The 72,089-nt window shown below is 41.4% G+C and overlaps 2 long non-coding RNA genes across 3 annotated transcripts; both read left to right on the forward strand.

The window, feature by feature from the left end:
- Positions 1–24,123: 24,123 nt before the first annotated feature.
- LOC123725577 (uncharacterized) lies at positions 24,124–26,798 on the forward strand. 2 transcript variants are annotated; one of them, XR_006758115.1, is made up of 3 exons: positions 24,124–24,372; positions 25,238–25,444; positions 25,981–26,798. It is a non-coding gene; the product is annotated as an uncharacterized lncRNA (long non-coding RNA). The 2 variants fall into 2 exon arrangements; XR_006758116.1 differs by having other exon boundaries at positions 26,038–26,798.
- A 25,777-nt stretch (positions 26,799–52,575) lies between these two features.
- On the forward strand, positions 52,576–53,384 carry LOC106567690 (uncharacterized). Its single transcript, XR_001320129.2, has 3 exons — positions 52,576–52,744; positions 52,868–53,041; positions 53,215–53,384. It is a non-coding gene; the product is annotated as an uncharacterized lncRNA (long non-coding RNA).
- The last annotated feature ends 18,705 nt before the right edge of the window (positions 53,385–72,089 follow it).

Here is a 72,089-nt window from a genome sequence, read left to right on the forward strand (position 1 = left end):
TATGAACTTTAAAATGTATATATATAAACCAATTCGGCACATTTGGGCAGACTTGATACGACATTTTGAATAGAAATGCAATGGTTCATTGGATCACTCTAAAACTTTGCACATACATTGCCAAAATTGAAATTGCTCCTTTCTCTTGCATTTCAAAGATGATGGGAATAATATATTTTACCAGATCTGTGTTATATTCTCCTATATTAATTTCACATTTCCACAAACTTCAAAGTGTTTCCTTTCAAATGGTATCAAGAGTATGCATATCCTAGCTTCAGGTCCTGAGCTACAGGCAGTTAGATTTGGGTATGTCATTTTAGGAGAAAATTGGGAAAAAAAGGGTCTGATCCTTAAGAGTTTTATGTAAATAAGGTATTTCAGTTTATTTTTAATACATATTTTTATTTAATACATTTTGGAATAAAGCTGTAACTTAACAAAATGTGGAAAAAGTCAAGGGGTCTGAATACTTTCCGAAGGCACTGTATGTTGATGTACACCATATTGTTGACCCAGTGTGTCTCAAATGTATTGACAAATTGATCGTTTTAGTGAGATGGTTGTAGGCCCAATGTATACACTGAAATTGGATGTATAGAGGCACAAAAAAAGATTAGTGAGATTATCTGAGGGCCTCATAAAATGAGGGCCTCATAGAACAGCAAAGTCAATAAAAACTGATACAGAGATTATATTGGGAGTTATGAGGTGTTGCAGCAGATTATATTTTCAACACCCAAAATAAATTCCTTTGTGTTCTGATGTGGATAAGAGGGAGCACCCCCCTATTCACATCGACGAGACAGTAGTGGAGAAGGTGGAGAGTTTTAAGTTCCTTGGTGTATACATCACAGACAAACTGAAATGGTCCAACCACACAGACAGTGTGGTGAAGAAGGCGCTACAGCGCCTATTCAACTTCAGGAGGCTGAAGAAATTTGGCTTGTCACCTAAAACACAAACTTTTACAGATGCACAATTGAGAGCATCCTGTCGGGCTGTATCACCGCCTGGTACAGCAACTGCACCGCCTTCAACTGCAATGCTCTCCAGATGGTGGTGTGGTCTGCACAACGCATCACCGGGGGCAAACTGCATGCCCTCCAGGACACCTACAGCACCCGATGTCACAGAAAGGCCAAAAAGATCATCAAGGACAACAACCACCCGAGCCACTGCCTGTTCACCCTGCTTCCACCCAGAAGGCGAGGTCAGTACAGGTGCATCAAAGCTGGGACCGAGAGACTAAAAAACTGCTTCTATCTCAAGGCCATCAGACTGTTAAACAGACATCACTAACACAGATAGGCTGCTGCCTACATACAGACTCAAATCATTGGGCACTTTAATAAATGGATCACTAGTCACTTTAAATAATGCCAATTTAATAATGCTTACATATCTTACATCACTCATCCATATATTTGTATGTACATATTCTTATTCCATCCCTTTAGATGTGTGTGTATTAGGTAGTTGTTGTGGAATTGTTAGATTACTTGTTAGATATTACTGCATTGTCGGAACTAGAAGCACAAGCATTTCGCTACACTCGCGTTAACATCTGCTAACCCTGTGTTTGTGACCAATCAAATTTGATTTGATTTGAGAACCCAATTCCATCCCTGGTCTTTACATCGGCTAGAGGACTTTAAAAGGGAAGTAGGAAAATTCAGAAGAATTCACTCTTTTGGAACAATTCTTATTCTTAGAATTTCCTTATTTCCCTTTTCACAAAATGTGACTTATTTTTATGTTTACAGTGGCCTATCTCCACATCTTCTGAAAATTATTTATGAAACTGGTGAATACAAGTGTAGATAGAGTTTATTAGTCACAAGGACGCAGATGTAATTGCAGGGCACAGTGAAAATATTATGCTCAACAGAGCAAGCCAAATTAAAAAATAAAATACATAAAAAAATATATATATACACATTTGCAACTGCGGGGGCAGGATAGGAGTCTGTTGGGGAATGTCCATAGGGGGAGCAGCAGGGGTGGGAGTGAGAAGTGAATGAAAGTAAAAATTATAATAATACAATGTCACCGGATGTAGTCTCATGACACTGCATAACATTGTAACATAACCAGTGACAACACGGCGTCACTTGAGTGGTCTTGTGCAAAAAGTGCACCAATGGAAAAGGCATGTGGTTAGTGTTGATCTCATGGTTTGGCCAGATCATCAGAGAGTGATTCACTTCGCCTCATTGAGTGTCCATTTTGCACTGTCATCATCATGTCTCACGGAAAGACTTGTAGAGTTCAACCATCACATGAAAATGTGTGCTTCTAGGTAATAAGTGAGTCAATGACCACACGATACTAGACACACAATGACACAATTGTCATTATGATACAGTATAGTTTTTGTTGTTATTGGCTTTGTGATATGGCTTTTTTCCCCCATAGTTGCCTTAAAAGCTTAATGCAGCTGTTTATATCTCAATATCAAACAATTTCTCTGTAATAATTAATTACATCACTGTGATTTGTTTTCAATTAAAAGGGTAAAAAATAAACAAAAATAGCTTCAACCGAGTCAGTTATTATACAGCCAATACTTGAGCTGGAATTCTTCACTCCCCTTTAGGAAGTGTTGTATGGCAAAGTTTAAAAGGGCATGGTGGCTTATAGTGGCACCCAATCAGTACCACCAGGGTTGTATTCATTAAGCACCAAATGGAAGAAAACAGACAAACCGGGAGGGACTAACTAGTGGTGTGTCTATTTCTTAATAGCAGCTGGTGCGCAATGTCTAATATTAAGGAAGTCTCGAGGTATTGCTCGCCTGAGGTACCTCATAATAAGTACCTCATGATAAGCTGTAGACCACACTATCTACCAATAATGTTTTAATCTATTTTTCGTAGCTGTTTGTTTACCACCACAAACCAATGCTGGCACTAAGACCGCACCCAATGAGCTGTATAAGGCCATAAGCAAACTGCACATCCAGAAGTGGCACTCCTACTGGACGGAGAATTTATTGCTGGAAACTTAAATCTGTTTTACCTCTTTTCTATCAGCATGTTACGTGCAACCAGAGGAAAAACAAATGATATCCTCCTGATTCATGCTTACAACTAAAAACGAATGGCATTGAGGAGTATACCACCTCAGTCACCGGCTTCATCAATAAGTGCATCGACGACGTCATCCCCACAGTGACCGGACAACCAGAAGTGACCGTACAACCAGAAGCCATGTATTACAGGCAATATCCGCAACGAGCTAAAGGCTAGAGCTGCCACTTTCAAAGAGCGGGACACTAATCAGAACACTTATAAGACGTCACGCTATGCCCTCAGATGAACCATCAAACAGGCAAAGCTTCAAGACCGAGTCTGTAATACCTACATGTTTCAAGCAGAACACCATAGTCCTTGTGCCCAAGAAAGCGAAGGTAACCTGCCTAAATGACTACCATCCATAGCACTCACGGCGGTAGCCATGAAGTGCTTTGATAGGATGGTCATGGCTCGCATCAACACCATCATCCCGGAAACCCTAGACCCACTCCAATTTGCATACCGCCCCAACAGATCCACAGATGACACAATTTCAATTGCATTCTACACTGCCCTCTCCTACAGTACCTGGAAAAAATAACACTTATGTGAGAATGCTGTTCATTGAGTACAGCTCAGCGTTCAACTCCATAGTGCCCACAAAGCTCACCACTAAGCTAAGGACCCTGGGACTAAACATCTCCCTCTGCAACTGGATCCTGGACTTCCTGACGGGCCGCCCCCAGGTGGTAAGGGTAGGCAACAACACATATGCCACGCTGATCCTCGACATGGTGGCCCTTCGGGTGCGTGCTTAGTCCCTTCCTGTACTCCCTGTTCACCCATGACTGCATGGCCAAGCACGACTCCAACACCATCAGTAAGTTTGCTGACAACACAACCGTGGTAGGCCTGATCACCAACAGCGACGAGACAGCCTATAGGGAGGATGTCAAAGAACTGGCAGTGTGGTGCCAGGACAATAACCTCTCCCTCAACGTGAACAAGTCAAAGGAGCTGATCGTGGACTACAGGAAAAGGAGGGCCGAACACGCACCCATTCACATCGACGGGGCTGTAGTGGAGTGGGTCGAGAGTTTCAAGTTCCTTGGTGTCCGCATCACCAACAAACTATCCACAAACTGGTCCAAACACATCAAGACAGCTGTGAAGAGGCCATAACAACGCCTTTTCCCCCTCAAGAGACTGAAAAGATTTGGCATGCGTCCCCAGATCCTCAAAAAGTTCTACAGCTGCACCATCCTGACCGGTTGTATCACCGCCTGGTATGGCAACTGCTTGGCATCCGACCGTAAGGTGCTACAGAGGGTAGTGCATACGGTCCAGTACATCACTGGGGCCAAGCTTCCTGCTATCCAGGACCTACTACTAGACGGTGTCAGAGGAAGGCCCAAAAAATTGTCAAAGACTCCAGTCACTCAAGCCAAAGACTGTTATCTCTGCTACTGCACGGCAAGCGGTACCGGAGCGCCAAGTCTAGGTCCAAAAGGCTCCTTAACAGCTTCTACCCCCAAGCCATAAGACTGCTGAACAATTAATCAAATGGCCACCCGGACTATTTGCATTGACACCCCTCCCCCTTGTTTGTTTTTACACTGCTGCTGCTCACTGTTTATTATCTATGCGTAGTCACTTTACCCCTACCTACATGTACAAATGACCTCGACGGACCTGTACCCCCGCACATTGACTCGGTACCTGTACTCTACCCTGTATATATCCTCGTTGTTATTTTGTGTTACATTTTTTTGTTTATTTAGTAAATATTTTCTTAACTCCAAATAATTTTTTTGTAAAAAAAACTTTTCCTCTCCCCAATTTGGTGATATCCAATTCCGATCTTGTCTCATCGATGCAACTCCCCAATGTGCTCAGGAGAGGCGAAGGTTGAGTTATACGCCCTCTGAAACCTGACCCGCAAACCGTGCTTCTTAACACCCGCCCGCTTAACCCAGAAGCCAATTGCACCAATGTGTCGGAGGATTCATCGTTCAACTGATGACCGAGGTCAGCCTGGAGGAGCCCGGCCCGCCACAAGGAGTCGCTAGAGCGCAATGAGCTAAGTAAAGCCCCCCCCTCCCCTAACAAGGACGACGCTATGGCGAATTGTGCCGCCGCCCTATCGGACTCCCTGTCACAGCCAGTTGTGACACAGCCTGGGATTGAACCCGGGTCTGTAGTGACTTCTCAAGCACTGCAATGCAGTGCCTTGGACCGCTGCGCCACTAAGGAGGCCCCTTTAATTATATTTTCTTAACTTGATTGTTGTTTAAGGGCTTGTAAGTATGCATTTCACGGTAAGGTCTACACCTGTTGTATTCGGTTCATGTGACAAATAACATTACATTTGATTCATCCCCATGATGTGCATTATTATGAGAACACAGAAAATATAGGACTAATTTAAATAGAAATTACGTTCATGTAACACATATTGCATAAATGTACAAAAGTTCAAATGGCACACAGTGTTGCACATAGGAGCTCAGTCTATCCAAAGCAGTGCAAATCCTCGATGGATGGATAGATGGATTAGTCAACTTGTGAAAGCCTTCCGGAATGTGCTCTACTTCTCTGTGTGAGCTGGTCGGGGTGTTTAGAGGCTCTACTGACTGACGCTGGCTCTCCCACTGAGAGAGACCTTTGTGGCCATTGGAAAGGTAAAACGACTGGCTTTCCTCCCTGTTGCTTTCAACCACCAGCTCCTTTTCCTCCATTTAAGATTGCCAGTTCAGGAAATGAAAGCAAAGGTCAACTTTAGCCCCAAAGCATATTATGCTCTCTTTCTGGTGTAATACCTGATATGCTGCTTTCGTTTTAAATCACCACTGATGACTATGTATGTGTAGGTTTCTTCTCTCTTCCTTTCACCCACTATGTCCTTTCAGATCAGTGTTGCGTTGACTGCAAGCTTGTGGAAGTGAAATGAGAAAGAATCGAGGGAGTGGCAGATAGGAGAATATAAAAGTATTGGGTTTTCTGGAGGACTATGTCTGTGAACTGGTGGGCTTGAGTACGGGGAAACAACTGAGGCCGGAGGAGGGAGAAAATCCCTCTTTCAGACATGGGGCCAAGGCGTGGGCTCAGGAGACTGACACGGCTCTGGTGTGGTCCCACAGAGGCTCGCATTAGCGGTCTGTCAGAAAGGGATTTAAGGCCTGGGGCTAAGCACAGATCAGCCAACCATTCCCTCGCCTCGGGGGCTGCTGGCCTGCCTGCTCAGCCTCCACTGTGGGAGTGTATAGCATTAGGATCAGCTTAAATCAAATCAAAGTTTATTTGTCACGTGCGCCGAATACAATAGTTGAAATGCTTACTTACAAGCTCTAACCAATAGTGAAAAAAAAGGTATTAGGTGAAGAATAGGTAAGTAAAGAAATAAAACAACAGTAAAAAGACAGGCTATATACAGTAGCGAGGCTATAAAAGTAGCGAGGCTACATACAGACACCGGTTAGTCTGGCTGATTGAGGTAGTATGTACATGTAGATATGGTTAAAGTGACTATGCATATATGATAAACAGAGAATAGCAGTAGCGTAAAAGAGGGGTTGGCGGGTGGTGGGTGACGGGACACAATGCAGATAGCCCGGTTAGCCAATGTGCGGAAGCACTGGTTGGTCGGCCCAATTGAGGTAGTATGTACATGAATGTATAGTTCAAGTGACTATGCATATATGATAAACAGAGAGTAGCAGCAGCAGCGTAAAAAGAGGGGCTGGTGGGGGTTGGGGGGGGGGGCACACAATGCAAATAGTCCGTGTAGCCATTTGATTACCTGTTCCAGGAGTCTTATGGCTTGGGGGTAAAAACTGTTGAGAAGCCTTTTTGTCCTAGACTTGGCACTCCGGTACCACTTGCCGTGCGGTAGTAGAGAGAACAGTCTTCGACTGGGGTGGCTGTGGTCTTTGACAAGTTTTAGGGCCTTCCTCTGACACCGCCTGGTGTAGAGGTCCTGGATGGCAGGCAGCTTAGCCCCAGTGATGTACTGGGCTGTACGCACTACCCTCTGTAGTGCCTTGCGGTCAGAGGCCGTGCAATTGCTGTACCAGGCAGTGATGCAACTAGTCAGGATGCTCTCGATGTTGCAGCTGTAGAACCCTTTGAGGATCTCAGGACCCATGCCAAATCTTTTTTGTTTCCTGAGGGGGAATAGGCTTTGTCGTGCCCTCTTCACGACTGTCTTGGTGTGTTTGGACCATTCTAGTTTGTTGTTGATGTGGACACCGAGGAACTTGAAGCTCTCAACCTGCTCCACTACAGCCCCGTCGATGAGAATGGGGGCGTGCTCGGTCCTCCTTTTCCTGTAGTCCACAATCATCTCCTTAGTCTTGGTTACATTGAGGGATAGGCCGTTATTCTGGCACCACACGGCCAGGTCTCTGACCTCCTCCCTATAGGCTGTCTCGTCGTTGTCTGTGATCAGGCCTACCACTGTTGTGTCGTCTGCAAACTTAATGATGGTGTTGGAGTCGTGCCTGGCCATGCAGTTGTGGGTGAACAGGGAGTACAGGAGGGGACTGAGCATGCACCCCTGTGGAGCTTCAGTGTTGAGGATCAGCGTGGCAGATGTGTTGCAATCTACCCTCACCACCTGAGGGCGGCCCGTCAGGAAGTCCAGGATCCAGTTGCAGAGGGAGGTGTTTAGTCCTAGGATCCTCAGCTTAGTGATGAGCTTTGAGGGTACTATGGTGTTGAACGCTGAGCTGTAGTCAATGAATAGCATTCTCACATAAGTGTTCCTTTTGTCCAGGTGGGAAAGGGCAGTGTGGAGTGCAATAGATATAGCATCATCTGTGGATCTGCTTGGGCGGTATGCAAATTGGAGTGGGTCTAGGGTTTCTGGGATAATGGTGTTGTGAGCCATTACCAACCTTTCAAAGCACTTCATGGCTACGGACGTGAGTGCTACGGGTCTGTGGTCATTTAGGCAGGTTGCCTTTGTGTTCTTGGGCACAGGGATTATGGTGGTCTGCTTGAAACATGTTGGTATTACAGACTCAATCAGGGACATGTTGAAAATGTCAGTGAAGACACCTGCCAGTTGGTCAGTACATGCCCGGAGCACACGTCCTGGTAATCCATCTGGCCCCACAGCCTTGTGTATGTTGACCTGTTTAAAGGTCTTACTCACGTCGGCTACGGAGAGCGTGATCACACAGTCATCCGGAACAGCTGATGCTCTCAGGGCTGCAGCATTACCTGACTGAGACACAGAATAGGGCATAGCATGTCTAGCATGCAGGTTTTAAAGGGATATTGGAGAAGAGACACATGCATGTACTACTTAGAAACCCTGTCTGGCAACCAATATACAGTACACTGAGTGTACAAAACATGACAGACTGACCAGGTGAATCCAGGTGAAAGCTATGATCCCTTATTGATGTCACTTGTTAAATCCACTTAAATCAGTGTAGACGAAAGGAAGGAGACAGGTTAAAGAATGATTTTTAAGCCTTGAGACAATTGATACATGGATTCTGTGCCATTCCGAGGGATGAATGAGCATTACAAAAGTGCCTTTGAACGTTGTATGCTAGTAGGTGCCAGGCACACCGGTTTGAGTGTGTCAAGAACTGCAACGCTGCTGGGTTTTTCACGCTCAACAGTTTCCCGTGTGTATCAAGAATGGTCCAACACCCAAAAAACATCCATCCGTCCAGCAAAAGGGGGTGAAACTCAATATTAGAAAGGTGTTCTTAATGTTTTGTACACTAAGTCCATAATTATTGGCACCCTTGAAAAAGACTAAATAAAATAAATAATACAAATACCAAGCTATATTGTATGTAAAAAAAAAATCTGCTAAAGTTTGGGGTAAAAATGATTTGCAATGCTCTAGCATCCTCCCCTTGCAAGGATAACAACATTTTTCTAAAATGTTTTATGAGATTGGAGAAGACGTTGGGAAGGATCTTAGACCATTTATCCATACAGAATCTTACCAGATCTTTGATATCCTTCGTCTGCTCTTATGGACTGCCCTCTTCAATTCAAACCACATGTTTTCAATGGGGTTCAAGTCCGGAGACTGAGATGGTCATTGCAAATTGTTGATTTTGTGATCAATTAACCATTTCTTTGTGAATTTTGATTATTGCTTAGGGATATTGTTATCTACTTGTGGCCAATTGTCCTGATACTTGCTAAAGTTCATGATGCCGTTGACCTTAACAAGGACCCCAGGACCAGTGGAAGCAAAATAGCCCCATAACGTCAAAGATCCACCAACATATTTTACTGTAGGTATGAGGTACTTTTCTGCATATGCTTTCGTTTTTCAACGCCAACCCACCACTGGTGTGCGTGGCCAAAGAGATATTTTTTTCATGTAATCTGACCATAGCACCACCTGGAGTTTGATAAACAGCATTGGCACTTGGATTGGAACTGGTGCTATGGTCAGATGACATGAACCTAGAGCTCTTTGGGAACACACACCAGTGGTGAGTTTGGCGTCAAAAAACAGAAGCATCAATGATAAAACAGATCATGAACAGAACACCATAGATTTTTCAGGGTATGAGGCCACAGTGTCATAAGAACTGTCTCTACGCCAATGATAGTTCCCCTGCTTTTCAAGTGCACGAACAACACCTATTTACTTCTGTTTACTTTGAACTGCTCACTGAGCTACTGTCAATGTAATGAAGATGAGTAACAGTTAGCATGGAATGGAAAAAGATATGTATTCCACAAAAAAATGATTTGAGCCGATAACACTTAGCCAACATGTAGGCCTACATACGCAGCTTGTTTTATTTATGATGCATACTCTAATAAAAACAAATCTTAGTTTAGGTTCAGGCAGGGTATAATAAATCTGAAAAAGATCATACAAATTCAGGATGTCAGCTCTTCAGAGACTTGTGAGGCCCTCAAATTAGACCATATTTTGCAGTCTTGTCCTTCCACCATGTAGGACCATAATAACTGGATGGATGTGGACCAAACCTGCTAAAATTATATTTCCTTGAACAATTTATAAGTGCTTGGTTTTTCCCCTTATTCATTCACTCTATATCCCTGCGTCAGGGGAAAAGTAGGGCCAAGAGCTGTGTTATGTAAACACATTCCCAACATGCACTGCAGCACTGCCCATCCACAGCTGGATGTTGGGGCTTGCGTAAGAGGCCACGGTCAGGGCTGGGCACTCCATGTCATCTGACAGCACCACGGCGATCTCTGCCAAATCCGCTTCTTCCTCTCCGTTCAACCCTCTCACTCACTCACTGACAGAAATCCCATAGCACCCACACCACGGACAATGGATTAGTATAGGTTGCAGCAGGATTGAGGTTGACCTAGATTGCTGAAAACTTGGCAAATTTTCCGGACTGGGGTTGAATTCATGAAATGTGTTGAGAGTGGATGTGTCATGATGGTTATGTGCAGATAATCATTGGGATACCAAATCTGTGTAAAACCGTTTGACCTCTTCACTTTGTATTCTTGGTGGGGTATTTTTGGGGAAATATCTTTATTGAATTTGATGTTGAGAGGAGCTGTTGACATTAGTGCCTGCAGGTTAGAATATCAGATTCTCAAAGATGACTTTCCTGTCGGCTCTATACTTCCAGCTCCAAGTTATTCCTCACTAAATCTAAAAGACAAATAAGTCCTGGTACAAAGCTGTTCATGGCCAATGACAACTTGATATATGGACCTTGACATCTAAAAGAACTTGAACACAAACACTGTTAAGACTTGCTGCAGTTCAAGGCCTGCTTTTTTTCCCCAAGATGGCATACCAGTAAGACATATTTGTTTTTGTCCCATGTAAATATTCAGTCTTTTTTGTTTTTTTGCATACATTTCATTATATTTCAATCTCTTTTTTCCATTTTCTAATTAAATACAGTTGAAGTTGAAGTTTACATACACCTTAGCCAAATACATTTAAACTCAGTTTTTCACAATTCCTGACATTTAATCCTAGTAAAAATTCCCTATCTTAGGTCAGTTAGGATCACCACTTTATTTTAAGAATGTGAAATGTCAGAATAATAGTAGAGAGAATGAGTCTGGTCAACCTATATAATATAAAGAAAAAACAAAATGTTATTTTGTATTTTTTTGTACCATCTTTGAAATGCAATGTAATGTATTATTCCAGCCCAGGTGCAATTTAGATTTTGGCCACTAGAAGTGTATGTGCAAAGTTTTAGACTGATCTAATTAACCATTGCATTTCTGTTCAAAATGTTGTATCAAGACTTCCCAAATGTGCCTAATTTGTTTATGAATAACTTTTCATGTTCAAAATTGTGCACTCTCCTCAAACAATAGCATGGTAATAGCTACTGAAAATTTGACAGTGCAGTTAGATTAACAAGAATTGAAGCTTTTTGCCAATATCAGATATGCCTATGTCCTGGGAAATGTTCTGGTTATTTACAACCTCATGCTAATCGCATCAGCCTACATTAGCTCAACCGTCCCGTGGAAGGGACACCGGTTCTGATACTTGTTGGATGTGGCAGGGCTTGCAAACCATTAGACTACAAAGGGAAGCACAGCCGAGAGCTACCCAGTGACACGAGCCTACCAGACGAGCTAAACTACTTCTATGCTCGCTTCGAGGCAAATAACACTGAAACATGCATGAGAGCACCAACAGTTCCGGAAGATTGTGTGATCACATTCTCCGCAGCCAATGTGAGTAAGACCTTTAAACAGGTCAACATTCACAAGGCTGCAGGGACAGACGGGTTACCAGGACGTGTACTGTGAGCATGTGCTGACCAACTGGCGAGTGTCTTCACTGACATTTTCAACCTCTCCCTGTCTGAGTCTGTAATACAAAAATGTTTTAAGCAGGCCACCATAGTCCCTGTGCCCAAGAACACTAAGGTAACCTACCTAAATGACTACCGACCCGTAGCACTCACATCTGTAGCCATGAAGTGCTTTGAAAGGCTGGTCATGGCTCACATCAACACCATCATCCCAGAAACCCTAGACCCACTCCAATTTGCATACCGCCTCAACAGATCCGCAGATGATGCAATCTCTAATGCTATTCATTGACTACAGCTCAGTGTTCAACACCATAGTGTCCTCAAAGCTCATCACTAAGTTAAGGACCCTGGGACTAAACATCTCCCTCTGCAACTGGATCCTGGAATTCCTGACGGGCCCCCAGGTTATAAGGGTAGGTAACAACACATCTGCCACGCTGATCCTCAACACAGGGGCCCCTCAGGGGTGCGTGCTCAGTCCCCTCCTGTACTCCCTGTTCACTCACGACTGCACGGCTAGGCACAACTCCAACACCATTAAATTTGCCGATGTCACCGACAATGACGAGACAGCCTGTAGGGAGGAGGTCAGAGACTTGGCCGTGTGGTGCCAGGACAACAACCTCTCTCTTAACGTGATCAAGACAAAGGAGATGATTGTGGACTACAGGAAAAAGAGGACAAAGCACGCCCTCATTCTCATCGACGGGTCTGCAGTGGAGCAGCTTGGTGTCCACATCACCAACAAACTAACAATGTCCAAGCATACCAAGACAGTCGTGAAGAGGGCACGACAAAACCTAGATGATCTGTTGTCATCTATGCAAAGTCACTTTAATAATTCTACCTACATGTAAATACTACCTCAACCTCAACTACCTTAACTAACCGGGGGTACAGAGTCAATGTGCGGGGGTGACTCTGTATCGGTACCCCCCTCTATATAGTCTTGCTATTGTTATTTTACTGCTGCTCTTTAATTACTTGTTACTTTTATCTCTTACTCTTATCTGTATTTTTTAAAACGACATTGTTGGTTAGGGGTTCATAAGTAAGCATTTCACTGTAAGGTCTACACCTGTTGTATTCGGCGCATGTGACTAATACAATTTGATTTGAACACAGGCTAAACTAGCCCAGGGCCAGTGTAGGCTGAGGTTAAAACAGCCTGGGACTAAGAACAATGCAGTATGAAAGGCCTTAAGGGTACTCGCTACCTTGGTAATGGTTATATTATGGTATTATGGTACAAAATGTGTTTAACCTTTAACCCCTTATTGGGGATATTTATTTAGACTAAGGCCTCCCATGACAGTTTAGAATGCTCGATTTGGATTCAATGTACAGGGATATACACTCAATGGCCAGTTTAGTAGGTACACCACCCCGTTCATGAAAATGTATCGCTCCTACAGACAGTGAGTCACGTTGTCGTGGTATGTTATATAAAGCAGGCAGACAGACATCGAGGCATTCAGTTACTGTTCGATTGAACGTTTCAATGGGAAAAACAAGTGACCTAAGCGACTTTGTGCGTGCTATGATCATCGGTGCCAGGCACGCCGGAACCAGTATCTCAAAATCGGTCACCTTCCTAGGCTTTTCTTGCAAGATAGTGTCTAGGGTTTACCGAGAATAGTGCGACAAACAAAAAACATCCAGTCAGCGGCAGTCCTGTGGGTGAAAACAGCTTGTTAATGAGAGAGGTAAAAGGAGAATGACAAGAATTGTGCAAGCTAACAGGTGGGTCACAAACAGACAAGTAACGGTGCAGTACAACAGTGGTGTGCAGAACAGCATCTCGGAATGCACAAGTTGTCGATCCTTGTCACGGATGGGCTATTGCAGCAGACGACCACACTGGGTTCCACTCCTACCAGCTAAAAACAAGAAGAAGAGGCTCCAGTGGGCACACGATCACCAACACTGAACAATTGAGGAGTGGAAAAACATCGCCTGAAACATGACAGCGAGTTCAGTTTACTTGAGTGGCCTGCGCAGTCCCCAGACCTCAACCAAAAGAGCATGTTTTGGATGAGATGGAACAGGCTGTTCGCAGCATGAACGTACCGCCGTCCAATCTGCAGCAACTGCGGGATGCCATTGTGTCAGCATGGACCAACATCCCTGTGGAATGTTTCCGACACCTTGTAGAATTCCCCCGAATAATTCAGGCTGTTCTGGAGGTAAAGGGGGGTCCGACCCAGTACTAGATGATGGGTGACCTCGAGAGGCACATGTGATCTACTGTATTTTCAGATACACTATTATAGTAGTACAGTTTTTCACAGTACTTACCTTTGTTATACATTTTTTTTGTCAGGCAGTGTTGCACAACAACTGAAATCCTCCATAACTCTACCTGATCAACGAGGTGGAGGTGCTGAACCTGCCCTGGCATGATTATGCGTAAAGGTGATGCCTTAACGAGTACAGGCAGGCACTGATTAGTGGGTAAGGCACTTAGTTCGGTAAGTGGGGTTAAGTGCCCAGTTCTATAATTGGAATACAGTGGATTTACCTCTCTTGGTCTGTCAGGCTCCTGGCTGCCTACAGATGAAGGGTTGGTAGGCTTGTAAATGATTCCCCCCTTCAAATCGAGCTGTGCTTCGAATTCAAAGTCCTTTAACAAGGGATACAGTTATTATGTATCTGGAGGATTGGAAGTCGGTGTTTGACTTGAATGTGTTGCCTGGCAGGGACTTGGGTGAACTGAAGGATGTGAACCACTTGACAATGAGGGATTACATTTACATTACATTTAAGTCATTTAGTAGACGCTCTTATCCAGAGCGACTTTCAAATTGGTGCATTCACCTTATGATATCCAGTGGAACAACCACTTTACTATAGTGCATCTAAATCTTTTAAGGGCGGGGGGGGGGTTAGAAGGATTACTTTATCCTATCCTAGGTATTCCTTAAAGAGGTGGGGTTTCAGGTGTCTCCGGAAGGTGGTGATTGACTCCGCTGTCCTGGCGTCGTGAGGGAGCTTGTTCCACCATTGGGGTGCCAGAGCAGCGAACAGTTTTGACTGGGCTGAGCGGGAACTGTGCTTCCTCAGAGGTAGGGGGGCCAGCAGGCCAGAGGTGGATGAACGCAGTGCCCTTGTTTGGGTGTAGGGCCTGATCAGAGCCTGAAGGTATGGAGGTGCCGTTCCCTTCACAGCTCCGTAGGCAATCACCATGGTCTTGTAGCGGATGCGAGCTTCAACTGGAAGCCAGTGGAGAGAGCGGAGGAGCGGGGTGACGTGAGAGAACTTGGGAAGGTTGAACACCAGACAGGCTGCGGCGTTCTGGATGAGTTGTAGGGGTTTAATGGCACAGGCAGGGAGCCCAGCCAACAGCGAGTTGCAGTAATCCAGACGGGAGATGACAAGTGCCTGGATTAGGACCTGCGCCGCTTCCTGTGTGAGGCAGGGTCGTACTCTGCGAATGTTGTAGAGCATGAACCTACAAGATCGGGTCACCGCCTTGATGTTAGTGGAGAACGACAGGGTGTTGTCCAGGATCACGCCAAGGTTCTTAGCACTCTGGGAGGAGGACACAAGGGAGTTGTCAACCGTGATGGCGAGATCATGGAACGGGCAGTCCTTCCCCGGGAGGAAGAGCAGCTCCGTCTTGCCGAGGGATGATGACAAAGCATTACACATTTTTTGCTTATAGGGGGAGGGATCAATGTCGTATGCCAGTGCTAGGCTTTGCCATGGCTGTTGTGTTCTTTACTTGGCAAAACAAACAAACATAGATTGCACCCAGGAAGTATGTATTACTTTACCAGTACGATTCTTCTGAAGTTACAATCCCACAATGGCTAGTGTACATCTATGTCTCAGGTGCAGGTCGAAAAAAATTACATATACACTTGTTCTTTGGCTCCTCACCATCCCATCCAGATATTTGGTCAGGCCATAACACCCGTGACACCACCCATAACTGTTCAGCCACAGTTCAATCGAGTATAGGCTTAAATGAATGACAACAGAGACAGAATACAATATGGAATGTTATTGAATAGTTTGGGGTAGGCCTCGTCGCAGAGGAATGCTCCTCAGAGCCAGATGCTGATGACAGGGTGCCCTATGCTGGGAGAACGGGGATCCATTGACAGGCCTTCAGTTGGTGTTGGTCGGGAGGTGGAAGGTTGCTGGAGGGGTTTTCACGATAAAAAAAGAAACGTACTGGAGCTAAGCACAGGCAAAATCCTAGAGGAAAACCTGGTTCTGTCTGCTTTCCACTAGACATTGGGAGATGAATTCACCTTTCAGCAGGAAAATAAGGCAAATTTACACTGGAGTTGCTTACCAAGAAGACAGTGAATGTTCTTGAGTGGTCTAGTTACAGTTTTGACTTAAATTTACTTGAAAATCTATGGCAAAACCTGAATGTTTGTCTAGCAACAACTAATTTGAAAAATTGCCAAAATATTGCACAAAAGCTCTTAGAAAAAAGCTCTTGGAAAGCTCTTAGAGACGTACCCATTATGGGGTATTGTGTGTAAATTGGTGAGAAAAAATATATAGTTAATCCATTTTGAATTCAGGCTGTAACACAACAAAATGTGGAATAAGTCAAGGGGTATGAATGCTTTCTGAAGGCACTGTAAATACTTGCTATGCTGATGAGTGAGATAGGAAGCGATGTGAATTATATGAGTTTACTTGATGAATGAAAGTGACGATCTATTCAGACCAGCCTTACTGACTGAACTTTCGTAACTACATTTCAATTCACTAGCCAGTCCATCTGTCTATCTGTCTGTCTAACTGCCCATTTGAAAAGCTGCCTATTCATTGTAGAGTAGTACATTCAGAGGAAAACTTTTTTTTGCTGAGCCCATGATTAACACTTAATTCTATATGCTGTGTCATGCTGTTATTTAATCTTAATCCCCTTGGTTTACATCTCACATAATCTGAAGATTACAGTTTTCACATGTTCAGGTTTTGACGGCATGTGAACGAGAGCATATACATGATGCAACATAATGTAACATATTAATGTACAGGTAACTGACAAAATAAAGGAAACGCCGACATAAAGTGTCTTAAGTGTCACCACGAGCATCCAGAATAGCTTCAATGTGCCTTGGCATAGATTCTACCAGTGTCTGGAGCTCTATTGGAAGGATTCTGACACCCTTTCTCCATGAGAAATTGTATAATTTGGTGTTTTGTTTATGGTGGGGAAAAGGTTGTCTCAGGTGCTGCTCCAGAATCTCCCATAAGTGTTCAATTGGGTTGAGATCTGGTGACTTGAGACACACACATCATAAAAACTTGACTGCATCACCTGGTAGAGGTTTGGAGCACAAGGACTTTTAATGTACATGGTTCGAGTTCTAGTGACCAGTTGGGAACCGCAGTAACCATAAAACACAAGGAGGCAACAATTTGTAGTGGTGCGTGGGTTTCAATGGGGACCAAAGATGCTTTACCTTTAGAACGTGCATTCCATCGCACACATCTTTCACAGGCAAAGGTCCAAGCCAACAATAGAAGCTTCAGCGCAGTGCAAACAATGTTTTGGCCACTCCTTCCATGATATGCACTCCAAGTAGGCCAACAATCCTATAGGGGGACAAGGATTTAGCGGTACACCTCATGTGTGCTGGAGTCCAGGATGCTTTAAACGACGACTCCATCCAGCTCTAGCCGAGACCTTTGCTGAATGAGGAGGCGCACAGTCTCCTGCTCTCTTTTGTCATAGATGGGCTTTGCTCCTCTGGCAACGTAGTGCCATAGCTGTCTGATTATGGGGTCTCTTTCCTGTTGCTCCTCCCAGTATCCTTGGTCCTATCCCATGTGGACACTTTGTACCATGGTGACCCCTGTGTCTGATGAGCACAGGAGCTAGAAGTGGTTACTTTTCTGTGGCGACATTGTAGAAAGCACATGTATTTCAAATCAAAGCAGTAATTTGAAAGTTGGGCTGCCCAACGCTGCTCTACATCTCCCAATTGTGCTGTTAACACTGTGAACTGTGAGCCCCACAAGTAGTCCTTACATTTCTGTTACAGCCCATTTAAGTGCTAAGAGTTCCAGTTTAACGGCTCTATAGTTGACATCCCTTCGCTCTGCAGGGGACAGGCTTCCACTGGCATATGCTATAATTTGCTCTTTGCCATCTTGAACTCCTAGACCCATATTGCTGGCATCAGTATACAGTCTGAAAGGTAGTTTAAAATCTGCAAGGACAAAGGCTTGTTCCAGCTTCTCTTTTAGAGTACGGTAGGCCTGTTCACACTGCTCACTCCACTATATGGGCACAATTTGCCTTTTTCCTTTTGCTGCACCAACTAGGAGAGAATTGAGTAGCTGGGCCAGGCTTGCAAATCAGGTATGAACCTATGGTAATAACCAGTGAATCTGAGGAAGGACCACACTTGTTTTACCATCTGAGGGACAGCCCAGCTCTGGACACTGGCAATCTTCTCTGGATCGGGAGCAATTCTGTTTGAAAATGTTTGACAATGTTTTCCAAACGAAGTACACCTGGCAGGGCAGTTTCAAGACACATTTCTTCAGCCTTTCAAAAACTACCTCCAGGTCTCCAGTCTTCCGAATACACAATGACATTGTCTAGGTAGACCAAAGTGGACTCGGCTACCAAGTTACCCAAACAGCTTTGCATTAGTCTTTGGAAGGTTGCAGGGGCGTTGCATAACCCAAAGGGAATGCGTTCTCACACTTTTGTGAGTGTGATCAGTGCTTCCTCAATTCTGGGCAACGGGTGGGTTTATGAGTTACATTGTTCAATTTCCGAGAATAAACACAAAATCAAAGTTCTTCTTTCTGAATAAGGCAACCAGTGCTGCCCAGGGGCTTGTGCTTTCGCTTACTACACCAGGTTTTAGCATGGTCCTTAAGAGACTACGAATCTCCTGGTACATGGTGGGGGGTATGGGCCTGTACCGTTATCGTATCAGGGCTGCAGTACTCGTTGGGATGGTCTGTCATACTACTCCCGTCCGTCCGAAATCCTCTTCATTTGCCACAACACGCCCTCCCCCACTTTTTGAGTAGGCCACTCATCTCCTCCTGCTGGTTGGTAGTTAGCTCCTCGCTCTGTAATGACAAAGCTTCTGGACCTGGGAAATGGTCACCGAGTTCTTCGCTTACCCCACTTCAACCACACTTAGTATCACCTCTTTGAAGACTACCCCTTCAGGTCCTTGTACCTGGTGTGGCTCAGCAGAGAAAGCAACAATATTGTGGTATAGTGTGGCAATATGACTGGAAAATTATTTTAGATTTTTCACCGTGAAAGGTATCCTTCCATTCTTTACTACCCCTAGATTTATGGCTGCAGTTACAGAACATGGGGTTGGTAGGGGTTCAACCAGAACACACTGAGCTCTCTAAGTTGGAGGGGGCTCTGGACCATATACCACCACTCTGGCTAGGGATACTCAGGGGGTGCCGATGCCCTGGTCTCAGTGTCCCTTTATGTGTGGGGGTTGTGGTGGCCCAGATCTGTCAGCAGTCCTCAAATGTGGCTTGCCACGCCACCTTGGCTGAGGGGTTAGTGGATGTTGCCAATCATTCATTTTGAACCTGTGAATCAGAGGAGAGCGTCCCAACATGATGCAATGATGTTCATGCCTAGAATAGGTAATGTATCGGGGTTTTGGGGTTCACTCCTTGAAATCACGATCCCTTTGTCCTTCAACACAAGCTCTCCAACCTTTACCTCTGCTACTACATAGCCAACATAAGGAATTTGTTACCCATTTGCCACAGTCAGTGTCAGCCAGCCAAGGTCCTCTTTGGGGCCAACATCCTATTCTGGAACAAGTTGGTTAAAACAAGCCTGTGTCAAAAGGGTAACTTGGGACCCAGTGTCCATTAAAAATGTCACTCGTCTCATGTTAATGGAGAGTTCAACATTGGGGCATGTCCCAACTAGATTAGGCTGATTTGCTATGGTGGGGCCCTTTGACCCATCTCCAGTCACCTGTCACGTGGTTGGATTTACTAGTGTAAAGCTGTCTGGGCTGTTCGGTAACAGCACTGCTTGACCATGTGTCCACTTATCCCACATCTGCGGCAGATCAGTCTGCCATTTGGGTCCCACTGGTATGTGGGTGGTTGCTGGGAGGGTTGAGGTCCTTGTCTAGGCCCCCAAGGGTATTCCTGTGTGTCATGTATCTGGTCTGTCAATGAGGGGTTGGGCTGCATGTTCTCCAGCTTTCTCTTCAGAGTTCCTGGAGGGAGAGGTGATAAGTGTCCTCATACCTCACCCTATGTCCTCAAAGCTCTTCTTGTTGAATGGCCCCTTCTCGCAGGCCAAGGATATACTGGACACTTGTATTTCTGTGTTCCTGTGGGTCTGTTTTGTAGGTGCTGAGCCAGCTCACGAAGATGCAGGGCATATGCACTTGGAGGGAACGGCAGGTAGCCTAGCAGTTCAGAGTATTGGGCTATTAACTGAAAGGTCGCTGGTTTGAATCCAAACCACAGTAACCATAAAACAGGAGGCAAGATTTCAGCAAAAAGTATGGACATTTATTTTGAACAGAAATAAATACGGAAAAATGTACTGCTCAACATTTGGCTAAATTGGAATTTTATTCCACAAAAAGAGAAAAGATCTTTCTCCAGTTTAAGGGGTAGGGAAGTCTGTTCATGGTTTTCCTTCTGTGCTGTCCACTCCAGATCCACCTCTGGGTTAGGCCTAAGGCACAAAGAAATATTGAGCAGTACATTGCCACACAATGGTCTTTGAATATATATTTGCAATAAACCAGTCTATTCCTTAAAATTCAAAACCTGTTCTTCAAAACCACGTGAGTTCAGTCCAGTGGAAATAGTTAACTTCTTTGGGCTAGGGGGCAGTATTCGGAAGTTTGGATGAATGAGGTGCCCAAAGTAAACTGCCTGTTACTCAGGCCCAGAAGCTAGGATATGCATATACATTGGTAGTATTGGATAGAAAACACTCTAATAGTTTCCAAAACTGTTAAAATAATGTCTGTGAGTATAACAGAACTGATATGGCAGGCGAAAACCTGAGGACAATCCATCCAGAATAAAAATTTTCAGCTCACCCTTAATTACTATGGCTGTCAATGGGAATATAAAGGAATACCTCCCAGATTGCAGTTCCTAGGGCTTCCACTAGATGTCAACAGTCTTTAGAAAGAGTTTCAGGCTTGTTTTTTGAAAAATGAGCTAGAATTTGTAGTTTTAGTAAGTGGCTCCCGTTTTGGCTGTAGTGTTTGTTGCGCGTTCCGGTGAGTGCGCGTACCTTGTTATTTATCTCCGGTAATGGTCTCCGATATTCTCCGTCTTAAATTGTATCATTTATTTACATATTAGAGTACCTGAGGATTGATTAGGAACATTGTTTGATATGTTTGGAAGAAGTTTATTGGCAACTTACGGGATTCATTTGTATGCATTTTGAACGAGGGAAACCATTGGATTACTGAGTCAGGCGCGCCAATGAAACAGACTTTTTTGGGATATAAAGAAGGACTTTATCGAACAAAAGGACCATTTGTTATGTAGCTGGGACCCTTGTGATTGCAACCAGATGAAGATCTTCAAAGGCAAGTGATTTATTTTAGCGCTATTTCTGACTTTCGTGACGCCTCTGCTTGGTTGGAAAATGTATGTATTGCTTTTGTGTGCGGGGCGCTGTCCTCAGATAATCGCATGGTGTGCTTTCGCCGTAAAGCCTTTTTGAAATCTGACAAAGCGGCTGGATTAACAAGAAGTTAAGCTTTTAAATGATGTATGACACTTGTATTTTCATGAATGTTTAATATAACGATTTCTGTAATTTGAATTTCGCGCTCTGCAATTTCACCGGATATTGTCGAGGCCGGGCGCTAGCGGCACGCCTATCCCAAAGAGGTTTTAAACTGCCCTTCCCCATTACTCCAGTCCGTGTTTACCTTCTTAATGCGGGCCACAGCTTCGCCCCCTTTCCAGTTTCTTCGTTTGCATCTGAGATCCTTCCTCATCTGCGCCCCCGGAGTCGTTTTGCCTCTATGCTGCTTCTGCAAGGCTTTAAATACAGGCTTCGATACAGGACGAACCAATGGGAATACATCTGAACGATTGTACTTGCATTCTTGTGAGGGTGGGTTTGCCAATCGGGCCGTGAGTTTCTCCGGTTTCCTCCCATTGTTACATTCCAGTGATTATCGGCAATGGTCTTTTGAATCCCATCAGTGACATTCCAGAAGAAAACACAAATCAAATCACACAAAATACACACGTGAAAAAGAATATGCCATTTCCTGGTAGAATGTACAACATTTTCATTTGATTTCATCATATACACACCCACACACTTTAAACCCCCTATGCTCCTTTAAGACCCCTCTTTCAATGCCAATAATGGGGAACTGGGCATTTTTATACATGACCCCTAAGCATGATCTTAATTACTTATTTAATATCACACCTGTGTGGAAGCACCTACTTTCAATATGCTTTGTATTCCTCATTTACTCAAGTGTTTCCTTTATTTTGGCAGTTACAGTACCTGTGTCATAAGTATGAACTCAATATGGGATTAAAATAGCTATTAAAGTAACTATTGTGTCTGAAATATGTGCATACATAATCTTTCAGGGAAATCGTCTTATCAGAGTGGATGTTAAAGTTCATATTATGAAGTCATATCTCAAGGGTTTTGTTCTGAATAAATGATTACGATTGAACTATATAAGACAAAATAAACCCTTTACTCAAGAGACAAATAATGTTTCTGTACAACACAAAAATCCTTTATGAATAATGTTTTTTAGTTTTGTTTTGAATAATATGCTTGGAAAGAGGATACATCACAAAGAGCAAAAAGTATATAAAAGCAAGAAATATATAAAATACAGTGGATTGGAGTTTCTTATAATATGGATGGAGTTTACTCATATACAAGCAGCAATATTATGTCATTGTTTCCAGACAACATGCATTTGACCCTATATATGCACCCACAGCATGAAACTAGGCTACAAAAGCAGCAGTGAATTGTCAGTCACCAGCCCTGCTATCCTGGGCTAGCTGGTGTATCACTGTATTGTGGATTATGTGTCAATTGCTGTCGAGCTGGTCAACAAATGCTTTAGGTTCACTGGAATGTGTGGGAGAAAAGATGTTTTCTGAAGTTTTCCAGTCATCCACCTGCATTTTAATGCAAAACGTTTAGTTGGTACACATTTTGGCATCACTGTCTTCAAACCACATGTTCATATTGCATTATGGAAGCATGTACAATGTCTTCTATTACTTCATAGTGCATTATAGTTACTCAATATATTTTTCATTATAAACCTACACATATTATATCAGCCTATGAAAATGCAAAGATGCCTATAATGCGTTCACAATACTTGAATTCTGCCTTAAACAAATGTGGAGACAAATACTCTCAGTTCACCACACTGCGGCGTGTGGACGTCAAATCCTTTGGTATAGTCACGTGTAGTGTAATATTACCTGAGATCTGAATGCCTAGGCTTTGGCACTGTGGGATATTCAACACCTGGCTGGGTCACATATACACTGGGCGTCCTGCTAAATGCATTTTGTGAGATTAGACACCCGGTCTGTCACATTATACACCAAGCGTCCTGCTAAATGCATTGTGTGCAGTGGCATGTATTCATGGATGCCAAGGGAAGCCAGGCTTCCCCCAAAAAATGACCAAGAAAAAAATAAAATACTTTCTTTAATCTCTCTGTGTTTCATAAAATGTCCTTCAATTTGCAAGAGGCTGAATGAGCCTCACCGCCCCCCATAGCATTGAATGCAAGGGAAGCCAGCGAGCATTTGGCCTCCCTTGATTAAAAATAAATAATAGCCAATCAGCATTGAGCTAAACTGAGGGAGCTCAGCTGTGAATGGTCCTGGCCCATCAAAAAAAGTAATGGGAAGCCAGTTTGGATTTGGCTTCAGACCAATCTCATCACTAGCCAAAACGACATTATTGACAGAAAAAAACTTGACTATGCCATTGTGTTGTCCTTCGGTGGCTAGCTAGCTAGTTAAAATCATCCCTTTCCTAAATTAGCCATGGAGGGAGATAGGGATATGGACTTGTGGTGTTACTTAATTCTCCGTACTGGCCAATGAGTATAAGGACGATTCTGATCCAACCATAACATGTAGCTACACAGGGTTGGGGAGTAACGGATTATGTAATGGATTACAAAAAAAACTAACTGTACTCCTTTACATTATCAGCAAAAATATTGTAATCTGATTACCGATACTTTTGAAAAAAATAAATAATAATTACTTCTAGGATTACTTTCAAATTTAGAAGGGATGTTTCCAGAAAAAAACATGTTGATGAAACAATTGCCTGTTTTCTTAATTACCTTTCATATTAACGTCAGTCATTAATCGAAAAAGTGCTACTTTGATCTTCCCGCCTGAGCATCAGACATGGTCACAAAAGAAAATGGTATGGCTCGCCAACGCAGTGCATTTTTTGGATTGCGTTTCAAAGAACAATGTGTTCAAAGAAGAAATGGGCGGGAATGTAACAGTTCAACGCTAACTGTTTGGCCACGGTAAAGCTGCTGTCGACATCAAGAGACACGACTTTGAACCTGAAGAAACACGATTGGCAGGTGTGGTGCGTTAGCTTGCTTAGCTAGCTAGTCTCTAGAGACAGACATGTTGTCTTCACAATGTTACCAATGTTCCAGCATAGGTCGGAGATTTCAGAGAGAGATTTCTAGCTAGCTAGCTAGCCTGTTTACTTTGCTAATTTGCTTGCCAACTTTCCTAAACTATGTGGTATGCTGCTCACTTAAGGTTGCTCTGTCGGTTGCTAGCTACTGTAGTTAGCAAGATATCATAGTAAGTATGCTATTGTGCTAATTTGTTAACAATTTTGCTAATTAAATCTATTTTAACTAAGATAAATCAGTTGTAGATAGTTGGGTGAGATTCACTGGGCTACATAGCCTAGCTAGCTAAATCAAAAGTTTAAAAAAACTTTTGAAAGCTACTTGCACTCTGTAACCCAACATAACAAGATGTCAGGGTTGTTGCTAACTTAGCTAGCTATGGTTTCAGAGTAACATGCTACCCAAATCAATAAAGCTACACTGCAGTTTTCCTGCTGTTTAATTGCATTTTCAACCCGAATAAATGCCTGTATTATTCAATCATAACTCAAAGTATAATACTGTATTAGTCCATTTAAAAAATATATATATGATAGTATTTCTAGACAAACAATATAAACCACCATAGACATCCTTGCATCCAGAGCTTTGTCCATATCTGTGTAGTTACATGTTCCTACCCCAGCCCTATATTTATCAGACGGGCAGGCTATAGAAAGAGAACCATATTTTTCAAAAGGGTGGACAAAAGTTGGGTAAAGCTACAACCCTTAAATTGGAAACAATTACAAGGTGCTCACTCCGCTGTTATTTTACTTGTACTGTAGTGTCATAGTTAAGTAATTACATTTTGGTTTTTCAGAGGATGCATAACAATCAATGGAAGACCCTGAGCAGGAAAAGGCAGCCAGACGACATGGAGGATTGCAGAGATGCACGAGTAGAGGTGCCTTCATTCTGCAAGCGAGTAGAAGGAATCAGTGGTGGGAGAAAGGTCATTTGTAGAATGAATTGAAAGGGAATTTGAGTCCATGAAAGAAGCTCACACCACCAAACTACAGAGTGTAAAGTAAGTCTGCACCACAGCCATATTCACACAACCTTCTTATGAAGAAATGTATTCTTTACTGCCATTTCTTCCTTAACTATAGATTGAAGAAGAAAGTTAAGCAAAAGTTGTTATTCCTCAAAAAATGTATTGGAAATGTTATTGTGCTATTTCTTATGTTTCTCCTTAAGCAAAAAGTTAAGTAGAAATTAGATTCTTGAAAATAAAGTTATTGGACATGTTGTTAATTCCAAGATAGCTAAACCCTTGTCTTAAACTCAGGGCAATGAGAGAAAAAGCTCATGAAAGCAATTGAACATGTTTACTTCACTCACAAACTTCTTCTGAAAGTTTCAGTATTGATCATTTTAAACCGAATACATTTTTTTCTGAACAATAATCTTAGTAAGATATATGCTTACATGATTTTCATTCCTAGCTAGATAGCTAGCTAAAATAGTTGCCTAGCAACACACATCTTAAGAAGATATTTGAGAAGATATAGTTGAGGAATTGCACTTACAAACTATCTTATGAACTTCTTATTTTTTTTCAAGAAACGTTTTTGCATAAGAAGTGTTTTGTGAATCTGGGCCCTGGTCTGCCTATAACAGCAGCTTCTTCGGGAAGACATGCCGCTGATTTGAGGAGGACACCTTGAAGAGGAATTCAGCTGCTTTGGCTTGTGCGAGACTGAGAGGACATCATACCTACAATGTGATTGCTGCGAAGTTAAGTGAAATACATGTAGACTTTAAAATTCAGCACAATGGAAGCAACTTTGTAAAGGCATTCTTGGAGTTCAGTGGAAATTAAGAGGACCAAGATGAGATGGATGATGGAGTGAGGTTTGAGGAGGTTGAGCAAGAACTGAACTTTTTTCTCCCTGCACATCAACATTGTGTGGGACACACCCTCAACCTGATCACCACCAATGAGGTGGACAAAGCTGCATCCCAAGGTCCATCACGAAAAGTGCAATGTCAAAATGAGAAGCGCAATGTCAAAATGTTCCAGAATTTGGTCCACATTAGTTTGAGGCAGTAGAGGACATTGCAAGCATGAAAATAACTGTGCCATGTGTGACAAGATGGAGCTCAGAGTACCATGCCATCTCCAAACTCATACAGTAGCCCTCACAGATGACCAGCTGGGGCAAATCTGTGCAGACCTGGGTGTGAGCAGCAAACTACATCCTTGTGAGATTGCTTTTCTCAAGGAGTACAGTGCAGTCCTACAGCCACTCACGTTCTCTATTGATCTTCTTCAGGGAGAGAAGAAGTGTTTTCTTGGCTTTCTTATCCCAGCAATCCTAAGCTTGAAGTCTAAGCTCTCAGAGAAAATACCTCTCTCGACATTCTCTGCACACATCATCACTGCGGTCATTGAGGCTATAGATCGCCGGTTTGGACCTATGCTAAGTACCCATGAAGCAAAGTTCTGACTGTTGGCTCATCCCTGGAAAGAGAGAGGAGATGCGGAGCACATTAGTTCAAGAAGCAACTTCTATGGAGAACACACACTCCGAAGATGTTGATGAACAAGCACAGAACGAGTCTGATGAGTCAGAAGACCATTTTTTTGTGTTCGGGGGTGCAACATCAAGGGCCAGTGGCAATGCAGAGGATGAGGTGAGGAAGCACATCGAAGACAAAGACAAGTCTTTGGACTCCTTGAAATCGTTGCCCATAGTCTGGAACTTGTTTCTGAAGTATAACACTACACTGCCTTCCAGTGCCCCAGTTGAGCGCCTTTTCAGCTATGGTGGAAACCTGCTTACCCCTCAGAGAAACAGGATGTCTGATGCTCATCTAGAACATGTCCTCTTGCTGTGATACAACAGCAATTTCTGCTTTCAATCATCTGAGTAGGCTAGCTTCAGAATAGGCCTTCTGCAATGCCATGTGGGTTTATTGCACCTAGCTGCACTTTTTTGTTGTTGTTGCTTAAACTTAAAAAACTTATTGGTGGACTAAATGTGTGATTACACTGTGCATGTTGTAAAAAAAATGTTTTATTCATATTTTATTTATCATTTTAGTCATCCAGAGCATACATTTTTTTGTACTGGTGTCCTGTGGGATAACATTTTACATTTTAGTCATTTAGCAGACGCTCTTATCCAGAGCGACTTACAGTAGTGAATGCATACATTTCATACATTTTTTCCCCGTAGTGGTCCCCTGTGGGAATCAAACCCACAACCCTGGCGTTGCAAACACCATGCTCTACCAACTGAGCCACACGGGATGGATAAGATGGATAAGTGTTTAGCACCATCCATGTTGCTGTGTTACTTAAGCCCTCACTTATACCTGGTTTTAACATGTACCCTTTGTCCTGCACATTGTGTTTGTGCCCACGTTTTTTAGACAGGTGTACATGATTAAAAGACGTATTGTGGTCTGAATGTGATCAGATCTTATAGGTGTAAATGGACAAGATCAGGATGAAGGACGTATGTTAGTGGCAGGTATACAGGGCTTAAATACATTTTTAGCACAATGTTTTGTGATGTGTTCTAATGTGTCTCTGCTTACTGGCTCAAACATCCTGCTGCAATAAATGTTAAATTGGTAATAATATTTTTTTTCTTATTTGTTTTAGACGTTAAGTAACTGAAAGTAATCCGATTACGTTACTGAGTTTAGGTAATCCAAAAGTAAAGTTACTGATTACAATTTTAGACGGGTAACTAGTAACAGTAACCGATTACATTTAAAAAGTAACCTACCCAACCCTGTAGCTACAATACATGTAGTATGCTAATGTTAAGTAGCTGGCCTGGCGTATCGTTGCCCAAGAAAGGAAGTTAGGCTAGCGAGCAAGTATTTTAGTCAGGTAGGACAACAACAACTAAAAGTGTGTGCTGTATGACAGAATCATACAATGTCTAGGCAACATGAAGGAGGAGGATGGTATTGGCATTCCTCTACAAATAGGGTGAGTCAACATGTTTCTTCTTGCACGCACGCACACACGCACTTACACACAACACACACACACAGAAATCAGTAACATGGACAGCCGCATCATATATAGCTTATGTTGATTGGACAAAATGTTTTGGTATCTTTTAGTTGTCACTGTATTAGACTAAGCAGAGGTGATTAGATTATGTTGAAGTTGAAATGGTGCTGGAATAGTGGAGGAAGCTCCTGTTTTCTTTGTCTTGTAGTAACTCTCCGTAGTTTTAAGTCAAGAGTTGTTTAGTAGTCCGAAAATGTCGGAAACATTACCTTGCCTGACCATGCTGTAGGTCATGTAACTGTTTGTTACATGCAATATGTTTAGTGGACTTCACAGGACAGGTGTTGCTCTCCGGTTTTGTAATGAAACAAACGTTCGGTTGAATTTATTCTGCCACTTTCTTCTTATTGTCTTGGCCTTAGGCCTATATATCACAGTGTCAATGCATATGAACTAACAGGTTATAGAGCATACAACGCAATTATCACAACACACAGGTTGTAATATGGCTGCTTTTTCTGGATTGGCTTCCCTGATTTTTTTACTGCTACTGATTGTCTCAGGTTTGATTGAGTTAATTCCTCTGAGATAATGCCTGGGAAAAGTAGTCCAAGCCTGCTTTGGCAGCTTTCCCACTTGGAGGTGGCCATTGGTGACAGACTGGAGCTTTTGCATCTGGCAGGTAAATTCTGCTAGGAGATGGCAATGTTTCAAATAGGCCTAGCTTGTGCATCACTATCACTAGCTTTGTCTCATAGAGAGAGAGAGAGAGAGGACTCTAGCCCCCAAAAGTCTGTTTTAGCATGGGCAGTGCCATTGAGGACTTTCACCATTTTGAAGTAGTCAACAGGGTGGGACGTCCAATGGGTTAAGGAAGAATCACATAATTCCATTCACATAATCACATAATTCCATTCAGGTCACCAGGAGGGATAAGCCAATGAATTATTCTCATGAGGAAACATTCCATAACTGTAGGTGGCAGTAAATTGCCAACCTTGGCTTTATACCTGTTCAAACAACACACTCTAGGTGGCAGCGTGCACCCTTACAGTTTGTTTGTCAACTCAGAAGTAGTAGAAGAAGAAAACTGACTACTTCAAAATGGAGATGCCTCAATGGCACTGCCCGAGGTCTCACAGAAGCCATAATGGGACAGATACAATGATGCGATGTCTATGAGTCTCCCGACAGATGGGTTGCCTCCCACAATGTACCAATCTTCCAGCATACACATCTGTACAAGTACCTGCGTCAGTTGGGACAGAGAGGAGGAGTCGGAACAGGGAAGTGCGTCACTTCTTTATCTGGGGACGTCATCGGCTAAAACACTTGTTACCCTGGCGTAAACAGCCCCGCCGGACACAAAGTAGTAGCTAGCTAGCGAGATGGAGAAGGCGGAGGTTGTTTTTAATGAGTGCATTTCACAATTGGCTAGTTTTACATGATCTACCTTCACTAAAACCAAGGCAAACGTTTTGCTTGCAAACTTTGGTTTTGAATTGCAACGTTCTGAGATGTCTGCCTACAAGCTAAATAAAGAGTTCTCTTTTTTGTTGTTGAAATGTCTGAGAATCCAACATCCTCCCCAGACCTAGTGTTGTTACTCTAGGTCTGAGATATCCAAAAGGACTAGTTATCACTTGCTAACAGGAAAGAAATAGAACCTACAACACATACATAGGCTACTTTCTGTCCCTAACAATAAAACTAAATATAAAAATAGAAATGTTTTTATCAAACTAAAACTGAATCAAATCAAATCGGAAAAAACGAACAAAATTAATTTCAAATAAAAATCTAAAAACACAAAACTATAATAACCTTGTTCCCTGATTATAGGCTTGGACAATAATCCGCTTGGTGGAGCCGTGCTCTGCTCTGCTTGCCCTCTCATTTCAACTGGCTTACCCTCTGTGCCGGATCGCGGGAGGTTTTGATCTATCCGTCCATGTCGTTATCATAGTAAGGGCAAATACTCTATCTGATAGAAAATGTATCAAATGGAACCGTAAATGAGAAATCATTAGTCTCTGTGTTTGGGTGGTTTGTTTGGAGGGGGTGGTTGCGACTGCACTAATGTTGATGTAAATTGGGAATTGTGAATTTAAATTACGTTTCACAGTTAAATCAATAGTTCACTCCAAAATCTAAGTTTGTCAAACATTTTCAGACCTCCAATTTTTTTTATTTTACTAGGCAAGTCAGTTAAGAACAAATTCTTATTTTCAATGACAGCCTAGGAACAGTGGGTTAACTGCCTGTTCAGGGGTAGAGCGACAGATTTGTACCTTGTCAGCTCGGGGATTTGAACTTGCAATCTTTCAGTTACTAGTCCAACGCGCTAACCACTAGGCTACCCTGCCACCCCAATATGGTCTGATGTTGAAATAAGTCCACGTCCCACGCCATCTGTTGTGTAGATCCATCTCTATAACTCATTCCCAAATGAATGGGAAAGATGGGCACCATACAATTTCCTCATATTATGTTTCCCATCTCTCCCATTCATTTGCAGTTCGCAGGATCTACACAACAGATGGCATGGGAGGTGGAGCGTAGACTCATCTCGACATTAGACCACTGTGAAGGTCTGAACATTTTCAGACAAACGTTGATTTTGGAGCCAAATATTACTTTAAATTACCACTTTGGAGATCTGAAAAACGTGAGACAAAGTTACATTTTTGGAGCGAGATGCCCCTTTAATTGTTCTGTGCTCTATATGTCCTCCTAAACTCAGGGATAATACAGAGAGTTTCCTGTTCTGGGTGCTTGGCAGGCAGGGTACAATTCAAATGTAAATAAAAGGATAAAGCACAAAACAGGAAGCCATGCATCAGAGGCATCAGTGTATTTCCAGCCAGCAATAGAAAAATTGTAGAGCGGAAAGATACAGTAACTGTCATTTGGCCACAGTATCTAAACGTCCTCAAACGAACAATATATTTATAGGTTTTAATGTTTGAAGTTTATCTCTAAATAGGGGAATAAGAATAACACATTTTCTCTGTTTATAAGGGTCCCGTAGAAGTTGCAATTTGCCTGGAAGATGTTTCAGTTTGAAAGAGATAAATAATTAACTCCCAACTGAAGAAACGGGTAACCTGAATGGAGATGCAATGAGCCATACACAATTGCTACAATTTGCATTAACAGATAGACATATTTTGACAGATGCTATGTCCTCTGATCCGACATCACAAGGGAATGCTTGATGCTGTACAGGCAAAATTGTTCGAGAATTTTTTGAATTGTTGGTTCTAGAATTACAATTGAGGAGTCTGATATTGATGAGAATATTTGAGACTGGGCTGTTGTGTTGCAGAAAAAGGCATTGGAATGCATTCATATAGACCTTCTCACAAGGTCTCAAAGCACTTTGTTGTATGAAGGTAGCTATACTCACTCACTAACATGTAGAACCCACCTGGGTGATGCACCCACACTCACCACACATCAGCTGGAGAAGTGGAGATTGATTGTGTTGAAGAAGCTAAGGCTGTAGGGTAAAGCCAGTGATACAGTAGAATGGTATCACTATGCTAACAACTGTCATCATCAGAGCTAATCATGTCAAGCCATGTTTGATGGCTTTGCTCAGGCTCTCTTTCTCTCTCAGCCCTCAGAGAAGAGCTCCGACCCTCAGGGAAGAGCTCCAAGCCTCAGGGAAGAGCTCCAAGCCTCGGGGAAGAGCTCCAAGCCTCGGGGAAGAGCTCCAAGCCTCGGGGAAGAGCTCCAAGCCTCGGGAAGAGCTCCAAGCCTCGGGGTAGAGCTCCAAGCCTCGGGGTAGAGCTCCAAGCCTCGGGGTAGAGCTCCAAGCCTCGGGGAAGAGCTCCAGCCCTCAGGGAAGAGCTCCAGCCCTCAGGGAAGAGCTCCAGCCCTCAGGGAAGAGCTCCAGCCCTCAGGGAAGGGCTCCAACCCTGTCTCTCTGTCTTTCCCTGCTTCCCCTGGTATTCTTCTCCACAGTCTTATAAACTCCCTCCGAGAGACATTGGGCCTTAGATGGGACCCACATGAGGGCTTGGGGTGCGTGCTCAGCCCCCTCCTGTACACCCTGCTCACCCCTGACTGCGTGACCACGCACGCCTCCAACTCAATCATCAAGTTTACAGACGACACAACAGAAGTAGGCCTGATTACCAACAATGACGAGACAGCCTTCAGGGAGGAGGTGAGGGCCCTGGCGGAGTGAGGTGAGGAAAATAACCTCTTCCTCAAATCAAATTGCATTGGTCACATACTGTACACATGGTTAGCAGATGTTCTTGTGAGTGTAGCGACATAGGCAAGATGCAATAGATAGACTAAAATACAGTACATACATATGAGATGAGTGATGCAAGGTATGTAAACGTTATTAAAGTGGCATTATTTAAAGTGACTAGTGATCCATTTATTAAAGTGGCCAATGATTTCAAATCTGTATGTAGGCAGCAGCCTATCTGTGTTAGTGATGGCTGTTTAACAGTCTGATGGCCTTGAGATCAGCTGTTTTTCAGTCTCTCGGTCCCAGCTTTGATGCACCTGTACTGACCTCGCCTTCTGGATGGTAGTGAGGTGAACAGGCAGTGGCTCGGGTGGTTGTTGTCCTTGATGATCTTTTTTGTCTTCCTGTGACATCGGGTGCTGTTCAGTGGCTTGCAAAAGTATTCACCCCCCTTGGCATTTTTCCTATTTTGTTGCATTACAACCTGGAAATAAAATGTATTTTTTGGGGGGTTTGTATCATTTGATTTACACAACATGCCTACCACTTTGAAGATGCAAAATATTTTGTGTGAAACAAAAAAGTAATAAGACAAAAAAACAGAACTTGAGCGTGCGTAACTATTCACCCCCCCAAAGTCAATACTTCAGCAATTACAGCTGCAAGTCTCTTGGGTATGTCTCTATAAGCTTGACACATCTAGCCACTGGGATTTTTGCCCATTATTCAAGGAAAAACTGCTCCAGCTCCTTCAAGTTGGATGGGTTCCGCTGGTGTACAGCAATCTTTAAGTCATACCACAGATTCTCAATTGGATTGAGGTCTGGGCTTTGACTAGGCCATTCCAAGACATTTAAATGTTTCCCCTTTAACCACTCGATTGTTGCTTTAGCAGTATGCTTAGGGTCATTCTCCTGCTGGAAGATGAACATCCGTCCCAGTCTCAAATCTCTGGAAGACTGAAACAGGTTTCCCTCAAAAATATTCCTGTATCTAGCGCCATCCATCATTCCTTCAATTCTAAGCAGTATCCCAGTCCCTGCCGATGAAAAACATTGTGTCTTGGGGTGATGAGAGGTGTTGGATTTGCACCAGACAGTGTTTTCCTTGATGGACAAAAAGCTACATTTTTTTGTCTCGTCTGACCAGAGTATCTTCTTCCATATTTTTGGGGGTCTCCCAAATGCCTTTTGGTGAGCACCAAACGTGTTAGCTTATTTATTTTCTTTATGCAATGGCTTTTTTCTGGCCACTCTTCCGTAAAGCCCAGCTCTGTGGAGTGTATGGCTTAAAGTGGACAGATACTCCAATCTCCGCTGTGGAGCTTGGCAGCTCCTTCAGGGTTATTCTTTGTTGCCTCTTTGATTAATGCCCTCCTTGCCTGGTCCGTGAGTTTCGGTGGGCGGCCTTCTCTTGGCAGGTTTGTTGTGGTGCCATATTCTTTCCATTTTTGAATGATAGATTTAATGGTGCTCCATGGGATGTTCAAAGTTTCTGATATTTTTTTAGAACCCAACCCTGATCTGTACTTCTCCACAACTTTGTCCCTGACCTGTTTGGAGAGCTCCTTGGTCTTCATGGTGCTTGCTTAGTGGTGCGCCTTGCTTAGTGGTGTTGCAGACTCTGGGGCCTTTCAGAACAGGTGTATATATACTAGAGGTTGACCGATTATGATTTTTCAACGCCGGTACCGATTATTGGCGGACCAAAAAAAAGCCGATACCGATTAATCGGCCGATTATTTTTCCTTTTTGTAATAATGACAATTACAACAATACTGAATGAACACTTATTTTAACTTAATATAATACATCAATAAAATAAATTTAGCCTCAAATAAATAATGAAACATGTTCAATTTGGTTTAAATAATGCAAAACAAAGTGTTGGAGAAGAAAGTAAAAGTGCAATATGTGCCATGTAAGAAAGCTAATGTTTAAGTGCCTTGCTCAGGACATGAGAACATATGAAAGCTGGTGGTTCCTTTTAACATGAGTATTCAATATTCCCAGGTAAGAAGTTTTAGGTTGTAGTTATTATAGGAATTATAGGACTATTTCTCTCTATACGATTTGTATTTCATATACCTTTGACTATTGGATGTTCTTATAGGCACTTTAGTATTGCCAGTGTAACAGTATAGCTTCCGTCCCTCTCCTCGCTCCTACCTGGGCTCAAACCAGGAACACATCGACAACAGCCACCCTCGAAGCAGCGTTACCCATGCAGAGGAAGGGAAACAACCACTCCCAAGTCTCAGAGCGAGTGACGTTTGAAACGCTATTAGCGTGCACCCGGCTAACTAGCTAGCCATTTCACATCGGTTACACCAGCCTAATCTTGGGAGTTGACAGGCTTGAAGGGGTGGGTATAATTTGTGGAACGTTCCAACAGGAATCTGTTCCAAAAAACGTAAAGTAAAAGGTTGCCAACCAACAACGCATACAAAGTAGCAACGCATACAAACCTAGCTAACTAGCTGCCGAATAGGCATCAACTCACCACGTAGCTTATTCTTAATGTTTGTCCATAGGCAAACAGACATGTGAGAACAGACATTTTTCGGAATAAACGTGATGAGTGAAAAACGCTATGAAATAGACCACTCCCTACCTGGTATCTTATTCTGCCGCTATACAACTTTGTATGCGCTGTTTTTTGGAAACCTTGTTATTTACAAAGTTTTTGGAATAGATTCCTGTTGGAACGTTCCACAAATTATACCCACCCAGGTTGAAGTCATAAACTGCGCAATGCTTGAAGCACAGCGAAGGGCTGTTTGAATGAATGCTTACGAGCCTGCCTATCACCGCTCAGTCAGACTGCTCTATCAAATCATAGACTTAATTATAATATAATAAACACACAGAAATACGAGCCTTAGATCATTAATATGGTCGAATCCGGAAACTATCATCTCGAAAACAAAAGTTTTTTTCTTTCAGTGACATACGGAACCGTTCCGTATTTTATCTAACGGGTGGCTAAGTCTAAATATTCCTGTTAGGCATTGATGTTTATGGTTAGGTACATTGGTGCAACGACAGTACTTTTTTCGCAAATGCGCTTGTTAAATCAACACCCGTTTGTCGAAGTAGGCTGTGATTCAATGAAAATTAACAGGCACCGCATCGATTATATGCAACGCAGGACACGTTAGATAAACTAGTAATATCATCAACCATGTGTAGTTAACTAGTGATTATGTTAAGATTGATTGTTTTTTATAAGTCTAATGCTAGCTAGCAACTTACCTTTGCTTCTTGCTGCCCTCGCGTAACAAGTAGTCAGCCTGTTAATCCTTGTGGAGTGCAATGTAAGACAGGTGGTTAGAGCGTTGGACTGGTAACCGAAGGTTGCAAAAACGAATCCCTCCTGAACAAGGCAGTTAACCCCCGTTTCTAGGCCGTCATTGTAAATAAGAATGTGTTTTTAATCTGACTTGCCTAGTTGAATAAAGGTGTAAAACTTGAAATCGGCCCTAATTAATCGGCCATTCCGATTAATCGGTCGACCTCTAATATATACTGAGATCATGTGACAGATCATGTGACCCAAATTGCACACAGGTGGACTTTATTTAACTAATTATGTGACTTCTGATGGTAATTGGTTGCACCAGATCTTATTTAGGGGCTTCATAGCAAAGGGGTAGAATACATATGCACACACCACTTTTCTGTTTTTTATTTTTTGAACATGATCTTTTTTTCATATCATTTCACCAATTTTGACTATTTTGTGTATGTCCATTACATGAGATCCAAATAAAAATCTATTTAATTACAGGTTGTAATGCAGCAAAATAGGAAAAATGCCAAAGGGGATGAATACTTTTGCACGGCAATATAGGTGTCCTGGAGGGCAGTTTGCCCCCGGTGATGCGTTGTGCAGACAACACCACCCTCTGGAGAGCCTTGCAGTTGTGGGTGGTGCAGTTGCCATACCAGGCGGTGATACAGCCTGACAGGATGCTCTCAATTGTGCATCTGTATAAGTTGGTGAGGATTTTAGGTGCCAAGCCAAATTTCTTCATCCTCCTGAGGTTGAAGAGGCGCTGTTGCGCCTTCTTCACCACACTGTCTGTGTGGGTGGACCATTTCAGTTTGTCTGTGAAGTGTACGCTGAGAAACTTAAAACTTTCTACCTTCTCCCGTTGATGTGGGTAGGAGGGTGCTCCCTCTGCTGTTTCCTGAAGTCCACGATCATCTTGTTTGTTTTGTTGACGTTGAGTGAGAGGTTGTTTTCCTGACACCACACTCCGAGTGCCCTCGCCTCCTCCCTGTAGGCTGTTTCGTCACTGTTGGTAATCAAGCCCACTACTGTTGTGTCATCTGCAAACTTGATGATTGTGTTGGAGGCGTGCATGGCAACGCAGTCATAAGTGAACAGGGAGTACAGGAGGGGGCTGAGCACGCACCCTTGTGGGGCCCCAGTGTTGAGGATCAATCGAAGTGGAGGTGTTGTTTCCTACCTTCACCACCTGGGGGTGGCCTGTCAGGAAGCCCAGGACCCAATTGCACAGGACAGGTTTGAGACCCAGGGCCTCAAGCTTGTGGCAAAATCCTGCACGGAGCCTTCACCGTGCGCTGCCACTTTAAGAGCGCATCAGCAGTAAGGAAGGAGGTGATGAAGACAGCTCTTTCAGCTTTCTGGAAGGGAGCTCTTGGTTGGCGCGACAGTTTGATTGTGTGTGCTATGCTGCAGAAGTCCTTGGTTTTTTTCAGTGTGTTTAGTTTATAATGTGTTTAACTCAATCATCATGTGACTGCTCTAGGTCGTGGTTGTTATCATTTGGGACCGTACCGGATATGGATCGCAGGGATTAGTAGCAACATTGTTGCGAAGCTTTGACATACAAGCCAACAAAACATCAGTTCAACTGCAAGCCTGAAGTCAACAGCTAAGATCTCTCTTTCTCTCTCTCTCTTTCTTTTCCCTCAATCGTTCCAGTGCTTTACACTGCAGCAGGCTTCCTATTTTCAAATGCACTTCCCGTTGATGTTCATTAGCGCTGGACTATTATTGCCCTGCCAGAACTATTTGGGTTGATATTTTAGTTAAACGGGAGGTTGCTTGCAAGTTGTGTATCGTTAGTTGAACTTTATTGAGGTGGTGTGTACTAATGACATGTGGCCGAGAAGATTGTGGACATTTTTCATAGCCCTTAGCACGGCTACATCCTATTTGAGTTTCTGCCTATAAGAAGGGAGGAGCAACATGGAGTCGTGGTCAGATTTGCAGAAAGGAGGGCGGAGGAGGGCCTTGTATGCATCACGGAAGTTAGAGTAGCACTGATCCAGTGTTTTACCAGCGCGAGTGCTACAGTCAATATGCTGATAGAATTTAGGTTGTTCTCAATTTAGCATTTTTTAAATCCCCAGCTACAATACAGCCTCAGGATATATGGTTTCCAGTTTGCATAAAGTCCAGTGAAGTTCCTTGAGGGCTATTGGTATTGGCTTGACGGGGGGATATACACGGCTGTGACAATAACCGAGGAGAATTCCCTTGGGAGATAATACGGTCGGCATTTGATTTTGAGGAATTCGAGGTCCGGTGAACAAAAGGACTTGAGTTCCTGTATGTTGTTACAATTAACAAACATGAAACATACACCCCCACCCTTCTTCCCGGAGAGATTTTTTTATTCCTGTCGGTGCAACGCACAAAGAATCCATGTGGCTGTAATGACTTCGACAGCATATCCCGAGAGAGCCATGTTTCCGTGAAACAGTTTGTTACAATCCCTGATGTCTCTCTGGAAAGCAACCCTTGTCCTAATTTCGTCTACCTTGTTATCTAGAAACTGGACATAAGCGAGAAATATACTTGGAAGCATTGGGTGGTGTGCGCACCTCCAAAGTCTGACCGAAAGAACGCTCCATCTGCTTCTTCTCCGGCGGCGTTGTTTTGGGTCAGCCTCTGGAATCAGTTAAAATGTCCTGGGTGGTTCAGATAAAGGATCCGCTTGGGGAAAGTCATATTCCTGGTCGTAGCGCTGGTAAATTGACATCGCTCTGATATCCAATAGTTCTTCCCGGCTGTATGTGTTAACACTTAAGATTTTCTGGGCTAAAAATGTAAGAAATAATACATAAAAAACGAAATACTGCAAAGTTTCTTAAGGACTAGAAGCGTCAGCAAAACGAAGGGAGAGATTGTGAAATAGTTCAAGTTCCTCTGCGTACACATCACTGACAATCTGAAATGGTCCACCAACACAGACCGTGTGGTGAAGAAGGCGCAACAGTGCCTCTTCAAACTCAGGAGGCTGAAGAAATTCAGCTTGGCCCCTAAGACCCTCACAAACTTATACAGATGCACAACTGAGAGCATCCTGTCGGGCTGTATCACCGCATGGTACGGCAATTGCACGGCCTGTTCACCCCGCTATCATCCAGAAGGCGAGGTCAGTACAGCTGCATCAAAGCTGGGACAGAGAGAATGAAAAACAGCTTCTATCTCACGTCCATCAGACTGTTAAATAGCCATCACTAGCTAGCTACCACCTGGTTACTCAACCCTGCACCTTAGAGGCTGCTGCCCTATGTACTGTACATAGACATGGAATCACTGATCACTTTAATAATGGACACTAGTCACTTGAATAATGTTTACATACTGCTTTACTCATCTCATGTGTATATACTGTATTCTATTCTGCTGTATTTTAGCCAATGCCACTCCTTCATTGCTCGTCCTAAAATGTGTGTGTGTGTGTGTGTGTGTGTGTGTGTATGTATATGTTTTAATTCCATAATTTTTCTTTTAGATTTGTGTGTATTGTTGTGAATTGTTACATACTACTGCACTGTTGGCGCTAGGAACACAACCATTTCGCTACACCCGCAATAACATCTGCTAAACATGTGGATGTGACCAAAACAATTTCATTTGATTTTGATTTAATATGAAGCTGCAAGCTGCAGCCAAAAGGCCTTCATAAATTTACCAATCTCTAAAAATAATCCTTGGCTAATGTAGGATGTAGAACTGTTATTCACACAGCATGTTCTGCATCTCTGTTGCCTGGTTACAATGGAGGCCCACCATTAGTGAATGTGCACAAAGCCATATTTGAAATGTGGGAAATGACAGCACCCGGTGAATGTATGCAGCCACACGCAAACATATCACATACTATTTTCTGTAAGCATCATAAATATTCAGATTTGATTGGAAGCTTTAGTATGCCAGATTTTCAGATTGTCTTCAAATGGGAACACATGATACAGATGTCATATTGCCAACATAACCAGAATACCACAGGTATCACAAGACTTCAATAGTGCTGTAAAAAGGGCAGCATGTCTCTTCAGGCTGCAGAGAACGGAACTAACATCATGATGACGTCATGTAATTGTGTCCGGGAAAGAGTGTGAAGAATATCACAGTACATTCTTCCACAGCGCATTTCTTTAATATAATTGGGAGAGCATAGCATTGTCCACCAACATCAAGCACCAATACTCACAACGGCAGGCTTTGCATGTACTGTAACATTTACCGTACAACACACTGTTCCATTTCCACAAGCCCCAAAGTCTTGCATGGTCAGAAGCATGCTGAGCAAGTAATCGTAATGAACAAGTAATGAACATTTTAATAGTCAAATCATAGTGTAAAAGCAGGGAGTCTGGTTCTACTCTTTTGGTATTTTTCTAGTGTTTTGTGGTGGAAAACTGAACGGGTCGAGCATAACACGTCAACCCTGTTACCCATAGATAGACAGGCAAGAAATGTTTTAACATTGGTTTTATTTGCATTCAAATGCCTCTCCCTTTGCACACAAGTTTCCATTCCCCCTGTCACAAAGGGATTCATGGCTGATTTAAGATGAAATTGTCAACACTTACGGTCAATCCTGTTACTTTATTTGGCACCCTATATGCAACTCTTATTTTAATTTTTTCCTCTTGAGATGGGAAACCGTGATCTTATGAAGTTAAACATATGCTCTTTATAACAGCATGTTAAAATGAGGTGAAATCGAACTTTTTGGGGGACCAAGTTACACTTTTCAAAAGGCACCAAATGTAAACCAGGTAAGCACGGTTTAACCAGTCACCTTTTGTTTCAACTGATTTCTAGGTCATTTCTATTCAAAGCATCTGTTGGCATAACCATTGTCTCCTTTGTGTCTTTGTTTGATTTATTAACTACATTACTAAAACACAGATTATTATTAGTATATTTTATATTAGAATCTGTTATGCTGTAAATGGCAATCCCAAGTTATTGGAAAATGTGCAATTAGGATTTTTCAAAACTGTTAGGCCATGTGTGGGTCAACCAGTGATCAGTTAATTAAATGAAACTGTACCTGGGGGACCTGAGAAGGCGGCCAGGGTTACGCAGAATTCTTCATCCCCCCGATATTTATGACCCTCCTCTGCAGCTGCCTCCACTTCTGCGAATCGGAGAGATTCAATTAATCTCCGTCAGAGGAACTGGGGTGCTGCCTCATATCTATGATTTACCAGTACATGCACATCGAGCCGCATACGCTCGCACACTACAAAGACAAGTCATTTCCTTTAAAGCAGACTTCAATCAGAGAGCCTACCTGATGCAGTCAAGCATTTGCTCCCTTGATATCGCTCTCAAGCCCCTATCCAGTATATTCTGTCTAATACAAAATTACATTTGGCTCGTAGATATGCACATCAATGCAGACTATATTGTTTTACCGTCTTCTCCTGGTGATGTACTGTATGTTTGTATGGTCTATGCTGAGAGACATTCATTTGGAATGTGGATTGACTACTTTAAATAACACCGGAGATTCACATTAAATGAAATACTCTGCCACTAACTGTGGACGCTTCAAATCTGCGATGGCTTTCATAAATATAGCATCATGTAATTTATTTGTACATATGAGTGATGATGAGTGAGTTGGGCTCCCGTGATGTACTTATCGTGTGGCTGTTTTCACGTGCCCTCTGTCTGGGCATGTCTCACATAGTAAATAAGAGATGTGGTATGTGCGTGCATGCATGTAAGTGTGTGTGCACGTGAGCATGTGCTTGCTGTTGGAACAGATGTGGCAGCATCGTTATTGACCATTAAAACTGTAGATTAGTGCACTATAGCTCACCGGTAATTGGTCCATGCTCGTGCCTGTACTGCCCCATCACTCTCACTGGTTGTCTTGCCTCTGGAGCAAAGTCATACCACCCACATACTGAGCCAGAAAACATGGCTTGCTGATACAAAACCCGAAGCAGGACATCAGACACACATTTTCAGTTAGGCCTCAAAACAATACAAAGGCAGGTTTCCTGATCTGTACTGTGGCTGATTTAGATAACATTAACTGATAACCTGGAAAAGACAATATGTCACAATCAATTCTTATGTACAGGTAATAAAATTGTTTTTAAAGGGAACACTTGAGTAAATGTATATTGAAGCAGGTGATTCTACACAGGTGTGGTTCCTGAGGTAATTAAGCAATTCAAACATCCCATCATAAAAAAATACCCATTTGCTAATTATTTTGGCTGCCGCGGCTGGAAGAAAAGATCTCTGTGACTTTGAAAGAGTGGTCTCAAAGGAGCATAGGGGGTTTAAAGAGTGTGTGTGGTTGTCTAAGTCACCAGATCTCAACGCAATTGAACACTTATGGGAGATTCTGGAGCGGCTCCTGAGACAGTGTTTTCCACCACCAGCAACAAAACAAAATTATGGAATTTCTCGTGGAAGAATGGTGTCACATCCCTCCGATATAGTTCTAGACACTTGTAGAATCTATGCCAAGGCGCATTGAAGCTGTTCTGGTGGCTCAACACCCTATTAAGACACTTCATGGATTATTAGAAACAATTCCATTGTTACGTAACTCCATAAATGTGGCTTTTGGAAGTTATAGTGAAATTAGTATCTGCAATGAAATGTTAGAATAGCGTGCTCTGGTCAAGAACTTTAAAAGTGATGGGCCATTTGAAAATGTCAAGTCTATTTGTGATCCTGTTGTGTGTTCTCTTGTTAAAACTGAGCTGCGCACAGTTCCGAGTGGGGAAAACATTGAGAAATGTGAAGTATAAGGGCATCTGTGATACAGAAGACTAAAATACAGATGTAGGATCTTAATTTGAGCTAGTTTGCAAAAGCAGGAAAATAATCCTGCAGCAACAGGAAATGTGGATTATAATTAATGGATTTTTTTTTGTGTTGTAGGTGTTGATAAAAAAAATGTTGGGGGCAAATCAAGTCTGACATTTTTAAGTGGAAATTACAAACTTTAGAAGCCTTTTTAAACATGGAATACACTACACTGTACAAGTTTGCATTTCCTGCTGTGCATTCTCAGTAACAAAAGTGATCAAATTAATATCCTAGATTTGTAATCAGTTGACAGCAAAAACAGATGTTAATTCCCAGTGGGTTCCCCAACATGGACAGAAGCCTGTCTATGACGGATGTGTGTTTAACCAACCGAACAGGACACTGTCATTTCACTGACCAGTTTGAAGTATAACCATCTTTTATTCAGTATAGAACACCAACAGCAAAAATTTTTCACGATTTTAGTAAATAACAGAGCTTAAACAGACTGATGCACAAGAAAGTGACATGCACAGTTGACCACAGCATTTGCCGTTTATGTTGTCATGACTACCTAACCAATCAATTACCGGCTGTCTTTGTCATAACCAAACAACAAATGTATTCCATCATCAATCAACAATGTGTATGTCAAGTTTGACACTTACTGAATGAAACTCAAGGTCGCAAGGTTTTGAAAAGCACCACTTGTTTGGTCTCAGAAGCTTTTGTGACAGATTGCGAGGAGGACTGTAATATATCTTTAATGAATGACTCATCCTGCCCCTTCACTGGTTGACAAGAACATGGTGTATTGGTGTTTACCCAATGTTCCCAAGGGACCTTGTTTTCCTTGAACAAAAGTGGGGAGAAAGAGAGGCACACGCAGGCAGGCATACACACACACACACACACACACACACACACACACACACACGTGAAGTCGTCTTAGAAGGAAAAGGCCAAACAGATGAGGCTGATGCACCCCTAATCTCTCCTCGTGCACACATCCATTTTGTTATCAACAATGGATCTGTAGGTAATTGGAGAAGGTAGAGGAGAGAAACACTGCTTCAAGTGTTATCTGGCTGGCAGCAGAGTGAACAAATATATAGGAAATGAAGTTGGGCTGGGGGCCAAAGCCATTCAGTTGCTGTGTTAATCTGATTTGTCCAGCAGCATCCCTCACCATTGCGAAGAGCAAAGTATATTTGATTTTATCACTAATAACATTTCCTGCTGTGGCTTCCAGGACAGGCCGTGGGGAATACATTACAGGCTTTCCCACTGGGCCTTTTGTGGAGATGGAAGAAGATAGAACTGTAGAAGGCTCTGAAAAAGACAGATGGGCCAAAGTCAGTGAGAACGCTAAGTACTAATTCTATGTAGTCCTTTATCTTTTCCACTTAATTGCATGTTTTCTATTTCTTCAATATTCCGCTAGTGGAAAGAAGAGTGCATTACCTTGATAGAGAAGAGTCCTAAATCTAAATGCTAGAACTTCTCACACAGTTACAAGCTGTGGGGTTTCCTCTTGAGAATGCATAGGAAGGGCTTACCCAGAAACAATTATGTATAAACAACAGGGATGTGTTTCTCGGATGACAATGTTTATTATGGGAGCAGTACAATCACTTGAGATTGATAGTGAAACTGAAGACACTTTGAATGCTCTTAATGTCAACACAGCTGTAAAACTGCAGACCAAATTGTTGTAAATTACAGTTAATTAAGTCTTATCAAGATGTAGCTATATTTGGATTCTGTGTCTAACATTCAATGGCTAAAAGAGACAGAGTTTGCGCAAATGATACTGGAAAGTATAATTAAGGCCTGGATTAAATTAGGTCAAGCATTAAACAGCGATAGCAGATGTTTTGGCTGTGTCGGAGGTGGAACTGCGTTGGAGCCATCAAATTGATGAGCAGCTACTCTTGATCTCACATTCCAGTGTTCAAACTTGTAAACAAGGCGGCATGAGGATTTCTGTTAATGCGACTCCGTGCAGCCAATGGCATGTCCACTTTAGGTATAATGCCGGGAGCCACTTGTGGATTGGACAGCTCTAATGCTGTTCCACCTCCGACACCTCAAAACAACCACTTTGCGAATGTTGGCTAAAGCAGATCTGATTGATAAGAGCCCTAAATTTCAACATCAAACCAATCTTATTTTCAAGTTGCTCCTGAAAATTTAAATGACAACATCATATCCCCCATCACCTCAGCCTTCATCATCAACAAACAGTTACCAACTAAGCCTCTATGGCCTTGCAAGTTGCCTAGGAAACTGGGGAACACTTTCTGAGTTGAATGATTGATGTCTCCGGAGCTAGCTAGAGACTGTTCCTTGGTTCTCTGAATCCCCATTTATACCTGGTTCTAACAATTGTCATTTGTCCTGATCTTGTCCATCGGGGCACAATCAAGACATATTGTGATTTGATTGTGATCAGATCATTCTGCTCACCTTCGGAGGTAGTTAGACACGAATTGTGTTTGGATATCTTACAAGTCGTTCTGCCCCTGAATAAGGCAGTTCATCCACCGTTCCTAGGCCGTCATTGAAAATAAGAATTTGTTCTTACCTGACTTGCCTAGTTAAATAAAAGTGTAGACAGATCTGGATAGAGAAACTATTTAAATCATCCTTATTCCGCCCTCTAAAATCATTGACAGGTGGCAATTGACTGATATTATTGACTAAATATTATTTTGAAGGAATAGCTGTGAAATAATTTGCGTAAAGGAAATCTGGTCACAATGCAGACACATTGGGCAGATAACAGACACATTTTAATACCATGTGTAGACACATTTCTGGAAATCAGAATGTAGACACCAAGATCAGGGCAAAGGACCCATGTTAGCACCAGGTATAAATGGGGCTTGAGACACACACATGTAGGATCTTAATTTGAGCCAGGTTGCTACAGCAGGAAAATAATCCTGCAAGCAACAGGTAATGTGGATTGTAATTAATGGACATTTTTGCAAGGGTAGATCCATTTTTCGTGAGAGGAAATCACAAACTTCAAACTTCTTTTTAAACCTAAAATACACTACAAGTTTAAAATGTCCTGCATTGCAGGAAAGTTCTCCTGCAACAGGGTGATCACATTAATATCCTGCATCTGTACCCAGGATGGAACTGGGTCCTGTAGTCAAAAGTATGTGGACACCCCTTCAAATTAGTGGATTCGGCTATTTTAGCCACACCTGTTGCTGACAGTATAAAATCGAACACACAGCCATGCAATCTCCATAGACAAACACTGGCAGTAGAATGGCCGGTACTGAAGGGCTTAGTGACTTTCAACGTAGCACCATCATAGGATGTCATCTTTTCAACAAGTCAGTTTGTCAAATGTCTTCCCTGCTAGAGCTGCCCCGGACAACTGTAAGTACTGTTATTGTGAAGTGTGAAAACATCTAGAAGCAACAATGGCTCAGCTGCGAAGTGGTAGGCCACACAAGCTCACAGAAAGGGAACGCCAAGTGCTGAAGCCTGCAGCGTGTAAAAATTGTCTGTCCTCGGTTGCAACACTCACTACCAAGTTCCAAACTGCTCAGCACAAGAACTGTTCGTAAGGAGCTTCATGAAATGGGTTTCCATGGCCGAGCAGCCGCACACAAGCCTAAGGTCACCATATGCAACGCCAAGCGTCGGCTGGAGTGGTGTTAAGCTCGCCGCAATTGGACTCTGGAGCAGTGGAAACGTGTTCTCTGGCGTGATGAATCACGCTTCACCATCTGGCAGTCCGATGGACGAATATGGGGTTTGGCGGATACCAGGAGAACACTACATGCCCCAATGCATAGCGCCAACTGTAAAGTTTGTTGGAGGAGGAATAATGGTCTGTTTTTCATAGTTTGGGCTAGGCCCCTTAGTTCCAGTGAAATCTTAATGCTACAACATACAATGACATTCTAGACAATTATGAGCTTCAACTTTGTGGCAACAGTTTGGGGAAGGCCCTTTCCTGTTTCAGCATGACAATGCCGCCGTGCACAAAGCGAGGTCCATACAGAAATTGTTTGATTGGTGTGGAAGAACTTGACTGGCCTGCACAGAACTCTGACCTCAACCCCATCAAGCACCTTTAGGATGAATTGGAACGCTGACTGCGAGCCAGGCCTAATCACCCAACATCAGCGCCCAACCTCACTAACGCTCTTGTGGCTGAATGGAAGCAAGTCCCCGCAACAATGTTCCAACATCTAGTGGAAAGCCTTTCCAGAAGAGTGGAGGCTGTTACACTGTAGCTGCAAAGGGGGGACCATATTAATGCCCATGATTTTGGAATGAGATGTTCGATGAGCAGGTGTCTACATACCTTTGACTATGTAGTGTAACTGCTCCCACTGTTAAATCTTGTGTATTTGTTTCTGATTGGTTCAGTGCCCAAATTATTGTATTTTGATCATAATGTTGATGCTATCAACCCACGATAACTGCTCTGTCATTAAACCTTACACTCATTAATTTGTATACGTACCTCAATTCAGTAAGTGGGTTTTAAGAAAATGTTATCATTTTCTATAAGTTACATAGTCGGCTTCTGATTTAGCATGCAATGGCTTGACACTGCATTCTATATGTACCCCTACTATTAAGGAATGTAGAGTGAGTGTATTTAGAGTGAGTGTATTTTTTTCTGACCTGTTAAGGTGCATTTTCCCTGAACTATGTGGGTTTTAAGCACATTTCATATATATAATTAATATACATTCAACTCCTGATTCCTACAATAGTATACATTGGCTTGGAACTACAGCGAATGTATACACTCAACAGGAGCATGCATCAAGAAAATAAACAGGATATATACGATGGAAACAACTGGGGAGCTGCGGCACTGCAATTAAACAGTTTACACAATAATGTACTTCTACATAATTGGACTGTATATAATGTCACATGCTTCCAGAGACCATTCAACAGTTGGCAAACAAGATGAACCAGTACTACACCACTACACTACCAGCCTCATTCCTTATGAATCAGGGTTATCATCACATCACCTTTTGAAGTGTACCATGACAATTTCCTCGTGTGAATTCAAGTGTTTGTTCATTAGCAACAGATACAGCACCACAGACGTTATACTCCCCTCCAGCATCATTACAATAAGGACCTAGGAAGTCACTATGCAAGTGTTTGACATCTTTAGTGTGTGCTGTGTGCACTTCCTCTGATGAGCAACCCATGCATCAGTCTTACTTACATTTATAGAAACTCCCATTGAGTTCACCCACTAATTACGATTTGGAAGGATGAGCATGGCAGGAAATTAATAACATATGTAATCACGCTAAAAAGGCTATTCCTGCACCAATGACTGTGCATGTGGTGCACTTACAGTAACAGTGTATGGGCAGAACAGGAACATGGAGGGATTGGTATACCGTGAAGTATCAGTGCAAACATAATGTATTTTACGTGTACTTTAATTAGGCCTACACAAAAACTAAGGAAACATACCATAGCCTATTTCAACTAATGCCCAAACCATAGCAGGTCATTTAAGGTGTTTAATATTAGTGGAATCAATACATGTTATGAATGTACTCAATCGTAAATGAATCATGCAATCTTACTTATACCCAGGAAAACATTAGCTACAGTGCTTTCAGAAAGTATTCACACCCCTTGACTTTTTCCACATTTTGTTGTTGCAGCCAGAATTTAAAATTGGTTAAATTGAGATTTTTTTTATATCACTGGCATACGTACAATACCCCATAATGTCAAAGTGCAATTATGTTTTAATAATTTTTTACAAATTAATAAAAAATGAAAAGCTGAAATGTCTTGAGTCAATAAGTATTCAACCCCTTTGTTAAGCACATAAAAAATGTGCTTAACAAGTCATATAATAAGTTGCATGTACTCCATGTGCTCAAAAGTGTTTAACATGACGACATTGAATTTTCCTGAGTGGCCTAGTTACAGTTTTGACTTAAATAGGCATGAAAATCTATGGGTAGACTCTAAAATAGCTGTTTTGCGATGATCAACAACCAGAATAATTTAAGAATAATGTGACAATATTGTTAGAAATTCTCACAGCTGTAATCGCTGCCAGAAGGGATTTTAATGTATTGAGTCAGGGGTGGACATGCTTCTGTAAATAAAATATTTCTCTATTTCATTTTTAATGAATTAGCAAAAATGTCTAAAAACATGTTCTCACTTTTTCATTATGGGGTATTTTGTGTAGATGGTTGATATTTTTTTAAATGTAAACCATCTTGAATTCAGACTGTAACACAACAAAATGTGGAATAAGTCAAGGGGCATGAAAAGTTTCTGAAGGCACTGTACATCTATCTAAAGGGATAGGAGTTGTGAGTTATAAGTGCTTTGAGTTTTAATGAGTTCATCCTCACATTAGCTCACATTAGCTCTTGTGCAGAGACACAAGTCACATGCGTGAGATGGGAATAGTGATACACTGAAGAACTAATAACATTCCAAGTACTTTATCCTCCAAGACACCTCTGGAATAAAATGTATTCCATCTTCTTGACTGCATTAGCACATACGGATATGGCTGCACTCTCTTCATTTGACAAGGATTAAGACACACAAAGAAAGATTACATTTTCTTCTGGCAGCAGACTTCTACTGAGATCTAATCCGGAAGCCAGGGGGAAGCTGCATTCTGCAGGGCAGCCCTGCAACTTCTCACTCCTATTATTTTCCAGGAGACTGGGGTCATAGCCATAAATGTAAATGATCCACCCTGTGATATAGCGCTTTACAGCCCTAATATTGCATGTCAACACGTGCCTAAAGATACTGTAAAGATACCAAACCTGTCCATCAAGGAACAGGCAATGTTTCGTGAGTGCAGTCTCAGTGCTTTATTCAACCTTTATTTTGACAGGGAGTCATGCTGAGACCAAGGTCTCTTTCACTGATGAGCCCTGTATACACACCAATTCACATCAGGACACATCAATATACACGAAAGACATCAATATATGCATCACTATACACATCAATACACAAAAAGCAAAACACAGTCTTCAGTAAAAAGGTCCTCAATCAGCCATTCATCAAACTTTAGAGAGCCTTGGAGATATTCCACAACCCACTGGGCACACCACTTCATTTCAATGTGGATATTTGGGTAGTATTTTCTTGAGACATTGGTCAATGAGATTACAGCCTAAATTATATTCACCCACTCAAAAAGACAGCCAAAAGTTAGTTGAATTTTAAATGCTTTCAACCATCTTAACCACAACCAAATTCCAATGGAAAAACCAATAGAAAAACAATGTCTGATATTTGGTTTAGTTGTCACCCAAATGTTTATCACATTCACTGCACTTACAACCACCTGCAACGTTCAACTAGGAATACAATATCAGATATTTTGTTTATTTATACAACAGATTATTAATGTGTTATCACTGTGCTTCATCTAATTGCAGAACCAAATTACCTGGATTGCAGTTGTGAGATTACATAAAAAGTACATGTTGCAAGTAATCAATGCTGTTTGAGATTCTGCATAGATTATTACTGCAACTGGGAAGATCTCCACAGACCTGCGACAACGTATGAATGCTATCTTAAACTTGCACGCTTTAAATATTTGCATAAGAAGAAATGTATAGTTACAGTAACCTCAAAATCTGGCCATGGATATGTTACTCATTTTAAGGTTGAAATGTTTGTAAAATAGCCATAACTTTAGGCTATTTACTGTATTACAGTAATATTAAATTGTTTGATTGACAATGCAACCAAATATCAACATTGAAGAAGATATCTACTGCTTGGATAGTTCCATCTGATCCACTGGCTTAATCCTATTCTTTAACTTTTATTTTGATGTGAATCCAACATATAATTTGTTAACATGTCAACAAGTTAATAGGACATTTTTTTTCTATTTAGATATCTCAACAATCATTCTCACGATAGCACATCGGTAACAGTCTGTGACAAATATCATAGCTAAGCAGGGCTTAATTAAAACCCTGGATAGGAGACCGAAGGGTAGCTGTAGGTACGTACATTCTCCTGTAGAATGTGCTGCCCAGCCTATTGTCGTTTTTATATAGTGGATATAAAGGTGAAGATCTGACATTGTTTTAAAGGTATAAATTCAACATATTTTATACAAGGTTTGTCTCTGTTGAAATATGGTTACCATGGTGACATAATCCTGTGGTTGAAATTTCACCCTCAAAACAACAGTTTATATTGATGGATTTTTTTCAAATCCAATGTATTTTCCACGTAGATTCCAAGCCACATTTGAAGGAGATGTATGTTCTGCTTGGATAGTTCCACATGTGCCACTGTGCCAATAATGGGACTAAATCAAAACAAATGAACCTTTAAATGCACTTTAATTACAGTTTGATTTGATTTAGTTATATTCTTTTTTGGTTTTATAGGTTTTTGGTTGAGATGGAGACATGTATCCAACTAATCAATTATTCATTTGTAGACAAACTGGAATTAAAATCAGTGGTAAAGATGGAACTATCCAAGCAGAACATATATTTCTTCAAATGTTGATATTTGGTTGTGTTGACAACCAAACACAATTCAATATCACTTCAGTTGCACTTCAATATCACTAAATATATTGATATTGTGTTTGGTTGTCAACGCAACCAAAAATCTAAGTTAAAGAATAGAACTAAATCCAATCAAACTGTTTTCAAAGTAAAAATAGGCTGGGCAGCACCTCCTACTGGAGAATTGATCTACCTATGATAAACAGTGTCCAATGGGGGACCAGTACGGAGAAAAAAATGTATGAAATGTAGCATTCACTACTGTAAGTTGCTCTGGATAAGAGCGTCTGCTAAATGACTAAAATGTAAATGTAATAGGCTACAGTGTGGCAGCTGCATTCACATAGACAAAATTGCCATAGTCTATAACCGGTATGTATGTCAACTGAATTCTATGTTTAAAGGCATAACCTATTCCTATAAAAGAAGCCCATGTTTATTCTTAATTTCTTAACTAATTCATTAACATTATCATTTTTTTAAATATAGCTTTTCCTCAATCCAGATACCCAGGTATTTAGGCCTATAAGTCGGGTCACGATCAATGAGGGCACCATCCAATGTACCAGGGTTTCCGTTAGGAAAATGTGGCCCGGGACAACGTAAGTTTATCCAAGCACTGTGATAGTGTTTCTGACCCAGAGTTCAGAAACACTATTGTATACTCCATTTAGCAAATGCTTTTATCCAAAGAGATGCGTTCAGATGGAATTGAATCCACGACCCTTGGCGTTGCAAGCGCCATGCTCTACGGCTGAGCCACACAGGACCACATGAAAACAATGTTAATATGAAAACAATGTGATCTCTACTGAACTAGAACAGTAGCATACCAAACTCAACTGACGTCCTCACAAGTCCGCAATCTCATTTACATGCAGGTTGATATTTATTGGGATGAATCTTGTCCTGGAGGCAGAGCTGAGAGATGTCCACTAGATGAGCCAGCTGCAAAGTTAAAATAGGCTATTTATCATAAAAATGTATGAAAACAAAAATGTGCTTTTTAGTCTCAATTTAAGGTTAGGGTTAGGCATAAGGTTTGCAGTGTGGTTAAGGTTAGAGTTAAGTTTAAAATCTGATTGTATTACTTTGTGGCTGTGCCAGCTAGTGATTACTCAGCTAACAAGAAAGGCATTTCACTGTGCTTGTGCACGTGACATTAAAACTTGAAACAGAGCTGGCTCCAGTACGAGTCATACCGATAGATGCCAACCTGCCATTTACATTTGAACTGTATGTTCAATATATATATTCATTCAAATGTATTTAATATATTTCAATATTCACAACAGTACAACTTGCCAATGAATTAGCATGACCTGTTTTATGTGTGGCTCAGCATGTAGCCTGTGACTTGGCTGTGTTGATGGTAACTCTGAGGACTCTCTGTTCGCAGGTTTTTTATGAGGCCAGATGGTCGGCTTCATGCTCACGCTCACAGCGCATGGCCTCTCATGAAGCCTATGACTCAGCCTGCTTGACTGCTATAGCACCATAGCTCTTAGTGGGAACCAGTCCTGGTCCAGTTGCTAATTAAAGGTAAACTGTTTCCCTAATTAGTCTCCAGTCTCCCTGATCATTCTTTCACTGAACAACTTTCACCCTCAACATTGTTCTCTCTCTCTGTTTCTCTCTCTTTCTTTGTTCTTCTCTCTTATACAGTGTTTCAGTTCCTCTCACCGTCTGCCGGGTCAGAAATACATTACCGGAGCTGCCGAGCTTGGTGTTTTCTTTCCTCAGGGAAATATCAGGAACCGAGATTTAAAGAGGCCTTCAGGATTAGTTCACCGTGGCACTCTCTACAAGGTCCACACTTAACTGTCGAGTTGGGTGAAGGTAGTGTGTTGTGTTTTGGGGGGTTTACGTAACTAGCTTTTTGAAAATGTGTTGCTTTCCTCAGTCATGAGCCTTTGAAATTAGCTTTCGTAGCTTGGCTTTTTCTCTTGTGCTTCTATACTGAGCATAGTCTCCCCAGCCCAGGCCCCTAACACCAGGCTTTGTTCCCATAGGAACCTGATCCCCAGAAGTAGCCTCTACAAGATCTTGTGAAACTTTTTCACGGGTTCAGGGCTTCACACTTACTCAACTCAGGTGACATGCATTGGGGCCCTGACTTCCAACCAGCCACACTCACATTGCTACTGCTGCTCAGTACTCATGAGTAACATGTTCATCACATAACTGGTTGGAGTGGTAGAAAGTGTATGTACCTTATCTGTACACTCTTAGAAATAAATGTGCTGAGTAGAACCATATAGGCTTTTTCCATTTTTGGTACTAGGTAGAACCCTCTATGTAGGGTTCTTTATTTAACCCTCTGTATATGGCTCTACCTAGAACCCTCTATGAAGGGTTCTACCAAGAACCATTTTATAATCTAAAGGTTTTTCCTTGAGCTCTCAATTAACGGTTCCACCAGCCTTAAAATGTAGTTCTTTATGACAATACATTACATATTGTATATCATAAGGCCTTTCTTTGAGGGCCTAGTTATACCCCAACACAATGGTGTTAGGAAAATCCTGGTTTACAGTTTACATCAGGCCTGCAAATCACATTATGCTGGCTTGCAAAGTGATGCGTAATTCCTATTGGAATCCAGCCAGAGTTAGGATATCCAGTAAATATAAAATGTTCATCATGTAATCATGCAACCTGCATTCAGAATCACTTGCTGGGTAGGGAAGATTGAATACTGAGACTACCTCAATCATCTAAACTGTAATGGGTGCAATAAGTCCAACTACTAACAGATTGGATTAGTTTAGAAAAATGTATGTTCTATATATTTGTGTAGCATAAAATGTATCAACCAATCAATGTACATGTAAAAACACAGATATTAAAACAAGGTAGAACTATTTGCCTTACAAAGAACACTTGTCTTCCAAAAAGTGATCTTCAGATCAAAACAGTTCTTGATAGAACCCTATACCTCCTTGAAGAACCCTTTTGACTCCCTTTTTTCTAAGAGTGTAGCTAGATTTCCTAGAGGATTCAAAACATTCAAAATGACAACCTCAACTTTTATCGCTATCAATATTCATGGGAACTGGGATTCCAGTTCTTTCTTTCTTTTTGAGGGCAGGCTCATTTCAATATCTTTATTACTTTTACTGTGATTTAACCTGTTGAATGTTAATGTTAAACATATCTTAATGAGGGCCGTGAGCAATACCTAGTAATGCCTTATATTGTTAGAAAGCTCAGATAGTTTTTATATATTATTTCACTATGATTTGTATGCACTGTTTGCCCTACAATGTACTGCTACAGTAAATAGCATAAAAAAGAAATAGTACATCACAGATTTAATTTTCTAATTTCATATGCTATGAACAACCTTTCATGAAACATGTTTTAGATCATCTACATATACTCAAAATCAACTTTACAATTGACATGCTATAAGATTTCAGCTGCCTTATCACTGTAATCATTTTTATATACCTAGTGGTCAAGGGAAAATCGGACTAATTTCCCAAACAACATTACTCAGATCTCTCCATGTACATAAGTATGATACGGCATATTATTTTGACATTTGATGGATCTTTTATTAATGCCCACTGTTTGTTTAACAGCTGGTATGTGTGATGAATAAATACAAAAGCATCACAGGTGTTTGACCTTTGAAATGACGCTGATCCGCATGACAAAGTATGTAAATAATGGATTGTTCCCTGCGCTAAAAAAAATAGATGGACTGGATGGATTTCTAGCTGTTGTACAAGTTGCCCCAGTATGCAATTAAAGTGAGCTATGGAGCCCTTCTGATTCTTCAAGGGGAGGCACTAGTTCATAAACCTCTTCATATCATTCAGCTCTCAACTGGAAGAAAGACAAAATACAATGTCTGAACCAGGGTATAAATAACAAACATTGCTTCCATTGGGCAGGTTAAAAAAATTGTCTCTGGTTGTAAATGATCCAGAGAGCTCGGCAAACAAAAATAACCTGACCTATAAACTATTGGGGTAAATTCAGTACTGATTTTTATTTTTATTCTTGTAAACAAATTATCTTGTGAAGTGATTCATATTGAAATATCATTGTAGAATGTTTTCGCTGAAAGTGCGTTTGCCGATTAGGTAAGCAATCTCCATTGACAAACATTGGCAGTAGAATGGTCTTACTGAAGAGCTCAGTGACTCCGTCATAGGATGCCACCTTTCCAACAAGTCATTTCATCAAATTTCTGCCCTGCTAGAGCTGACCGGGTCAACTGTAAGTGTGACATGGTGAGGTTGGACCCAGGTGCAGAGAAGAGACCAGATGAGGAATCAACGGTTAAGGATAAAAATAATACTTTACTGAGAAACAGTGAAGTGAAGTGGAAATGTCTAGGAGCAACAACGGCTCAGCTGCGAAGTGGTAGGCCACACAAGCTCACAGAACGGGACCGCTGTAGTCCATAAAATTGCCTGTCCTCATTCGCAACACTCACTGCCGAGATCCAAACTGCCTCTGGAAGCAACATCAGCAAAATAACTTTGTCGGGAGCTTCATGAAATGGGTTTCCATGGCCGAGCAGCCACACACAAGCCTAAGATCATCATACGCAATGCCTAGCATCGGCTGGAGTGGTGTAAAGCTCGCTGACATTGGATTCTGGAGCAGTGGAAACGCGTTCTCTGGAGTAATGAATCACGCTTCACCATCTGGTAGTCCGATGGACGAATCTGGGTTTGGTGGAGGAGGAATAATGGTCTGGGGCTGTATTTCATGCTTCGGGCTAGGTCCTTCAGTTCCAGTGAAGGAAGATCTTAACGCAACAGCATACAATGACAATCTAGACGATTCTGTGCTTCAAATTTTTGGGGAAGGCCCTTTCCGGTTTCAGCATGACAATGGCTCCGTCCACAAAGTGAGGTCCATACAGAAATGTTTTGTCGAGATCGGTGTGGAAGAACTTGGCTGGCCTGCACAGAGCCCTGACCTCAACCCCATCGAACACCTTTGGGATGAATTGGAACGCCTACTGCGAGCCAGGCCTAATCGCCCAACATCAGTGCCCGACCTCACTAATGCTGTTGTGGCTGAATGGAAGCAAGTCCCCGCAGCAATGTTCCAACATCTTGTGGAAAGCCTTCCCAGGAGAATGGAGGCTATTATAGCAGCGAAGGGGGGACCAACTCCATATTAATGGCCATGATTTTGTAATGAGATGTTCGACGAGCAGGTGTCCACATACTTTTGGTCATGTAGTGTATTTTAGGTAGCTAGTAAGTGAAGCACTTGATTATTTAGCTTTTTGAAGTAGTTGATTATTTAGAAAAAGTTCATTTTCATTTTTGAAGGAGATTATTATTTTGAAGGAGTTGATTACTTCCCAAGCAAAGTCAGCCTCTGAATGTCAAAGAATCGAAACAATGATATCCCCTCATGCATTGGAGTCACGTCTTTCTCTTTTATTTTAGAGCTTGTTTCTAGCATAAAGCATCACTAACCAAAGCACTCTTATAGATCACTTTACATAATTAGTTCTGTTATATTTTCTTAAACATCTTCAACTAAAAAGGGGTAGGCCTGTGCATTTTGCCATTTTCTTTTATAAAAGGTAGACCTATGGCATACCCCCTCAATTCGAGTCTTTGTTTTCACTTAAAAGCCCTTCGTTGACATGGAGGTAGGCTATTTATAGAGTGCTCGGTGGGTGGAAGAATTGACAGACAAATCTATGGATACAGTATAGCAGCCTATAGCTGATTTTCATTTGTCAAACAGGTAGGCCTACCTGATATTTCTGAAATAGGAAGAAATAGGCTCCAAATCAAAGCCCTCTTGTTGTTTGGAAATTCTAATTAAAATGCAGATGGTTTAAATTAATTATGCCTACTCCAATTTGCCTACTTTCAGCACCATGAGTTAGCTGGTCATTTCCGATTGATTGTGCTGCGGCTGCTGCTTCAAGTTTCAGCACCTCAATGTAAGTTACTTGAATCTGGCTTATTTTGAGGTCAATAACTCTGATAAATACGTCATGGGCAAGCTAGTTATCAATGCTTTACTTTAAAGTAGAGCTTTCTGCCCCTACTCTTGTCCAAGGTGGTCTGCGAACCCACAACCTTCTGACCCTCAGCCCTGTGCAGTATCAAAAGTCTTACGTTACCATGTAATGCTAACAGGACGAAGAACAGTTTCTAAAACTGCATATCTAAGGCTTAAGTCTGTCCAATAAGTGAGGGTATATGGTAGACATGTTCTAATCTCTTCTATCCACTTTGTTTTCATTATCATTTTGGGTATAGGTGGGTGGGTTTGTGTAAAATATATTTTGCTGAATTGAGGGCCATCCATTTTCATTTCAGAGAGGTCTGATTTTCTCCATGTATCTCTTATTATGAATAATGTTCACTCCCTAGTCATGATCTGCATAACCAAGTGTGGTGATTGTGTGTGCCTGCCGAAGTAGAGCCTGCCTGAAGCACACTCTTCAATACACTAGCAAGAAAGAACAGTCTGTGTATAAACACTGTCTTTTTTTTCTTAATGATTTTGGCAGGGCACTAGTAAGGGTAAATAGTCAGTGTGTTTCTGCATAAAGCTCATGAGACGGGTTAAATGTTGTGGACTGACCCACAGTCTCAATGACACGGAGGCATGAGACTCTAGCAGTAAATTACATTTGCAGCCGGATCTTCTAGTGCTCCGCGTGTAATTCAAATCGGGAGTTTGTTCACCTCCCTGTGTGTTGTTGACGAAGTTGGAACGGAGGTGAGAAATAGTGGGCCGGATCTTTGGCTCAGGGTCTAGCAGAACAGTGCAGTATGTATGCTTAGCTTTCCCTCCCTCTCTCTAAACTCTGGCTGTGTCCGACAAAGTTGTTGGCCCTCAAATCCTTGCTTCTTCGATCCTTGTTTCCTTAATTCCTGTGAAAGCATATTAAAGGAGAGGATCCAATGTCCCTCCCTCTAACCTCCTCCTCCAATGAACTTTGCATGGAATTTAGGAAACAAGGACGGAGGAATCAAGGGTTTTACGGCTTGTAAAGTTTTTGACACAGCCCCACAGGCTCTACCCTAGCATCTTCCACTGTGTGTCATGTCTGACCATTTAAGCCAAGGGACATCCCAACTTCAAGTGGTGTCAGATTTCACATTCTGCTTCACACAGGCAGAAGAGACATACTCCTGTGTCTGTGAGTATCAGGGCCACCGCTCAGTGCAAGCCATTTCGATCTATAGTGTCCACATATCGATTTAGAAATGAAAATGCCGTCCGGAACCGGTACCAGAATCACGCAGGTCCCAAAAACCGGGGATATTACATCTAAGAGTTAGGACAACCTCTGTGCTCTCAAATGGGTTTAGAAGTATAGGATATGAGGAGCGAGATACTGGTGTTTATGTCAACTTTCAAAACACAAAAGGGGAAAACTGTAGGCATACTGCAGCATTTCCCAAACTCGATCCTCGGGACCCCAAGACTACACAGCTGATTCAAATGATCAAAGCTTGATGATTAGTTGATTATTTGAATCAGCTGTGTAGTGCTAGGGCAAAAAACTAAACGTGCACTCCTTCGTGTCCCGAGGACTGAGTTTGGGAAACCTTGGCCTACTGTGGCATTTAATATCAAGAACTTTGGCTTTTAGGCTGAAATCGTGATTAGGGGAAAGAGCTCCACTGATCACCCCAGCAAATTAGTTTTGTTTTTGTTTTGTTTATGAAACAGAGGAGAGGAGCATCCAGCATCGTGGGACAAAAAATTGCAATATATACTGTTGTTCAATTGCACATGCAATGATTTCCAAGGGGAAAAACATTGTTCATTGTTATTTATTTACCTTAATTTAAACTAGGCAAGTCAGTTAAGAACAAATACTTATTTTCAATGACGACCTAGGAACAGTGGGTTAACTGCCTTTTTACCTTGTCAGCTCGGGGATTCGATCTTGCAACCTTTCGGTTACTAGTCCAACACTCTAACCACTAGGCTACCTGCTGCCCCTCAGGGTAGAGGTGAGCTAACCTGGAGGCAGCTTTGGGTCTGGGGTGGCAGTAATCATTTCTTTGTTGTTGTAATATTGCAAACGGACGTGGCAGGTTCACCAGCTTTAAGAAAACTACTGTGCATCAAAACATACATTCAACCCTACTTGCACTCTCTTGCATCATAGCCTATACTATGTATGGAGACATTGGCACAGAAAATCTCAATTCCTTTGCAGCTGAAACTGACAATTTAACCAGACGCCCCAAGCGACCATCAATTAAAATACACATGAAGGTGTCAGGCCACAGGAATCTGCAGAGAACCAATGTATGTACAGTAGAAGTCGGAAGTTTACATACACCTTAGCCAAATACATTTAAACTCAGTTTTCTCACAATTCCTGACATTTAATCCTAGCAACAATTTCCTGCCTTAGGTCAGTTAGGATAACCACTTTTATTTTAAGAATGTGAAATGTCAGAATAATAGCAGAGAGAATGATTTATTTCAGCTTTCATTTCTTTCATCACATTCCCAGTTGGTCAGAAGTTTACATACTCAATTAGTATTTGGTAGCATTGCCTTTAAATTGTATAACTTGGGTCAAATGTGTCGGGTAGCCTTCCACAAGCTTCCCACAATAAGTTGGGTGAATTTTGGGCCATTTCTCCTGACAGAGCTGGTGTAACTGAGTCATGTTTGTAGGTCTCCTTGCTCGCGCACACTTTTTCAGTTCTGCCCACAGATTTTCTATGGGATTGAGGTCAGGGCTTTGTGATGGCCACTCCAATACCTTGACTTTGTTGTCCTTAAGGCATTTTGCCACACAAGTATGCTTGGGGTCATTGTCCATTTGGATGACCCATTTGCGACCAAGCTTTAACTTCCTGACTGATGTCTTGAGATGTAGCTTCAATATATCCACATAATTTTCCTTCTACATGATGCCATCTATTTTGTGAAGTGCACTAGTCCCTCCTGCAGCAAAGCACCCCCACAACATGATGCTGCCACCCCCGTGCTTCACAGTTGGGATGGTGTTCTTCGGCTTGCAAGCCTCCCCCTTTTTCCTCCAAACATAACGATGGTCATTATGGTCAAACGTTATGGCCAAACTATTTTTGTTTCATCAAACCAGAGGACATTTCTCCAAAAAGTACGATATTTGTCCCCATGTGCAGTCGCAAAACGTAGTCTGGCTTTTTTATGGCGGTTTTGGAGCTGTGGCTTCTTCCTTGCTGAGCTGCCTTTCAGGTTATGTCGATATAGGACTCGATTTACTGTGGATATAGATACTTTTGTACCTGTTTCCTCCAGCATCTTCACAAGGTCCTTTGCAGTTGTTCTGGGATTGATTTGCACTTTTCACACCAAAGTACGTTCATCTCTAGGAGACAGAATGCGTCTCCTTCCTGAGCGGTATGACAGCTGCGTGGTCCCGTTGTGTTTATACTTGCGTACTATTGTTTGTACAGATGAAGGTGGTACCTTCAGGTGTTTGGAAATTGCTCCCAAGGACGAACCAGACTTGTGGAGGTCTACAATTTTTTTTCTGAGGTCTTGGCTGATTTCTTTTGATTTTCCCATAATATCAAGCCAAGAGGCACTGAGTTTGAAGGTAGGCCTTGAAATACATCCACAGGTACACCTCCAATTGACTCAAATGATGTCAATTAGCCTATCAGAAGCTTCTAAAGCCATGACATCATTTTCTGGAATTTTCCAAGCTGTTTAAAGGCACAGTCAACTTAGTGTATGTAAACTTCTGACCCACTGGAATTGTGATACAGTGAAATAATCTGTCTGGAAAATGATTTGTGTCATGCAAAGTAGATGTCCTAACCGACTTGCCAAAACTATAGTTTGTTAATTAACAAGAAATGTGTGGAGTGGTTGAAAAACAAGTTTAATGACTCCAACCTAAGTCTATGTAAACTTCCAACTTCAACTGTACACTCTGTACTAAGACTGCCTAGCAGGGCTGTTCATCTTGTTGAATGTTTTTTTCCATGTACTGTAACGGTTTTCGGAGGAGACTATAACAGCTTCATTCAAAATGCTGATTGCTGTCATAAATAACATTGGCAGCCTGCCTTGTGATCTAGTGCTGTACCTTGGTTAACAAGCAGCTACTGTAAAGGATTGCCATAGGTCAAAATGAAACAAATTAGGGAATGTCAAATAGGTTTGAGTATAATTGTGTTGGTATTTCTTTACAAGACATGCCGTTTAAATAGACTTATGTTCAACCCCTGCTAAGCCATAAACTACAGAGTATCTTCACTCAGAAAAGGATCATGGGTAGTATATGTCACAGCCCCAGTGGTGGAAAAAGTACCCAATTGTCATACCTTAATAGAAAATGACTTAAGTAAAAGTCACCCAGTAAAATAAAAGTCTAAAAGTATTTGGTTTTAAATATACTTAAGTATCAAAGTAAAAGTGTTATATTAGGCAAACCAGACGACACAATTTTCTTATTTTAATTTACGGATAGTCAGGGGGCACACTCCAACGTTCAGACATAAGTTACAAATGGAGCATTTGTGTTTAGTGAGTCCACCAGATCAGAGGCAGAAGAGATGACCAGGGATGTTCTCTTGAAAATACAATTTTCCTATCCTGTTAAGCATTCCAAATGCAGTGAGTACTTCCGGGTGGAGTAAAAAGTACATTATTTTCTTCAGGAATGTAGTGGAGTAAAAGTTGTCAAAAATATAAATAGTAAGGTACAGATACCCCAAAAAATGACTTAAGTAATAATTTAAAGTATTTTTACTTAAGTACTTTACAGCACTACACAGCCCACAGGATTGACTAATTGCGCCTGTTAATTCAGCAAGCATTTTCATTGGACAATTGACTTGATTATGTGACTTTGATGTCTATATTTAATCCCTCTGTATTTTTTTTGGTTCTAGGTGGTCGTCCACAGGAAGTGATGCAGTCCAGAGGCATGGCGGAGCCCTGTTGCAGAGAGCATGTGGCAAGTGTTTGGTGAGAGCACATGGCTACTAAAAGTTGCGAGACGGACTGTTTAGTAAAAATGCCTGCCTCCTGGGCTGCACCACTTCCTGTGCCACTTTGTTTGGGTTGTTTGATATTGGTATTTGTTTGTTTTTATATTTCTTACTTGCATTGGCTAAAGAATTTTAATTGAACTTATAGTATGTAACCGACTAAGCCGTGCCCTACAAAATGTTATTTGTTTGAAATAGTTGTTTGGTCTCTACATAACTCTGCCTGCTCAACCCAGATCTTAAATAATCTGTCACTTTTTCACCCTGTGACATATCCATGTACAACACAAGGATATTATTACATTTGTGGAAAATTATTTGTGAGTTTAGCTTCGCTGCAATTGATGTATCCATGACTGTGGTTTTCATAATTGTGTAATCAATGACATCGAAAAAAGCCTGACTTAACAAACTGTCCTTCCTTGTCTTTGAGTAATGGTATAAAATGGGGGTCATAGGCAGAGCAGCGGAGTGGCAGAGCAGGGCTCTTCAAGTGGGCTTGGCCCTTCGGCCTCCAGCCCGTCCAATTGCCTTGCTGTGAATGATTCTCTTACCTCACAGGGAGCTTTTCAGTCGTGGCAAAAACATGCCCAACAAGATTTCACTTTGGAACGCAGGGGTGTATTTACTCACCTCTAAGACATATTTGATTCTCCTGTTGCCTAGGTTACGCGACGCACACAATGAGTAGCCTCTGAGTCGCCTGTAATTACAGATCTGAGAACAGCCTCGCTCCCTCCAAGGCTTTAATCTGCTAAAATGAATTCACTTAACGAGGGGATCACGCCAGCCCTCTGGCATATTCTTCTTCACACATGTGGACATGGACATTTTTTAAATATACTCCATGCTTGAATGCTGTCCTGTATTTAATCATTACAAGTCTTGAACTCCTGAACTGATTGATAAACACAAATGACTTAATCTCTCTGATTATAATTTCTAGAGTGTAATTATTTGGTATTTATGAGTTGAGAGAATCGATGAGGGACAATGATGAGGAGTTAGTTACTGATTACACAAAAGCCAACAAAAAACATACTGGGTCAATATCTATGTATTTGTTATGAGGCCATATTATCAGATTTACTAAAAGGGGGATTTAGCATGTTATGACACAGAAATCTGTCTGTCAACGTATGCACACTAGCTACCTCCCTTTGGGTTTGAGTCCATTGCCAAGGGAGGTTGCAGCTGTGGAAGTGGGAGTTGCCAGCAGCATGCCTGGCCTGACACTCGTAAAATAAAAACAGCAGCGTTATTCTGTGAGTACCTTAAAAGGACAAGAATTTGTGCTAATGTGTTAGTTTGTTTACTCAACAAACTCTGCTCGAAGTGAGCTGAATTTGAAAACGCTTGTTGAATAAAATTTCAAATTCATTTTTGCCTTTTGGAAGGCAACTCTAAAAAACCCAACTAAAAGAAGTTCACTTTTTTAACAAATCTGTATTTTGGATGTAAATGGCATGTTATGGAAGTGTCCAGACACTTTTTTTGTGATTTCACTTGGTTTTGAGGAACTCAACCCACCAGAGATATACTTCCTCATGCTCGTTCTACAGTTGCAGGGGCACAGAAACAACATGAACAAAGGTTCCAAAAATACTCAAATAGTCCTTTTAGAAACAACAACACTCAGTATAGTGATGCAGGTCTTTAGATGTTGTGCTCTCAGTATAGTGATGCAGGTCTTTAGATGTTGTGCTCTCAGTATAGTGATGCAGGTCTTTAGATGTTGTGCTCTCAGTATAGTGATGCAGGTCTTTAGATGTTGTGCTCTCAGTATAGTGATGCAGGTCTTTAGATGTTGTGCTCTCAGTATAGTGATGCAGGTCTTTAGATGTTGTGCTCTCAGTATAGTGATGCAGGTCTTTAGATGTTGTGCTCTCAGTATAGTGATGCAGGTCTTTAGATGTTGTGCTCTCAGTATAGTGATGCAGGTCTATAGATGTTGTGCTCTCAGTATAGTGATGCAGGTCTATAGATGTTGTGCTCTCAGTATAGTGATGCAGGTCTATAGATGTTGTGCTCTCAGTATAGTGATGCAGGTCTTTAGATGTTGTATGCAACTGTGTCATTCCAAACATTATATTCCATTTTCACGAGAGACTTCTCTATGTAGCTTGCGCACGCACACGCGGAAAAGTGTCACTTGAGTCGAACAATAAGGAATATTTTTCCTACAACGGCCGAAGAACATGCATTTCCCAAAACACCATGTAGAGAGCGGTTGCTAATTGCGTCGTTGGAGCTTGTTTCGATACTGATAGGATCGAAAGAAAGGGAGCGCTGCTCCCGAATTAGCTTTCTCCATTCAAATCTTACCTTAACATTATAATTATTTCATAATACTGACGACAGATCAGCTCCTACAGAGATATTGCCACCTATGGCTACAAATTGGCCTATTGAGGCGGCTTATTCTAATGACCCAATAAAAAAATCTGTCATTGTGCACGTTAGGCAACACATCATGAAATATATTGAGACAAATTACAGACAGTAGCGTACAAGTAGCAAAATATAATTCAGTTGACGTAACATGAAAGGTATTTCAATCTGATTAAACAGGCCTATAGACTACTGTTTATGTTTTAGTGCAGTCATCTCGGTTTTCATTTGAAGCATATTTTTATATGTTGTAGTGTAACTAACTCCCTACTGAAGCAGGAGCCAGAGGGCAATACAAAGACCCAGTCTTTTTTTTTTTAACTCAGGATCCTCACCCTTCAATGATGTGATGCAAAATGTATTTCCTACCAGAAATTATTCATCAAGATAAAACGGGATTCTTAAAAGATATATTGGCGACAACATTAGACAACTACTTGAAATAATGGAAAACTATGAGAATGCAGGGGAACCAGGTGTAATCTTTATAGTGGATTCTGAGAATGTAATAGAGTACGTCTAGAATCTGTTTATACCGTCCAAGTAAAATACAACAACAACCCCGCAACAACCCCCCTGACACAGTCATTGCCATTGATAACTTGGCAATGTTTCAAGATATAGATGGACAGCAATTTTACATTGATTGATACTAATCAGACCCTTTTCTCCAAAATTATTGCTGTCATCCTCTGCATTACAAATCAGACAGAGTAGTCAAAAAATCCTTCAAGTTCATGGGCAATAATAATAGACTGCAGACAATGTCCATGACCACACAAAAGGATTGTGCAGTGACAGTTGAAAGAGAGAAGGGTGTTGAAGGGGGAATACGATAGTCAAGGCGTGGAGAGAGAAGAAGAAAGTGGGAGAAGAGAAGCATGGAGGAGAAGAGAAGGAGGAGGAGTGTCTGGGTCCCTCCCATCAGGAATCATGTCTCCATGTCCCCATGTCGAGTCTCCTGGCTCTCCAAATGTAACCTTTATTTTAACAGAGAGTCATGCTAAGACCAAAGTCTCTTTCACAGATGAGCCCTGTATACACGTTAATACACACCAGCACACATCAGTATACACTACAGACATCAATATACACATCAATGTACCAATCAATACACAAAAGCAAAACACGATCATAGAAAAGAAACATTCTTCAATCAAAAGGTCCTCAAATCAGCCTTTTGAATTACTCTAGATTAATCCAATTTTAGAGCCTTGGAGACTGTTCCACAAGTAAGGTGCAAAGAAACTAAAAGCAGGTTTACCTAACTCAGTGGAGATCGAAGGGCTCTTCAGAGTTAACCTCCCTGGGACTAGGTCTGGTAGCTCGTGTGTCTGTAAGTTAATTAATAAGTAAGTTATGGTGGACATTTATGCAAATGAGAGAGAGGGGGCCCTGGCGCAAGGCTGCAGTCTCTCTGCTGGAGAAATCACTGGACTATGGTTATGAGCCATTTACATGTCACCGCGAAACTAGGTCACCGTCCTCTCCACAGAGCAAAAAGAGTGATCCAGCATTGTCGGTGTTAGCTAGTGTTTTGTGTTTGTTTATCATGTATTGTGTAAACGATGTGTATATAAATATACTGTATATATAGTCTAATTGATGTATGTAGATATACTGTATATATTGTTTAATCAATGTGTATGTAAATATACTGTATATATAGTGTAATTGTTGTTTATTGATGTGATCATGCAGGCCTCATCTGTTAAAGAAACAGTGGTCTCAGTCTCAGCATGATTCCCTGATTTAATAAAGGTTAAATAATATAAAAAATGTCATGTTAAAGTTTTTATTTCAAGAAACCCTGTCAATCAAAGTCAGAAGGTGGAAGTTACAGGCTTGTGAGTGGAGCTGTACATCTGGCATCATACACACCTCCAGCTCATTTTCCTCCTCTTGCTTGTTTGAAATGGCTGTTTTCATCATTCGCTTTTTGGCAATGGTGAAACAGCGTGACATAAAAAAGCTGTTAATATATTTTTCTCAGTAAGTTACACTAATGGCTCCATGGCCATACTGTACATTATTACATTATTGTAAACACAGTTTAATGTCAGTCACTTTGTTTGTAAAGGTGCAAAACTCTCAGATCTTTCAAGTGATCAATGAAGGGTTAATTAATAGCACAAACATACACATGCACCAGCACCCGCGCTCTCACGCACGCAAAAGCATGCACACACATACTGTATATATATATGTATACACACACACACACACATACAAACAAGAGTTTCGGTTCAGCAAGGCAGCTGAAACTTGCAATATCAGCAACCACAAACCTCTGTGGCCTATAAACTTCTTTAAAAAAACAAAACTTCAGTCCTCATGTAGGATAGACTTGCTGTGCCAAACAGTTATACTTATACACACTACTTACAATGGTTGACATCAATGTCTATTGCAGGCTTATACTATTCACAGTGAACTCTCCTATATTGCAGCACTGTGGGAAACAAAAGTATCTACCCACTGGGCACAGATGTCATTTCAACGTCAATGTGGTCAACTAACGTATTCAATGTGAAATCAACCAAAAATGTAACCATGTCATTGAATTTAGGTGAAAAGTTGAGTAAAAAAAAGATAAAAGTCCTTTAAGTTGATGACTTCTTTCAAATCCAATCAGTTTTCCACGTGGATTCAACTTCATCACATTTTTTTATGACATGGATAACACCTAGAAAGCAATACTTTACACAATAAAAAGTCAAAAATCAAAATGCATATGGCTCTCCTATTCTTTGCCCAGTCATATCCCAGGTTAGAACTACCTTTCTAGGGGTTCTGATGCTTCTAGCCTTGATATGCATTTTTGACAACATATCTATAGTATTTCACTTTTTAATGTGTACAGTATTTCTTACTTGGCGAAATAACACCAAAGCAGTTCAAAAGAGGACACTGTATTATCATATCTTTGTACTCCCTGACTAAGGCCATGCAGCCAAAACACGTTGGAGTTTTTAAACTTTGTTTCCATTGAAAATGAAAATACTTATTGTTTTTATGGCTAGGTGGATGTGAGAGTGATCACTAATACTACACTGCTAGTGCTAAATACTCTGTGTGCTAAACAGAATGAGATTTTGTATCAGTATGCCAGAGTCAGATTTACATTGTTATGATATTTATGTTTATCTAACTAACATTGGGGTGGCCTGTGTTCAACGGCTTCACAGTCCATAGACTTTCAGTCAAGACACATGCCATGTTATATTCAGCAAAGCCATAGTTAATCATTTTTATGTCTTTATTTAAATGCACTTCTTGCTATACCACACCTCTCTTCCAATAAATGACGACAGTGCTTTTGCCTAGCTTATTTCATATATGTCTGTCTCATGCTAAATATTTACTATAGATTCTAAGAGTTTCTGAGTTGAAGTATATGGTTAGTTATTTTCTGTGTAGTTTGCCATTATTTATCTACATCACTATGTCTGTGTCATTGGTGTCTGTGTACCAGCATTGTGCCTGCAAATGCCTATACCTCATGGGAGAACTCTCAAAGTGCTGAACTGTAAAGCGTGTAGAGCATGAATGAGTTATGGACTAAACTATGGACTAAACATTAAAACAGTTGCTGGTCTGATCAATTTCTGAAGTGTTCTCTCGCACAAAAGCAAGTGCTGTTAACTACACCATATGCATGCAAGCCTTTACTTATAGTCTGCATGGATTAATTTGCAGAGCATTTCCCAAATTGCAGTATATGGAATTAGCACCAGTAAATTACACAGTTGAGAGAGAAAGGTGGCTTTTACCCGTGTTTTGGAATGCAATACAATGGCGACACAAATCAAACTTTTATAAACCTTCCAAAGTTGTCTGCCAACACTTTACTTATTAAAGCGAATCGATAGTGCATATCTATTACATTTTTGCCTGTCAGGCAAGGAGACCAGTTTTGCTGGGGAGCTCCACAGACTAGAGAAGATGAATTGAGACTAGCACAGAGCTCCAGCCAGTCTGTCTCCAGTCATAGAGCCACACACAATTTATAGCCTTGTGTCTATTGTGAGCCTCTTTACAGGCAAAGAACTATACCGTTTTTGTGGGGAAGACTAATGTGATATCTGTCTGTGTGCTGAGAAGTGTTGCAACATGCACAGCCTTGCACAGGCTTATGGCGTTATATCTGAAATGTTAATTTTAGACTGTACACCACAGTGTAAAAAAAAATGCAGCTCATAAAGATACTGTGAATCTGTGTTTCCTGTGGGACTGCATACTGAACAAAAATATAAATGCAACATGAAACAATTTCAACGATTTTACTGAGTTACAGTTCATTTAAGGAAATCGGTCAATTGAAATAAATGAATTAGGCCCTAATCTATGGAGTTCACATGACTAGGCAGGGGCACAACCATGGGTGGGCCAGAGAGGGCATATGCCCATCCACTTGGGAGCCAGGCCCAGCTAATCAGAATGAGTTTTTCCCCACAAAAGGGCTTTATTACAGACATAAATACTCCTCAGTTACATCAGCAGTCTGGATTTCTGGTCTCAGATGATCCCGCAGGTGAAGAAGCTTGGTGTGGAGGGCCTGGAATAGTGTGGTTACATGTGGTCTGTGGTTGTCAGGCCGGTTGGACGTACTCCCAAATTTTCTAAAATGACGTTATGGTAGAGAAATTAACAACAGCTCTGGTGGACATTCCTGCAGTCAGCATGCCAATTTCACGCTCCCTCAAAACTTGAGACATCTGTGACAAAACTGCATATTTTCGAGTGGCCTTTTATTGTCCCCAGCACACGGTGCACCTATGTAATGATCATGCTGTTTAATCAGCTTCTTGATAGGCCACACCTGTCAACAAGAAATGCTCACTAACAGGGATGTAAACAAATGTGTGTACAACATTTGAGAGAAATATGTTTTTTGTGCGTATGGAACATTTCTGGGATTTTTTATTTAATCTCATGAAACATGGGACCAACACTTTACATGTTGCGTTTATATTTTTGTTCAGTATATGTCAATGTATGGTATATAACAAGCATTTGATTGTTGCTTTTTTGGAACAGGTCTTATTTTAAAGATATTTTGGTATGTTATATAGATTAAGTTGCTTTTCCATCTGTGTAAATTAATACAGTAGGAAATTTCCATGTAAAAGGACCCATGAGCACCAACATGTGAAATTCATAGGAGCATGTCAAATTTGGTGTCAAATGAAAGTTAAGAGTCTATATTCTTTTGAATTTGAGGCGTATATAAACTTTTTTAAACCATTTTCCATCCTACAAATTATGAATAAGCAAAGGCTTTGATTTGTGGTCAAACAGATGGAAAAGGGGTCTTAAAAAATATCTACCAGAAAAAGTCTTAAAAGGAATTAGAAATACATCATTTTAGAAATACATCAAATCACAATAATGCTGAAGTAAAGACCCCTGCCAACTAATATCAACACATGTTTAGTTTTGGAGAAATGTTTCTGAGTTCTGTAAGTTTAAGAAATATTGCCCTGTGCCTTAAAATTTGGTCACCAAAAACCCACCAAATCGGCAATGGAATTTATGAAAATTGGTAATGGAATTTCGACAATTGAATTGGCTACAATGGGAAATCATAGTAGTCATAAAACACAGTTGGGTTCACAAGTTTGGACAGAACAGTAGAGTACCGTACAGCACAGTAGAGTACAGTACGGTAAATTAGAGTATAGTACAGCACAGTAGAGTACAGTAAGGTAAATTAGAGTATAGTATAGTACAGTACAGCACAGTAGAGTACAGTACAGCACAGTAGAGTACAGTAAGGTAAATTAGAGTATAGTATAGTATAGTACAGCACAGTAGAGTACAGCACAGTAGAGTACAGTGAGATAAATTAGAGTATAGTATAGTACAGTACAGAACAGTAGAGTACAGTACAGTACAGTAAGGTAAATTAGAGTATAGTACAGTACAGAACAGTAGAGTACAGTACAGCACAGTAGAGTACAGTAAGGTAAATTAGAGTATAGTTTAGTACAGTACAGAACAGTAGAGTACAGTACAGCACAGTAGAGTAGAGTACAGTATGGTAAATTAGAGTATAGTATAGTACAGTACAGCACAGTACAGCACAATAGAGTACAGTACAGCACAGTAGAGTACAGTAAGGTAAATTAGAGTATAGTATAGTACAGTACAGCACAGTACAGCACAATAGAGTACAGTAAATAAAAGTATACTATAGTACAATACAGTACTATACAGTAGAGTAGAGTAGATTTCAGTACAGTAAAGAAAAGTCTAGTATAGTTCAGTACTGTACTGTACTGTACTGTACTGTACAGTAGAGTAGAGTTCAGTACGTACACAGTAGAGCACGCTACAGTGGAGTACACTATAATCTACTGCATTATACTGTACTGTACTGAACTCTACTGTGCTGAAATTTACTGTACTGTACTGTAATGTACTCTACTGAGTTCTACTGTGCTGTACTTTGATGTCCAAACTTGTGAAACGTAGACGATGATTGGTTCAGATTTGGTCCTGTCCAGACCAACCAGGGAGATTTTACCAAAATTCTGTTACCAAACTTTGCATCTGCACAGTTCTTCTAGTAAATGTGTTTTTGTAAAATGTTCTGTGTAAATTGTTAAACATTGTCCTTGTGGATAGAGCTGTACTGCACTGTTGATTAAGGGCTTGTAAGTAAGCATTTCACGGTAAGGTCTACACTTGTATTCGGCGCATGTGATAAATAAAGTTTAATTTGATTTTTAGATTTTGTATGGTTTGTTAAACTTTGAAATCAATGGTTTTTGTTTGGCATACATTAAAGTGAAACATTATGTTACCGTGGAATTGTCCAGTCACAAACATTGTTGTTACGTTCCTTTAGAAATTGCTTTTTAATGCCCTTGGTTATTACACAAAAACAGTCTCTATTTCTCAATACAAAAACAGCACAACTCACATGTAAATACAATGTTGTTACCAGTTTTATTACAGTGTTAGTACATACTGTACTCTACTGTGCTGTACTGTACTGTAATTGTTTGTAGGTTAATGTTAAACTTTTTATGTCTACTCTATATATTTTACACATTAACTAAATGCACAGCTCAGAATTGACATTGGCTATGGCAAACCAGAACAATACCAATAGACGTCTGATTGTATTTGTACTGTCACAATGCTCTGAACTGTATAATCCATGATGATGAGATTTTATGGCGATAAACTTGGTGACACTGTCGCTTCTACCACAGTTCACATGGCCCCCTCACATTAACAACGGCCAGTCATAGAGGCTTTGCCTAAATGTAAATGTCCGTTATAGCCAGGAGAGGTGCTGGAGATAATGCAGCAGAAAGATGAACAGGTTTATATGTTGAAGGAGGGAAGGAGAAGGAGGTTTCAGTTGTTGAAGGAAACCATGCTTAAGGAAAACGTTTCTCTTTCTCCCCTTTTGGGGTTTTTGTTTAAATAGGCGTTGGTGGGTGACGCATTTCACAAGTTCCTCTCATGTCACTGGGCATTGTGGGATTGGCCGTGTGAGAATTCTCAGCTTGCTCACAAAA

Source organism: Salmo salar, chromosome ssa01 (genome assembly GCF_905237065.1).
Source record: "Salmo salar chromosome ssa01, Ssal_v3.1, whole genome shotgun sequence".
NCBI lineage: Eukaryota > Metazoa > Chordata > Actinopteri > Salmoniformes > Salmonidae > Salmo > Salmo salar.